The sequence below is a fragment of the Hyperolius riggenbachi genome, chromosome 9 (assembly GCF_040937935.1).
Source record: "Hyperolius riggenbachi isolate aHypRig1 chromosome 9, aHypRig1.pri, whole genome shotgun sequence".
NCBI classification, from domain to species: domain Eukaryota; kingdom Metazoa; phylum Chordata; class Amphibia; order Anura; family Hyperoliidae; genus Hyperolius; species Hyperolius riggenbachi.
The window spans coordinates 53195100-53267188 of record NC_090654.1 but is presented as its reverse complement, the minus strand read 5'-3'; the positions used below and the strand labels follow the sequence as shown (position 1 = coordinate 53267188).

General features: G+C 46.6%; 1 protein-coding gene across 1 annotated transcript; it reads right to left on the bottom strand.

Moving 5' to 3' along the window:
• Nucleotides 1-32780: 32780 nt before the first annotated feature.
• On the bottom strand, nucleotides 32781-61108 carry CAV3 (caveolin 3). Its single transcript, XM_068251537.1, has 2 exons — nucleotides 60723-61108; nucleotides 32781-33265 (listed from the first exon to the last, which is right to left on the bottom strand). Exons 1-2 carry the CDS (start codon nucleotides 60831-60833, stop codon nucleotides 32924-32926), a joined length of 453 nt encoding a protein of 150 aa, XP_068107638.1. The 5' UTR covers nucleotides 60834-61108; the 3' UTR covers nucleotides 32781-32923.
• Between the last annotated feature and the right edge of the window lie 10981 nt (nucleotides 61109-72089).

Below are 72089 nucleotides of genomic sequence, written 5' to 3'. Positions count from 1 at the left end.
GGCTTCCCACGCCGTCCTCTGTCCCACGGGGGTCTCGCCGCAGCCCTCCGAACAGCCGGCGACTGTGCCGACTGTCAGTTCAATATTTACCTTTGCTGGCTCCAGCGGGGGCGCTGTGGCGACTTTCGGCACGGAAATAGACGGAAATACCCGATCTCCGTCGGGTCCGCTCTACTGCGCAGGCGCCGGAAACTTGCGCCTGCGCAGTAGAGCAGACCCGACGGCGATCGGGTATTTCCGCCTACTTCGGCGCCGACAGCCATCAGAGCGCCTGCGCAGGAGCCAGGAAGGTAAATATTGCGTCACCGCTGTACGGAGGGCTACAGCGAGACCCCCGAGGGACGCAGGACGGCGTGGGAAGCCTCATTAGGATCCTGAGGCTTCCCCCACCGAGGTGAGTACCCCCCAGGGGCCGTTTTGTCGTTACAGTTCCTCTTTAATGACTTTATAGCATCTGTCAACTTTGCATTTTCCACTCCAGCAAAACATCCAAAAAAATGTCTATTTTGTTTTCTGAACTGAGTCTCAAGTGCCTTTCTTAAAACAGAAAGCATTTGTGGATTTCACCTCCACGTGAACACGAAGTAACATCCAAAAGCCTCAGTCCTTAATTAATGTATTGTGGAGATAACTTTAGTAGTTATACCTGTCTATACACACACACATTCCCCCTCCCCCACCTCCACCTTATCTCTATAGTTCACAAAGTCACCAGCCAGTGTAATGATGGTGTTCAGGGGTGTAGCGTGAGCAAGGCGGGGCACCCAGCAAAACTCAGCCAGCCGGGCCTCCCTGCATACCCCCCACCCAACATTGCTGTGTGTTCGGTATGGGGACAGATGGCTTAGCCGGGGGCTAAGCGGGCCCGGTCCTGTGCAATGTGCAGATCAGTGGAAGCATCTTACATTGGCTTCTTCTAGCAGGGCAACATGTCCTTACTCCTCTCTTACCTGTAGTTGCTGTACGGCCTATCTCCTTGCGGTTCTTGATGCCCATCACGTGACATGCACAGACGGGACACAGAAGATTGTTACAGTGAAGAGAGGAAGGACAAGTCACTCTGCTGGAACAAGGTAATGTATGACGCTGGCGCTGCACAGGAACAGGCCCCCTTAGCCACTGGGTCCCCTCACAATGCCGGGGGTCGCTATGGTTACGCCCCTAATCATGTTGGTGAAGGCAGAGTAAGGAAACGAATAAGCTATTGGAGGTGTTATACGGCCCCATGTTTAATACATCATGCTGGTTTATACATCCACCTATCTGTATATCTGTATGTATGTGAATGTACTGTGTGTAAATAAATATGCTATGCCTATTGTCTATTTAAGTAGAGCACTGGGCTCCTAAATTTTATATCTATATTCAGAAAAAGAGTTATAAAACCTAAATATTGTAATATATTTATATGTATATGTATATTCGGCCCAGTCTGTGGCTATCAGGACATCTGAAGTTTGATGCTTAACAGTATTTTGCAAATCAGGCCATACACCATACAATTCTGGTTGTCCAATCCTGTCCAGTTTGACCCCTACCAGCAGTAGTCTTATCTAATCCATGTGACTTGTGTATGTTCAGTGTTTTGGCCCTTACCCTGGCCATACACCATGCAATCTTGATTTTGTTCAATCTTGCCACTTCCATCCATGTAGTATGAGAGCTTGCCAAAACAATCCGATTTCAATCTTTTTACCCTTTTAATAGATAGATTGTACAATCAAGATTGTATGACCTCCCTTACACTATACATTTGGTAACATTAGACAAGATTTCACAGCTAAGGTTGTATGTTGTATGGCCTGCTTAAGAGTGCTTGAGTCCCCACCCAAGTATCTTGTCATAGTACCTTTTGAGTAAAAAAGAATTGCTTATAGCTATTTTCCACAAAGCAGTCATGTGATCAGTGTACTCCGTTTCCTTTAGCTGTAGACTGACATACAAAGTGCAAGGCTGTAGCAGTCCAGGCCACACCTCTTTCCGTAAGGGAATTCAGGAACTCACATTATTACTGCACACCATGCTCCACCCTCCAGACTAGGGAGGGGCCTGAGGAGTAGTTATGGTCATATCTAGGAGAACTCTTGGAGAGCATGTGATTTTGTTTGATCACCTGATACATTTGCATAGCTCTGACTTGGCTGATCACATCCTGCTTTAGCGCATGATCATCATGGCTAGCAAATCAAAGACTTACATATCACTTGACCAAACTGATCACATGCTTCTCGATGAGTTATCCTAGTTGGAGAAGGAGAAGAGTGATCAAGTGACCTTTTAGATCATTAAACATGTTTTTGCTTTTTAACACTAAAGTTATTGTGACAATGTACTAATTTGGGGTGAAGGGTTTAATGCTTTATTCCAGGAGGTGGACCTTGAGTGAATTATTACAAGCCAGATGTGTATATAGAGTGTTGTCTAGGCAGAAAACTAATATTTCAGAGGAGCTTGAGACATCGGGGAGGTATGAGGCTCTCCGTGTCTCCCTGCTGTCTCCAGTTCCTCGTGAGGCTTTGATTAGTTGGCCAACCGATAGGGCATGTAAATACGAATTTTTATGAGACACTTTTTGTGCTGAATCATTTTACAGATCACTGGTTTACGTTGAGAGTTTTATTTTACTTGCTGTCCAGTTTTCAGATCTCTTTATCTTTAATAAAGGCTGTTCTTGGAGACCTGATTGCGGTGTGAAGAATTATTCCGGTTTGTGTCTTGTGTGTAAAGCTGTGAATCCCACCAACACTCCATTATCTATCCAAAGAGGGGGCATCTTGCTAAAGTAAAGCTTTAGATATTAAAAGCTGGATATTAAATAGGGATTGCTGTATCATCAGGGCCGGATTTACCATAAGGCACTGTAAGCACGTGCCTACAAGCGCCTGATGATAGAAAGGCGGCACACTCCCCTCCCTGAGCACCTCCCTCTTTCCCTATGCAGAGTCCTTATGAGAGTGTAAATTAGAGGTTACTCACCCAACTCTCTGCATTCCACTGACCAGATCTCCCTTCAGTCAGGGGCACCTCTAGCTACTTAATACAGAGGTTCCCCTAGCTTCCTATTACTTGGGGGCACCTCTAGATACTTAATATTGAGTTTATTTTTGGGTACCTAATACTAAGGGACAACTGTGGCTACGTTATGGGCAAGGGAAGTAAGGGAGAAATGACAGTGGGGACAGCTAGCACACTTGCAGTGCAGTTTGGTGGGGGTTTGAAGGTTTATGGAGTGCGAAGTCCAAGGTCCCAGGACATCTGTGCCTATAGTAGTAGTAGAAGACAAAAAACACAGGAGGTCCGGGAGCCCAATCTGGTGCAGCACGTTATTATGTACAGCAGGGGTCCCCAACCACCGGGCCGCGGCCCACTGCCGGTCCGTTGGCAGTGTCCAGCCGGGCCGCGGCGGGTCTGTCATCTTGCCCCTCCCCCCCGCGGCCGCCGCTTCTGTTACTTTATGAGCGGGCGGCCGCTTCCGGATTCCCCCATGCGCGCTCTCCTCCATGAAGTACTATCTCCTCCTATAACAGCAGCGCGTCTTGCGTCTGCTGTAAGGAGGGAAGGAGGCGGGGCAGCGGCTTCCTGTAGCGGCGATATGCATCGCCGCTACCATGGGAACCGCTGCCCCGCCTCCTTCCCTCCTCACAGCAGACGCAAGACGCGCTGCTGTTATAGGAGGAGATAGTACTTCATGGAGGAGAGCGCGCATGGGGGAATCCGGAAGCGGCCGCCCGCCCGCCCGCTCATAAGGTAACAGAAGCGGCGGCCGCACCATTTACGCATACTGGGCACTATACTAGCTATAGCTGGGCCACTATACTAGCCATGCTGGCCACTATACTAGCCATGCTGGGCACTATACTAGCCATGCTGGGCACTATACTAGCCATGCTGGGGCACTATACTAGCTACACTGGGGTAACTATACTAGCCATACTGGGGCAACTAAACTCCCTATACTGAGGCAACTATGCTAGCTATGCCGCCGCACCCCAGCCCCTCCCCCCATAACCCGCTGCGCACGACACTGTCCACTAGGTCGCGCGCGCAATACCCCCCCCCCCCCCCCCCCCCGGCCTCGGAGAAAAATTTGGTCAGTAAGTGGTCCCCGGGCTGGAAAAGGTTGAAAAGGTTGGGGACCCCTGATGTACAGGATTGCTTTTATAAAGTCAATCAGTAGTATACTCACAAGAGTGGGTTGCTAATTGAGGCAACCACTCGTTTTCGCTGGTGGGGAAGTACCGTCCCCAGTCGGCCTTTATTCTTCTTTTGGTCGCTCCCCAAAAAAGGTAGATCCGTCGGAGTAGTTCCGACGTACATCTTCCCCTTGGATCAAGGGGCACTAACTAGTTTTTGGTAGGGTAGGAGGCGCCCGGCAAAGTGATTCAGATCTATGTGATTCTATATGGTAGGTACAGCATTAAGGAAACAAAATGGTGTGATCCTACCTTCTAGATGTCCCTTATGGGAAATATACAGATCAAGTCGTATACTTGTATAATCGAAGTTTATTGGGGCACAGACAACGCGTTTCACGGTCAAAACCGCTTCCTCAGGTCAATAGAGGTGCCTTAAGAGTTAAAAGATACAGCGCTCAGGCACAATTGTTATAACACATAGTAATAAATGAGAATCATATAGCGTATAGCATATAAAATATAAAACATAACATATAAAATAAAAAAATATATATATATAAAATAATAATAAATAAAATATATAAAATATTAAATGTTTAAAACAAATGCAGCTATATATGTGCTATATCAGAATCTAACCTATTGGCTCATAATAACTATATTTCATCACTTTGGTGCAACACTGTATAATAGTAGGTGAGATATATATTTAAGACCATATATATATATTATATGTAACAGATAATATAGTTATTATGTGCCTGAGCGCTGTATGCTATCTTTTAACTCTTAAGGCACCTCTATTGACCTGAGGAAGCGGTTTTGACCGTGAAACGCGTTGTCTGTGCCCCAATAAACTTCGATTATACAAGTATACGACTTGATCTGTATATTTCCCATAAGGGACATCTAGAAGGTAGGATCACACCATTTTGTTTCCTTAATGCTGTACCTACCATATAGAATCACATAGATCTGAATCACTTTGCCGGGCGCCTCCTACCCTACCAAAAACTAATCTGTGCCTATAGGCTCCTATTATGTGAATCTGGGCCTGTATCATGGATGTCAAACTCCAGTCTAGGTCCTAGGTCCTCACACATTTTTTGCACAGCTTAAATTAATGGATGGGACTGTATTAGGAAAGCCGTGGCTATTCAAGCAGAACACATTTCTCCATTTTTCTATCCATCCTAAACACTGTCATGACTATGGCCTTCGTGGACTGGAGTTCAACACCTGTGCTGTAGATGGAAGAGTAGGCTGCAAATGGAATAGAGAGGCTGCAGATGAGAACATAGCTCCCAACTTTTTGAGAGGGTCACATTAAGACACGCTCCTGCAGCCACACCTCTAACCATGCCCCCACCACACCCCTCACCATTCATAACACAAAGAAATCAGAATCAAAACGTAGTTTCATCAATCAAACCACCGGGGCCGGCTCTAGCTGGCTCAAATAAATGTCTTGCCCCCTCAAGCAGGAGGGGTGGCAGCGCAGAGAAGAGGGAGCGGTGGGCACAGTAGTGGGGAAGGGTGGCATCTCCTCCCCTTCCCTCACCTGGGGCTCCCCCTTCCTCTCTCCCCCCTCCAGATTTGAGCGGCTGGCAGCGGGCGGCGGCAGAACACTTCCTATTCCTGGCACAAAGGAGATCTGTGCGCTGCTACTGACTAGACCAGAGTAGCGGCGCACAGATCTCCTTCGCGCCGGGACTAGGAAGTGTTCTGCCAGCCGCTCAAATCTGGAGGGTGGAGCGAGGATGGGGGAGCCCCGGGTGAGGGAAGGGGGGGAGACGCCCCCCCCCCTTCCCCACCGCTGTGCCCACCGCACCCTCTTTTCTGCGCTGCCGCCCCTCCTGGGGACATCTATACACCTGGCTATACTGGGGACACTGTAAGTCCTGGCTACCTAAACTGGGAACATCTATAGACCTGGCTACATATACTGGGGACACCTATAAACCTGGCTACATATACTGGGGATACCTATAGACCTGGCTACATATACTGAAGACAGCTATACACCTGGCTACATATACTGGGAACACCTATAAACATGGCTACATATACTGGGGACAGCTATACACCTGACTACATATACTGGGGATAGCTATACGCCTGGCTACATATACTGGGGACACCTATAGACCTGGCTACATATACTGAGGACAGCTATACACCTGGCTACATATACTGGGGACACCTATAAACCTGGTTACATATACTGGGGACAGCTATACATCTGGCTACATATACTGGGGGCAGCTATACATCTGGCTACATATACTGGGGACAGCTATACACCTGGCTACATATACTGGGGACAGCTATAGACCTGGCTACATATACTGGGGACAGCTATAGACCTGGCTACATATACTGGGGACACCTATAGACCTGGCTACATATACTGGGGACAGCTATAGACCTGGCTACATATACTGAGGACAGCTATACACCTGGCTACATATACTGGGGACACCTATAAACATGGCTACATATACTGGGGACAGCTATACACCTGAATACATATACTGGGGACAGCTATACGCCTGGCTACATATACTGGGGACACCTATAGACCTGGCTACATATACTGAGGACAGCTATACACCTGGCTACATATACTGGGGACACCTATAAACCTGGTTACATATACTGGGGACAGCTATACATCTGGCTACATATACTGGGGGCAGCTATACATCTGGCTACATATACTGGGGACAGCTATACACCTGGCTACATATACTGGGGACACCTATAAACCTGGCTACATATACTGGGGACAGCTATAGACCTGGCTACATATACTGAGGACAGCTATACATCTGGCTACATATACTGGGGGCAGCTATACACCTGGCTACATATACTGGGGACACCTATAGTCCTGGCTACATATACTGGGGACAGCTATAGACCTGGCTACATATACTGAGGACAGCTATACACCTGGCTACATATACTGGGGACAGCTATACATCTGGCTACATATACTGGGGACAGCTATACACCTGGCTACATATACTGGGGACACCTATAAACCTGGCTACATATACTGGGGACAGCTATAGACCTGGCTATATATACTGGGGACACCTATAGACCTGGCTACATATACTGAGGACAGTTATACACTTGGCTACATATACCGGGGACACCTATAAACCTGACTACATATACTGGGGACAGCTATACACCTGGCTACATATACTGGGGACAGCTATACACCTGGCTACATATACTGGGGACAGCTATACACCTGACTACATATACTGGGGACACCTATAGACCTGGTTACATATACTGGGGACAGCTATACACCTGGCTACATATACTGGGGGCAGCTATACACCTGGCTACATGTACTGGGGACACCTATAGACCTGGCTACATATACTGGGGACAGCTATACACCTGGCTACATATACTGGGGACAGCTACACACCTGGCTACATATACTGGGGACACCTGTAGATTTGGCTTCATATACTGGGGACAGCTATAGACCTGGCTACATATACTGGGGACACCGGCTGTCTGTCATTATGTGCATTTACTGGTGAAATGCTGTCTGTCATTATGCGCATTTATTGGTGAAAGGCTGTCTGTCATTACATGCATTTACTGGTGAAACGCTGTCTCTCATTACGTGCATTTACTGGTGAAACGCTGTCTCTTATGTGCATTTACTGGTGAAACACTGTCTCTCATTATGTGCATTTACTGGTGAAACACTGTCTCTTATGTGCATTTACTGGTGAAACGCTGTGTCTTATTACATGCGTTTACTGGTGAAAGGCTGTCTGTCATTATGTGCATTTACTTCATTTTTTTTAATGTAACTACGTTAGCTGGTATAACTACATTACAGTTAGCCCCACCCACATGATGTCATGACCATGCCCATTTTTCACCGTGTCTAGAAAAAATGTGCTCAAACATGATGCCCCCTTCACATTTGTGACTGCCCCCTCATATGTGCCTGTCTAGTCTATCATCGTTAGATTTTCTTCATTTAACATTTGAAAATACGAAATATATAAATTCAAACGATGGAAATAAAGTTTAGAGTGAATTAAACACATTTTCAGGCGAAAAATACATATATTACTTATACAGATCTGTATATTAATCCTGAAAGAAGGACAAAGGAAGAGGGACAGAGGGTCCCAAACAGGGACTGTCCCTCCAAAAGAGGGACAGTTGGGAGCTATGATGAGAAGCTGCTGCCCCTGGGATCTGCACATGAAAGAGATGGGCTGCTGTACATGGATGTTACACATGGCAGAGGGGCTGCTCATGAAATGGGGGAGAGGTGCTGTAATTGGAGCAAAAAAAAGTTGGCCCAGGGGAGGGAAAAGTATAAATCCGGCCTTTGCAACTTCCGTGAAGTGTGGTACTATAATGCCCAACACCATGTTACTCTATGCCAGTGGTGGCATAGCTGGTTTTATCTGTCTGTAAGACCCTGCTGTTCAATGATCACTTTTTAATTCCCTTCCCCACTACCTTACTTGTGTAGCCCTCAAGCCCACCATCTTTTCTTACTCCTAAGGGCCTTCAACTTGAACCTACCACCTGGCCAGAGAGCCATGTCGCCAAAGTACCCAGACCCACCTCCAGCTAGTTACAGTGTGGGCAGCGGTGGCAAGATACATACCTTCCGGAAGTGACGTCACTTCCGGAAGTGAACCGCTAGAGCGAGGAGTATGCGGTGGAACGCACAGAAGAAGGTATGTATCTGCCCGCCGCTGCCCGCTGCCCACACTGTAACTAGCTGGAGGGGAGCGCAGAGGGGAGAGCCCCAAGGTGAGGGAGAGGGGGGGAACTTCCCCTCTCCCCGCCGACTGTGGCCAAGGCTTTCCCCTCATACTGCCACCCCTCCAGCCCCCACAAAATGGCCCTGAGCGGGGCCCAGGGAGGGGGGAGGGGCCGCAATGATTTCTGGAGGGGGACCTGATGGGGCCTGAGACCTCCTTCTCACACAATGCATCTGAAGACCTCACGCAATGCTTCTACATTGCTGCATCCCCCTCCCCGCCACATCACACACAAAAAAACATGCCCCTCTGCATGATATGGTGGGGGTAATATATGTCACCACCCATAACAGCTACCGATGCCTTTCCACCAATCAAATCTGCAACCCCCCTTTCCCAGTGGTCACTGAAGGAGGCCAAACCACTGAAGGAGGCCACAATGAGCTAAGGAGCACCACCCCTAGATCAAAGGAAACCGCTTTTCTTGCCTCCTCCCAGTGCTCCCATCACTTCCTGATGTGAACGTCCGCTGTTACAATGAGATGGAGTGCAAGGGACCAGGAAATAAACACATGCAGCGTGTGGATCCCTTCAATGTATCGTAACCTGCTCTACATGCTTCTCCCCGCCTGACTACCTATACTGGAGGCACCTATGCCTGGCTACCTATACTAGGGGCACCTATACCTGGATACCTAAACTCGGGGCACCAATACCTGGCTATCTATACTGGGTGCACCCATACCTAGATACCTATACTGGGGGCATCTATACCTGGCTACCTATACTGGGGGCACCTATACCTGGCTACTTATATTGGGGGAACCTATACCTGGATACCTATACTGGAGGCACCTAAAACTGGCTACCTAAATGGGGGGCACCTATACCTGGCTACCTATACTGGGGATACCTATACCTGGCTACCTATACTGGGGACAACTACACCTGGCTACTTATACCCGGGGCACCTATACCTGGCTACCTATACTGGAGCACCTATACCTGACTACCTATATTGGGGACTATAGTTCGCTACCTATACTGGAGGCAAATCTGGCCACCAATCATAGGGAAGAGCTTATACTTAGGGGACAATAGGATGCCTATACCAGGGGTGGAGGTGCCTACATCTGGCTACATAGTACTGGGGGCCAATATACCTGGCTATCTATACTGGGGCACCTATACCTGGATACCGATACTGGAGGCACCTATACCTGTATACCTATACTGGGGGCTTCTATACCCGGCTACCTATACTGGGGACAACTATACCTGACTACTCATACTGGGGGCACCTATACCTGGCTACCTATACTGGGGTGCCTATAGCTTGCTACCCATACTGGGGGCACATCATTTGCTCCTGTGCTCCTCTCTTTCTCCTTTCCTGGGGCTCAGTGGTCGAGCAGTGTCATTCCAGCGGCATAACTACAAACCATGAGGTCCTCAACATCTCATGGTGACTGCCTATCATATATCCACTTTAACCCCCCCCCCCCTCCTCTAGTAAGTATGGCCACCAATCCGCACATGAGGCCATCATATCCCCCTCCATCCCCACAAAAAGTGCAGCCATTATTTCCTCCCCTGCAACTGCTGTGAAGAGGAGAGAGCAGATAGTCTGGTTCGCTGAGCAACTGCGCATATCAGTGGGCTACCAGGCAGGGCTAGATCATCCACAAGGCAAACCTAGGCAGTTGCCTAGGGCCTAGAGTAGAGCGTAGGGGTCAAATCCGCCAAATCTTACTGAAAAAAAGGCAGGTAATCATCAGTGGTGGGCAAACACTGCTATCTTCCTTGGGGCCTTATTTCATCTTAATCTTTTTCTGCTACTAGGGGGAGTCCTAGTGGGGGGCCAGTGCAAGTGAGGAGAAAAGAAAGCCAAATTTCACTGACTGCAAAGAAACTGTGTTTTATAGCACTGGATTATTAACTTTTACCAGGAAAAAAGGAACATAGGTGAGTTCTGAGTAGGGTTCATACTACAAATACACCACTGCTTCATAATATGTCACTTCAGGGACACTTGAAGGAAAGATGCAAGCTGATTAAAAACAACAAAAATCTACTTACCCGCGGCGTCCTCCACCCCTGGCAGCCGTCCTGTGCCCTCGCCGCAGCTCTAAATCCAGCCGGTGGCCTGGGGCTCCCTCCGGTGCAGGAGCAGATTATTTGTTTTTTATTAGCTCAGACCTTCCTTTTGAATATGGCCATACATCAGGCGACTTGGCGGCCGATCAATTATCCAATTAGATTATTATAAGGGAATTGGAGGAAAATCTGTGCCGCCAAGTGCATGCCCGACCGACAATGCAACGAAAATTGGTTGCATTCTCAAACACGCATGCTGCAAGATGATGCTCGATTGCGCAGCGGTAACGGCGTACAATTTCCAGACGATCGGCGAATGTGACGAAACCCCCGACACTGTCCCCGATTATGTAATTGTCCCTCTAGTGCCCCGTGTAAAGTGTATACATTACCTGTCTGCGGCCTGCACTAGTCCCTCCCCTGCTCCGGGCGCATTCCCCTCTCCATACATGCACGCCCCACGTGGTTTCCTAGTAAGGACGCACGTGTGATGTCTAACACTCACGCCCTTACTAGGAAGCCACGTGGGGCGCGCGTGTATGCAGTGGAGGAATCCCAGAAGCCAGTGGGGGACAAGCGGAGGCCGTGGAGAGGTAATGTATTGACTTTATACGGGGACATTTACATTAGGACGGCACAGGGTTGGGGTGGCAAGACGGACGTATGCGGCACACAAGGCCGATTCCCGAGAGATTTCATGCTGAAATTGATGGGGAATCGGCCTGTGGTGTATGGCAGTGGCGTACCTAGGGCATTTGACACCCGGTGCTGGGTATTATAAACCCCCCCCCCCCCCACAAAAAAAAAAAGTAAAGGGGCAAAAAAATGGGCGGCGGCAAAAAATGGGCGTGGCCATGACCGGATGAGGGCGGAGCTAACTGTAATTTGACGTGAACCCGGGTGAGAGTGATATGGAGGCTGCCATATTTATTTCCTTTTAAACAATACTAGTTGCCCTGCTGATCTATTTGGCTGCAGTAGTGAACTGAATCACACCAGAAACAAGCATGCTTTTTCAGGGTCTGTGGTTCAAAGAATTAGAGGCAGAGGACCGGCACGGCAGCCAAGCAATGATTGGAGGCGCAGAAGAGGCATGTGATGGCGACGCAGCGTTCCAGGCTGATACGCGGAAGTAACGTGAGTATTCTCCGCACCAGCCTGCTCTTTGCCCACTGCCCCCGGCCTGCTACCCGCATTTTTGGGGGGAGAAGAGAGGCAGAAGGAGGGGGACCCAGGTGAGGGAGGGGGGGGGATATTTCCTCCCTCCCCGCCGCTATCCCTGCTGTCACCCCTCCTCCTAGCGCTGCTCTTCCCCTCCTTAGTCAGGTGTAGGGGGGTCGTGGCGACACCCCCTGGTTGTCTGGCACCCGGTGCGCCACGCCCCCCTGCGCCCTTAGGTAGGAACGCTACTGGTGTATGGGCAGCTGCCAGATCTCTCTCTCATCAGATTTAGGCTCAACACACACCATACAATCTTAGTTGTTCAATCTTACCACTTTCATGTAGTATAATAGCTTATCCAATCAATCATTCAAAGTATTTTCAATGTGTTGGCCCTTATACTACATAGATTTGGTAAATCTGTACAACCAAGATTGTATGGTGTGTGGGCTTTTTGGTCTCCTTCAGCCCTTGATACATTCCTGGTGGTTCTGGGTCACCCTAAGCTGCCTGGGTATCCCTGTAGAGTGGGGAAATGTAAAATCCCCGGCCAGTTTTTATTGCAGTCCCTCATTTCTTGTCCCGAGAACTACCAGCACAGCTCCCAACAGTCCCTCTTTGGGAACCAAGTCCCTGTGTCCCTGTTTATTCTTCATTTGTCCCTCAGTAAAGGACTGATGTACAGAGGATCTTCTAGTACTACGGCTTATGGTGCCCATACACAGTACAATTAAAACATTTTATTTTCCTGTTTATTCGACCAAAACGATTGAATACAGTAAAAATTGAAAAAAAAAAATTTTTTTTGATCGAGAAAAAAATACTACATAGATTTGGTAAATCTGTCCAACCAAGTGGTGTTGAGCTTTAGAGAGAGATTTGTCTCTTGGTCGAATCTGCCCATACATCACTAGATGTATGGCTGCCTTAAAGAGACACTGAAGCGAGAATAATTCTCGCTTCAGAGCTCATAGTTAGCAGGGGCACGTGTGCCCCTGCTAAAACGCCGCTATCCTGCGGCTAAACGGGGGTCCCTCAACCCCTAATCATACCCCCCCCCCCCCCCCCCGGAAAATCAACGACCAAATTGGTCGTAGATTTTGCTGCTCCTAGAGGCAGGGCTAACGGCCGCAGCCCTGCCTCTCAGCGCGTCTATCAGCGGCGCATCGCCCGCCTCTCCCCCGCCCCTCTCAGTGAAGAAAGACTGAGAGGGGCGGGGGAGAGGCGGAGATACGCGCTGACAGACGCGCGCGGGGCAGGGCTGCGGCGGTTAGCCCTGCCTCAATCAGGAAGAGATCCCCGGCTGCACGGAGGGGATTTCGGGGTGTAAGGGACCCCCGTTTAGCCGCAGGATAGCGGCGTTTTAGCAGGGGCACGCATGCCCCTGCTAACTATGAGCTCTGAAGCGAGATTTATTCTCGCTTCAGAGTCTCTTTAAGATTGTGTACACACCTGCAATTTTATTGGCCAAGTGGGAATAATGCCCTCGACTTGATTGCCAATGGGCTAAAGGGGATTGGGGTTCACTGTACACACAATAGATTTTTCTACAGAGACGGTTGTTATTTAATTTAGCTTGTGTATGTAGCTGCAGTAAAAGGTCACTATTACTTTAAGGAGCCTCCTAAAATTCTGTAAACAGCGCAGCAGGTAATCTCTGCTATTTATTATGGTCAGTTTATGGTCATTTTGATGCTGTTTATGAACCATAAAATTAGCTGTCTCTGTAAGCGCAGTTGCCTGGAAAAGGGCTTACGCTGGGGTTTTGTGTGAAGGGCAATCTCCGCTGGGGGGTGCAGTGAGGACGGCGGGAAGGATGGCCAGCTAGTGAGTGTTTCCAAGCGAAATCCGCTGTAAAGTTTACAAGAATACAATATTTCCCAGACAAGCTGTGCAGCAACCCCACACTGCCTGTGATGTGCGTTTATTCACACACTGCCAGTCACCATGCTGCTGTGTGGTCACAGGATGCGCAGGGAACCTGTCTGCAATGCTTCATAAAGGACCACTATCGCGAAAATTATGAACATTTTAAATACATGAAAACATATACTGTAAATAAAAAGTACATTTCTCACAGAGCTAAATGAGCTATAAATTACTTTTCTCCTATATTGCTGCCACTTATAGTTAAAAGTACAAATCTGACAGAACTGACAGGTGTTTGACTAAGTCATCTCTTCATGGGGGATTCCCAGGGTTTTCTTTATTTTCAAAAGCACTTAGTAAACGACAGATGCTGCTCAGTCCATCTGCCAGACTAGTGTGCAAACAGGTAGGGAGGGCGACTTGCATCTGTATAAATCTTTTACAGGAATCGCTTTTGTAAAAAATAAATGAAATACTGAGGATCCACCATGAAGAGATGGACTGGTCAAAAACCTGTCAGTTCTGTCAGATTTCTACTAACTACTGTAAGTGACAGCAACATAAGAGAAAAGTAATTTATAGCTCATTTAACTCTATAAGAAACATCTATCTACATATATAATAGGCTAAGTGCCTCAACCTTCAAGCAAGAAGAAATAGCGCCCTGCCCCCAGGGCCGGTCCAAGCAAGAAAAAGGGGCCGGGCCAAGCAAGAAGCTCCCTGCCCCCCAGGGGCGGTCCTTCAGGCAAGAAGAAGAAGTAGCGCCCTGCCCCCAGGGCCGGTCCAAGCAAGAAAAAGGTGCCGGGCAAAGCAAGAAGAAGGGGCCGGGCCAAGCAAGAAGAAGAAGTAGCGCCCTGCCCCCAGGGCCAGTCCAAGCAAGAAAAAGGGTCCGGGCAAAGCAAGAAGCTCCCTGCCCCCCAGGGGCGGTCCTACACTTGCCGCCGAGCTGGAGAGGGTAGTGGGCAGGAAGGGGGTATTGGGCATAGCGACGGGGGAGGGGGGGGAGGTCGGAGGGGGATGACTCACCTCTTCCGCGTTCCAGCATGCGTTCCACTGTCGTCACTTCCTGCAATGCCGTCCACTTACAATACAGTGGGCAGCATTGTAGGAAGTGACGACAGTGGAACGCACGCTGGAACGCGGAAGAGGTGAGTCATCCCCGCCCGCTGCCTCTTACTAATAGCGGCGGCTGCTGCTCAGCTTAAGCTCGAGGGGGAGCGCAGATGGGGGACCCAGGTGAGGGAAGGGGGTCCAACCCCCCTCCCCGCTGCTGTGCCCAATACCCCCTTCCTGCCCGCCACTCCCTTATGCGGCATATGCTACGCCGTGAGTCGGATAGTACTTCTTATTTGTTTTTCTTGTCATGTATTTTACATTTTACAATATTTCGTGATAGTAGTCCTATAAGTGGCCAGATGGATCGGGGATTGCAACCAACAAACTATCATGTCCCTGATCCATCTGGCCGCATCTGAAATCATTGTTTGCGGTGGCTGAAACGAACAATCGTGTAAAGATCGTTAACACGATTGCAGCGAACCTGCATAAGTCAATAAGGATTGGAACGATCCTCAACGACTTAATCTGACCTGTCGGTCGTTCAAAAAGGAATGATTGTCGTGGGTGGCGTGTGTCAGTCAACATCATTTAACGAGTTTTTGTTGAATACTACTGTGCTATATCACAAAAAAAAAGTTTTCTCAAAAAATCAGCATCCCTTCATACAAACATTTCTCTGCCTGCAAAACTGGCTCAAACGGGCTTCTTAGTTCTTAGTGACTCTTGGGGAAACTGGCACATAAGAACACTGAGACTGTGTTTTTAATTTGCTAAATCAAGGGTTTGCACATTGGGGTCCCACACCTTAGCACGCAGTAGTTTTTTGCTTCGTAACTGCGTGATTGGCAGATTTTGGGCAATTTCACGTTTACTTTTGTTTAGTAAATGAGCCTCTCCCGCTTCTTTTCTGTCTTGTTAGAAATTGATGGCTGTGTGTGGGATACAATGTAAAGAATAGATTATTTGCATGAAATGGTGAAATGGCTATTGTACCCACCCTAGCTGCTAGTGATGTATAGGAACGCGGTACTCTCTGCGCTTCCCTGTGTCACAGCAGTCTGGGCAAAGCGAGGATTGTTGGAGACCGAATGCATAAATGTATGCTGAAAAAATGTCAGATACAAAGGAGGCTATTTATGGAACTGGAACAATGGTGGCGCTATTGCTTATGGGACTGGCAGCAAATCACCCTCCCCCTTCCTTTAGAAACATATAGTTAAAGAGACACTAAAGCGAAAAAAAATATAATGATATTATGATTTGTATGTGTAGTACAGCTAAGAAATAAAACATTAAGATCAGATACATCAGTCTAATTGTTTACAGTACAGGAAGAGTTAAGAAACTCCAGTTGTTATCTCTATGCAAAAAAGCCATTAAGCTCTACGACTTTCAAAGTCGTGGAGAGGGCTGTTTTCTGACTTTTATTATCTCAACTGTTCCTGAACTATTTACTTTTCATCTGCCAGAGGAGAGGTCATTAGTTCACAGACTGCTCTGAAAGAATCATTTTGAATGCTGAGTGTTGTGTAATCTGCACATATTATAGAATGATGCAATGATAGAAAAAACACTATATACCTGAAAATAAAAATATGAGAATATTTTCTTTGCTGCTAATCTTCTAGCAATTATTCATAGTACACAACCAATTCACTATATCATATTTTTTTTTTCGCTTCAGTGTCTCTTTAAATGGGTTGGTTTCCAGATATGAAAGCCACAGTAGCAAAATCAGATTTCAAAAGCCTTGCACACTTGTAAGGTCTTGCTTCCACTATACATATAGTGCACATTTCGGCAGTGCATATAGTGTGCAACACGCAAGAACGGCAGAAGTGTATAGACAGCCCTTCTACCGTTCCTATCATATGCGCTGCGCAGCAGTATGATGCGCAATTGCACTGCTGCATGAATTTTTTTAAGAATTGCAGCACTGACCCATTTCCTGTAATGAATGGGATCAGCAGCGCAGAATGCATGCGATCATAAGCGTTGTGTTTGTAAGTTGGGGGGAGGGGTTGGCAAGGGGTGGTCCCGGGCAAGGAACAGGAAGGGCTGGTCCCGGGCAGAGGAAGTAGGAGTTAGAGATGCGAAGTTCGGATCTTTTCAATGATCCGGATGATTCGAATCGGATCATTGAAAAGATCCGGATCTTTGATCCGAATCTCGGATCATTTTACAAGGGAAGCATTCGGGGGTGAAATGACTGGCAGGACAGGAGAAGGGGAGGGGGGTGGACACACAGAGAAGGGGAGAAGATGGACAGAGGGCAGGGAGTGGACAGAGAAGGGAGGAGGGACGAGCAGAGAGCAGAAATGTTTGTTTGCACACAATACCCACATGCTGCAATCACATGCTTTACATATATTTCACCTATATGTTCATCTGTATACTCCCAACTCCCATTCCCCAAAGCATTCCCAGAAGTGAAGTGCAGCTGTTTAGAGCAGTGCAGGAGGATCATATTGCTCTGCAATCACAGTGCCTGCCCTGTCCTAGCCCAGCATGCTGCCTGTAACGTTACTGAGCTGTGCCAAAAGTTTCCAATGTGTTCACTGTGCACAACTACGGAACAGACAGCCTATAATGAGCAGCACATTTCAGCCAGTATGTGTGCTCTACACACATCTGGCAAGGCTGCCTCCCCTTCAACAGAGCGATCCATCTATGCTCTGCTTCCAGGACCCCGCTGCCCGCTGAGAGGGGGGCGTGTCGCTCCTGGCCCTGCCCCCTTTGCGATCCGAATCTCTCATTTTGATGATTCGGATGATTCGACTCACAAAATAGATTCGGATCAAAGATCCGAATCATTCATGATCCGGACAACACTAGTAGGAGTGGAGTTGGGACACAGGTAGAAGGAGGAAGGAGTGAAGTGCAGCCCGCAGCACCTGTTTTCAGCGCCAGCATGGAGGATGTAGAGAGCCTTCTGAGGCTCGTCAGGAGCGAGACAGCCGCACAAGGTCCGCAGTGGGTTGCGGAACCGTTGGCGAGGTTGGCAGGAGGCGACGCCGGCAATTCGGCAGGCCGCACCAGTGCCCGCGTGTCTAGGCCACCCGACAGACTGAGTCCCACATCGTGTCCCTGCCGGCGAAGGAGGAGCGGAAGTTTGCCTCCGACCTCACCTGAGCCCCCTAGTAAAAAAGGTAAAGGGCAGGGCAAGAAGGGAGCGAGCGGGAGGAGAATCCCAGACAAGATGGCGGCCGCAGGCCCCATCGGCGCCACGCAGAAGACAGGGGGCCACTCCTCAACACGTGGACAGCAGCAAGCGGCAGCCTCAGCTGCACATAGCATCCCCAGCACAGGGCCTCAGACAGCAGGGGAGGCAGGCCATTCGGGGGTTAACCCCTCAGCTGCCACTGAGCAGAGGTGGAAGAAAACCCAGCAGGCTGCTAAGAAAAAGGCTGCACCAGCAAAAGGGAAGTCAGCACCGGCAAAGGAGACACGCAGCCAGGGCCAGCCCGTCACTTTTTGCAGCCTGAGGCAAATTTAGCAGAGCTGCTGTGTGGGGGAGTTGTGGGAGTGAGTCAGCCAGTGGCCCCCCAGTCCGCAGCAGTCAATGACTCTAATGTGGTAGCCCTTATATAAGGGACGCATTGCGTACGCCCAGCCAAAACGTATTGCAGTCGGGATCACCGGTACAAGCTTGGACCGGTCCCGGCCCGGGGAGTTGGCACAAGCAGCACCTGCTGCTGAGCCTCAGTTGGTCGCTATAATGGTAACACAGCAGTAGCCACAGTTACATCAGGGGTAACGTCGGTACAGGCGGACGCAAGAGATAAAGAGATAGAGTTAGTCCGTTTAGCCGATACGACAAGAGGGGAGTCATATTTATGTGTCGGTGGACCTTTGGGTGCGCATTTGAAGCTGGAGATGCGCAAAAAATTTAGAAGGGTGAGTATGTCGAAATATTCTCACTCCTCTGCTTAAGCAAGTTTAATTTGTATTGTGGAAAACAAGATGAGAGTAAGAAAGATGAAGAGGAACGTAGGAGGTATAGGTTGATACCGAGGACTTTGGAGGAAGGCATTTGCTATATTTGCGAGCGTACTAGGAGAAAAACAACCAGAGTGTTGCTCGGCATTGTTTTGTTACCTGGATACAATAGGCGAGGCCCACAGAGTATATGGGGGAAATGCGTGGTTACGCTATGATGAACATTTCAGGCAGTCAAAAGCTTTTCACCTTGCGATGAAATGGAATCATAAAGACATCAACTTATGGAGGAGTCTGATGCAGTGGCATACCTAGGGCATTTGACACCCGGTGCTGGGTATTAAAAGACACCCCCCACCCACCATAAAAAAAAAAAGAAGCAACTGTGGCATGCTAAACGCGACACAGCGGGTAATGCCAGGTGTAGGGTCCCCCCCCAGTGTAGGTAATATAGTTGCCCCAGTGAAGCAAGTATAGTTGCCCCCAGTATAGCTAGTATAGTTGCCCCCAGAATAGCTAGTATAGTTGCCCCTGTGTAGGTAATATAGTTGCCCCCTGTATAGCTAGTATAGTTGCCTCCAGTATAGCTAGTAATGTTGCCCCCTGTGTAGGTAATATAGTTGCCCCCAGTATAGCTAGTATAGTTGACCCCAGTGTAGGTAATATAGTTGCCCCCAGTATACATAGTATAGTTGGCCCCTAGTATAGTTGCCCCCAGTATGGATGAAGCTTGGAAGGAGGGGTGGTGGGGAGGGGGGCCAGAACCCCCACCTCCCTCACCTGGGTCCCCTCCTTCTGGCGCTTCCCCACCTCCTAATTAGCAGCAGCTTAGAGAAGCGGGCAGGAGTGGGCGGAGAGGACTTACTCACCTGCTTCCTGCGTTCCAAGTGATGGCGAATAGCGTCATCGTCACGTGACACTGGTCTCCGCCTTCTCCACCGCTCACTGTGCTTCCTGATCAGTGGAAGCACAGTGAGCAGCAGAGAAGTCAGAGACCAGTGTCTTGTGAGGATGACGCTGTGCGCCATCGCCTGGAAGCAGGTGAGTAAGTATTCTCCGCCTGCTCCTGCCCGCTTCTCAAAGCTGCTGCTAATTAGGAGGGGGGAAGCGCCAGAAGGAGGGGACCCAGATGAGGGAGGTGGGGGGTCTGGCCCCCCTTCCTGCCGCTTTCCCCGCTACCCCTCCTTTCTGTTTTGCTTCCCCCTCCTGCACAGGCCCCTGCGGAAGGCCTTGGTGATGCCCCTGGGGCGTCCGACACCCGGAAGGTTTTGTTATACCTAGTTTTGAGGTGGTGGGTTCTAACCCTCCACACTGTAATTTTAAATCAGTTGCGAGTTATCCAGAGGTGGTGTCAGCAAAATTTGACAAGGAGGTAAGTTTGGGCCGCATGGCGGGTCCGTTTCCACAACCCCCAGTTGATGATCTAGTGGTTTCACCATTAGGGCTAGTGCCGCAGAAAGAGCCGAATTATTTTCGTCTCATTCATCATCTTTCATACCCAAAGGGAGCCTCGGTAAATGACGGCATTTATCCGGACGCAGCATTGGTTTTATACGCCTCATTTGACTCAGCAGTGCAGCTAGTGAAGCGAGGGGGTCAGGGGGCATTAATGGCTAAGACGGATGTCGAAGCAGTGTTCAGGTTGTTATAAGTTAACCGAATAGTTTTTGCTTGTTAGGTTGTTTTTGGGAGGGCCGGTATAATATCGATTGCTGTTTACTGATGGGGTGCTCCATTGCGTGCGCGTATTTTGAACGTTTTAGTTCTTTTATTGAATGGGTGGTCAAGGAGATTTCTGGTGTGCAGACAGTCATCCATTGTTTGGATGATTTTCTGGTCATCAGCGGAAGGGAGTCAGTGGACTGCGCTTATCTGTTGGCGACCATGAGGCAGATTTCTGATAACTTTGGCATTCCATTGGCTGAAGAGAAGACTGAGGGCCCTCAGCCTATCATGAAGTTTTAAGGCATCGCAATAGATTCCATGGCCATGAAATGCAGGTTGCCGCAAGAAAAGCAGCTGATTTGCGGTCTCACATTGAGATGGTGTTAGCTAGGAAAAAGGTGACTCTTCGGGATTTACAATTCCTTCTCAGAAAACTGAATTTCGCCTGCAGAATCATGCCTATGGGGCGTATTTTCTGCAGGCGTTTAGCAATGGCCACGGCAGGAGTAAAGTTGCCACATCATCAGATACGATTGGTGGCAGAACACAAGGAGGATCTGTGCATGTGGCTCCTTTTCTTGGCTGACTTCAATGGTCGTTCTATGTGGATGGAGGAGAGTGTAGGGAACCACGACTTGGAACTCTTCTCCGATGCAGCAGGATCTTGTGGTTTCAGCGCTTATTTTGCGGGTAAGTGGTATGCGGAGCGGTGGCCTGACAAGTGGGTGCAATTAGGTTTCACAAAAAAATTTGTTATTGTTGGAACTGTTTCCGATTTTGGTGGCCGTAGAATTATGGGGCCCCTTGTTGTGAAATAAATGTATCCGTTTCAATTGTGACAATCTTGGAGTGGTAACAGCAGTGAATCGACTATTGGCTTCATCCCGGCCGGTGGTACGGGTGTTACGGCGATTAGTCCTCAGCTGCTTGAGCTTTAACATGTTTATTTTTGCTGTGCATTTACCTGGGGTTGAGAATGAGGTGGCTGACGCTCTTTCTCGATTGCAATGGCAGAGATTTTGGAATGGCGTGCCGGAAGCGGAACCGCAGGGGGCTCCATGCCCCCGGTCCTTATGGGACATACCCTTAAATGCATAGAAGAGTGGATATCTAGATCATTGTCGGCCTCTACATGGGCGGCGTACATGGCTGTATGGGGGCAATGGAATGAACTGTCCCGACAAGCTGGAGGCTGCGGTTCCGATGAGGAATGGTTGTATCTGTTATTTCAATTTATGGTTTAGATCACAGAATAGGGTTATGCAAGACGTCAGAATCAGTGAGCTAGTTAGCTGGAATACGAAGCATGATGGGGGGTTAATGCGCAGCAAAGTGTGTAGGACTCCGGATAGAGGTTTATTTGCGCAGGTCAAAGACAGATCGCTTAGTTGAGGGCCGAACCATATAATTGTTTCCGGTGCCAAATTCCTTGGCCTGTCCAGTACGTGCAGTGGAGCAGTTTTTAGAGGTGCAGATAGGATCAGAGGGTACTTTTCTGTGCCATGCGGACAGCTCTTTGCTCTCAAAGTATCAATTTGTGGCGGTTTTTCGAAAAGCACTGCTCCATTTGGGCTATGTGCCCAAGGAGTATGCTTTACATTCATTTAGGATAGGAGCTGTGATGGAGGCAGCAAAGTGGGGCCTAGGCAATGAGCAGATTAAGCGCATAGGGAGATGGGAGTCATCTAGATTTTTACTATATATCAGACCGCACCTAGCGGTTTAAAAACTGTAAGTGGGGGTTGCATGCAGATGCATTTACTGGCTAGGTTGCTTGTTAGTGTTTTTTGGTTTCTGTTTTTGTTCTGTTTAGCCGGTCCAGTCGCCCCTTTGTTGGTATGGATTCTAGGGCATTCTTATGTCGCACGGGGTGCCCGGAGAGCTGTGGTATGACCTGATGGACGTCAATTAGGTATTTCCAGGCCAACAGCGAATTTAAGATAGATTGGGATTGCCGGGATGCTTTGGGAAAAGGTACTATCAGAGATACACCGTTTCATGGCTCTGGACAGACCCCCTGATGTTTTGGTTCTACACGAGGCAAATCATCCGGGATATGAAAAGTGTTATGTTGAGGATTCGCTCTACATTTCCCAACACAGTACTGGTATGGTCGGAGATCATCGGTCGGGGCACTTGGAGATTGGCACGGTCTGTTGATAGGATCAACAGGGCCCGAACGAAGCTTAATCGTGATTCGTGACATGTCAAGATTTGTTATTAAAAACGGTGGTGTGGCGGTGAGGCATATAGAGTTAGAGGAGGATGGGGATGGAGTCCATTTGAACGCCATAGGCACAGACTTATGGACTCTGGCTTTGGAGGAAGGGATTCAGAGGGCCTTTTTGTTGCGGGCTGTGCAAGGGTGAGGTATCTCCCTTGCATGTGGGTGGCTGGGCAAGGTTTCCGGAGGATGGAGGTAAAAACTGGTTTGAGCACTTTCACACGGGTGATTTCCACTTGGTAAGAGGTATCATAAGAAATTTGGTTCATGAAGGGCATGCAGCTGTCCCCGAGTTGGCGGTGTGGCTGGGGGCCAGAGTATGGCTGCATGTCTATGGTGTTTTTCCTGATGATTCGGTCATCGGTTTAACCTCCGGAATTCCTTGCCTTGCAACGTTTAAAGTTCTTGTTATACGAGTTAAAATTGTTTTATATTAAAATGTTGTAAGGTAATAAAAATATTGGGCTGCACTGCCCTAATTATTCCATTGTCAATTGCAGTTCTGGTGTATTTCTTATTTAGTGCTAAGAAAGAGGGAGTTCATGTTCTTTGGTATCAAAATGGACATTGCTGGTTGTGCACCTGTCAAGCACATGATGGAGGGCACGAAGGGCATATCTTACCTGGGGAAACGGACTACCTAATGTGGGGGGGGCATAACTTATACTGGACTGGAGGTACATCTGGCTATTGGGGCTGCCTTAAACCTGGGGCACACCTGGCTACCTACCAAATACTTGGGGTACATCAGGCTACCTATACTGGGGGGGGGGGGGATGGGGGGACCTACCTAATGCTGGGGGCACATCTGGCTATCTTTACTGGGCAAGGGGTCCTCCTAATACTGGGAGCACATTTGCTATCTACCTATAGTGGGACGGGAGCAATCTGGGAGGGGTTCCATCTCAGATTAACTTTAAGGGAGAAGGTCAATGCTTTTGTTGGGGGACATGATCCATAGTTACATCGCTGTATTGTATCAGCTGAGGAATCTTTGCCCTACACAGGATGGATATATACATATTACTGAGAAGAGCTACAACAGAGGATTTATATCAGGACATAAAAATTTAGCACACTCCATAAACGGCGCAGAGCAGCGACATCTCCCGTCAGAGATAATTCCTGGCAGTGCATTTTCATTCTGGCAGGTAATGAATTTTACATTCCAAGCAATTTATGTCCTATAGCTGGATAATATGGATTACACCGATACTTTCCCCAACGCGTGTCACAGGCACTGACACTCACTGACAGGTACATACATTTGGCTCTTATTTATCCATCAGTGGCGGAGGGAGAACATGTAGGCCAAGCATTACGGCAAGACTGCTGAGCTGCTTTCTATTGCATCCTCTATAATAAAATCCATGTGTCCTTGCGTCTTCTCCTGTACCTGTGTCCGTGCGTTTGCGCTACTACCTATGTGTGGCATGCTGGTGGACGTTGGAGAGCAGGAGGACAGGTGCAGGGGGAGTGCGGTCGTGCAAACGCGGCCGGGGGTGTGGCTTGCGGCATGGGCATGAGGGGGGTCACCACTAAGCTCTAGCGCCCGTTTTAAACAGACAGGCTTATGCCTACTAGTCTTATATAATAATGCCCGTCGCTGCATCTTCCTGTGTCCCTGCCAGCTGCATGGCACACATACGTGTGACACAGCCGTGGGTGGGCTTCAGGCAGCAGTTGCGGATGGGCGCGAGGCATGGAGACGCAGCGCGGCTGTGGACTAACGCCCGTTAAAGCGGACCTGAACTCAGAACTTCCTCTCTGCGCTAAAAGATAAGCAACAGCATAATAACCTTTAGGCTACTTACACACCAAGACGTTGCGTTTTAGGGGACGTTATGGTCGCTTAACCTCCTTAGCGGTAACCCCGTGTGTGACACGGGGTAAGCCGCCGGAGGGTGCCGCTCAGGCCCTGCTGGGCCGATTTACATACTTTTTTTTTTTGCTGGACGCACCCGATCGCCGCCGCGCGCCCGATCGCCGCTATCCGGTGCGGCGCGCGGCCCCCCCCCCCCCCCCAGAGCCCTGCGCTGCCTGGCCAATCAGTGCCAGGCAGTGCCAAGGGGTGGATCGGGTCTCCCAATGACGTCATTCCGCCCCGTCGCCATGGCGACGGGGGAAGCCCTCCAGGAAATCCCGTTCTTTGAACGGGATTTCCTGATCGCCTATCGCCGGAGGCGATCGGCGGGGCTGGGGGGATGCCGCTGAGCAGCGGCTATCATGTAGCGAGCCCTCGGCTCGCTACATGATTTAAAAAAAAAAATTTAAAAAAAAACTGCTGCGCTGCCCCCTGGCGGTATTTTTCATACCGCCAAGGGGGTTAACGTGCCCCTAACGCAACGCATGGTGGTGCGGGAGAGGGCGTTAGAGTGAGCCGCATCAGGTGGCTCTATCCGCATAAGGTCTCCCAGGGTGGCGCAGATTGGCCGGCGGGACCACGTGATGCGGAGCGAGACACTCCGCATCACGTGGTCCCGCCGGCCAATCAGCGGCCGCCAGTGCAGTGCATATTAAGTAGCCATGTACGCGGCTACTGTAGCGGCATCTCCCCGCCTCCTCTCCGCCCCCCACTGAGCATGTGCAAACAGTCTAACGCGGCTAAAGCCACTAGAACGCACAGCATGCTGCACTTTCACTACAACGTGCAGCGTTACATGTAACGCAACGTGGGCAGTGTGAACAGCCCACTTGTGTTACATTGCTGTGCGTTGGGGGAGTGTTGCAGGTGCACTAACGTGCGCCTGTAATGTCACTGTGTGGAAGCAGCCTTAAAGAAAAACATATACGGCTGTCACAAATCCTGCGATAAATCTGCAGTGTGTCTACTTCCTGCTTTCATGGAAACAGACGTATTGCTAATATTCTGTGCTTACAAATTAGCTGTGGCAAAGGACATTCCTGAGCTGACACAGCTGAGAGATGAAATTACAGTGATGATTAGACACAGATGAGGGGGAATTAGACAGGCTAAACTCTCTAAATACACTCAGGGTGCATTTCTGTCTGTTTTCCTTCTCTCCTGTGCAAGAGTTCAGGTCCACTTGAAAAAAACAGGCAGGTTTTTTGACTAGTGTGTCATAAATGGTTACATTTACTAACAGTGCGTTGCATCGGCCTCCGTCACCTCTCCCCCATCACAGTGGCAATTAGTCTCTATGAGACCTGGCACACTACCCGCAATGCGGTGGAAGTGGATTTGATGACGCACAGGTGATATTGACTCTGCTGTGCGTTGCCGAGTGGTACCGCACGCCCGGCAGGTGTTAGCATTAGAGTCAATGGGATTCATTCACAAAGCCATGATAACTGTTATCACGAAAAAGTGGTTTGCGCGTGTGAGTGTGTTTTTGCAAAAAAAATATTTGCATTGCAATAACGCGAATTTTCACGCATTAACGTTCGCTTTGCGCGATAACGCAAATTTATCATGTTAACGTGTGAAAAATTTGCCTTATAACGCAAACACAAATGTTTGCGTGCGATAACCGTTTTCATGCTAAATTTCACACGAAGCACTTTTCACAGCGTGATAACAGTTACCACTGCTTTGTGAAACAAGCCCAATGGCTCCACAACAATCTATTTAGACTGCTGTGGTGCGGCATGCATGCGCCGATTGGCTAAAAAACACTGATGTACTTCCTGTCCAGCAGGGAGCATGTCACTGAGTAGGGGGCGGAGCTACGCATACTACCCTGTCGGTGCACTGTGCTGCGGGGTAGTGTGCAAAGGGAAATGGGGCAGTGCAATTGTCCTGCGGTGATTTCCCTGCCACAGGATAGATGCACTGCACCATATAACAGAAAAAAAATCGTTTGGGATAAGTTGTCCTGCGTCTCTGTCTGTGACACTTTTTAGGAACTATGCAGACATGCAGGGCCAGGCCGAGGCAGAGGCGAGAGAGGCTCCAGCCTCAGGGCGCAGTGTAGGAGGGGACGCAGAACTTACTCAGCTATCATTCCACTATTGTGTTTGAAGAAGAGAAAAATAAGAGAAGGGGATACATGGCAGTGACTGCAAGCCAGATAACTAGAGGTTAAGGGGTTGGGGGCCCTGGGGCTACTCTTACTCTAATATTATTATTATTTATTGTATTTATAAAGCGCCAACATATTACGCAGCGCTGAACATTAGTTTAGGTTACAGACAATATTTAGGGGTGACATACAGCAATATGACAATACAGGAATACAAGAAAACCAGATCACGCAGCACAGTATGAGTACCAGATAATGCTTAGTCAGTCACTGGAGGGGAGCATGGAGATTAGGTAAGTTAGGTTCACTCAGCCAACTGCATTGTTCTCCACCTTGTCCGTTCTGCTGGAAGATCCTCCTTTATGCGCTGTTCCATCTTCCCTCCTCGGCTCTCCATAGCAGCACAACCAGGGGAGGACTGGGACCTTTCAGCCTGGGGGGAAAACACAAACTAGAGGCCCGTGTTCATGGTAGCCTCAACCCAAATGGCGTCACTCAGGCCCCCATGTGGTACATGCTGGTAGTCACGTGTGGCGCCCATGTGGAAATACAGCAAGTACACTTCCAGGGCAGTGTGTATAACTGCACAGGCACCGAAGGTCACATAATACATTTGGAGGGATGACAGCAAGGGATTTCCATTTTGTCTGTCGTCCGTGATTATCGCACATCGTTACCGCTGTGCTCCAAATCTACCACATCAGCCTGAGATTTCCCAGCATCTCAGATTCAAGCAATTTCCATCCAAAATCAGTCAAATCGTCAATTGGGCATGCTTGTGGCGGCACCGATTTTCACCCAATCCGATAGCAATTATCAAAACAGTTGGTTGATCGCCGAGACAACAGATGTATGGCCACCTTCCCCAAGACTCTCTCCCTCCACCCCCCACACACACACTTATGTCCATAGAGGTACTGTCCCTTCAGAAGAGGGACAGTTGGGAGCTATAATGGTGTGAAAGCAGACAGAGGTTTTTTTTCTATGGACCCTGCAGGCAAGCCTCTGCTCTGCATCTTGCTGTATACATTTACCAGCTTACCCGTCCTCTAATTGCTCCTTTATTTCTCTCAGCCTAATGTTTCAGATTGACTTATATAAAACCTCAATGCAGCAGGCACTGTACCAGCCCTAAATCATTAACTGAAAGGCAGCCTGGAGGGAAATCTCCCCCTCAGAGCCGGGCCAAGGCATAGGCTGGAGAGGCTCCAGCCTCAGGGCGCAGTGTAGGAGGGGGCGCAGAATTCATTCAGCTGTCATTCCCAATTGTGTTTGAACCAAAATGAAATAAGAAAAGGGGATACATAGCAGTGACTGCAAGCCAGATAACTAGATATTAAGGTGTTGGGGAGGTTGTGGGCCCTGTGGCACCTCTTAGTGTAATAGCAATCAGTGTGTGACGGCTGGGGTGGGAGGGATGGAGGGGCGCACTTTGGTGTCTCAGCCTTGGGTGCTGGAGGACCTTGTCCCGCCTCTGCTCCCCCTTTCCCCCCTGGCCAGTCCTCCCCTGAGCACAACATGTCGAAAAGGCATTTTTGCTGTATAGCTCTTGGCCTGAACTGTCGCCTGTGGGATCCGGTACTGATACTTGGTGACACTGTTTGTGTTTGTGGATTATTTTTTATTTTTTTACATGACTGGGCTGGATATTTGCTGGTTTCCCCCTACAGCTACACTATAGCTTCATCTCAACCCTTCCATCATAAGCAAAACATTGGAGTCACAAATAAAGATAATTGTTTTGCTGATAAATTGACTTGCGTGAGTCGGGGAGGCAGGTCCACCACTTCCTCCCTTTATAAAGTTTTTTTTTTTTTTTAATATTTTACTCTAATCTGGTGCCTCTGTTGAACTGCTTATACTTCCATCATGTAAGCAGGAACTGCACATAATATTTCTAGTGTGCTTTACTGCATTTCTTCCACTAGGTGGTGGCCAATGCAACTGCCTAGCTTGCTTATGCCTAACAACTGCCCTAGTCTGAGATGAGAACCTTTTCTGAGGAAAAAAAGGAGCACATACCATACATTTGCTCAGAATAATCCCTGTGGTTATTATGATGGTCAGGGATGAGTAGCATTGCATAGGGTGGTGACCTGTATTAATTTGCTTTTGAACAGCATTCACTTTGGGATTAAATATAATTTCATTTTCTACTGAATAGTCTTTTCCTTGATGTTTTAATATTCATTTGACTTGTATTTTGTGTGTGTCTAATCAGCGTTTGATCACAGCCTCTAATTAATTCAATGCAATCAGCAAAGGGCTTCAAATGCAAATAGGACAGTCTGCATTCTACAAAAAAAAAAAAAAAAACTGTTCAAAGCAAAGCATGGCAAATGTAAATTCAGACAGAGGTTAAAGAGAAACTCCGACCAAGAATTGAACTGTATCCCAATCAGTAGCTGATACCTGCTTTTACATCAGAAATCTATTCCTTTTCAAAAAAAGACCATCCGGGGACACTGTATGACTGATATGGTGGTGAAACCCCTCCCACAAGAAACCCCTCCCACAAGAAAAGTACGTACTCTTGGCAGTTTCCTGTCTGTGAACCTTGCTGCATTGTGGGAAATCGCTGTTTACAGCTGTTTCCAACTGCCAAAACAGCTTACAGCAGCTACATAACCTGTCCACAGTAAAAATGTCACCATGTAATAAATGTCACCATGTAAATCAGGGATTTAAAATATTTTACAATGGGCAAACACTGACTAAATCATTTATACATAATTATTGTAAAAATTAAGCACTTTTGTATTACATTATTTTCACTGGAGTTCCTCTTTAAACTGCTTTATAAAATGTAAACATTGCATTTAATATCTGTCCAAAGTGCTCCAGAAAACCTTGTTTGAAGGAAATTACAAATGACCATGTACACTAGTCCTAATTCATCTGAGTGCAAGCATCACTGACTTGAACTCTTTAGAGTTGACCTGCGGTACTCAAATAGCATGAGCGTTGCTACAGTAACGAGCGTTACTAATGGTAACACTCATAACTGATGGGTGCTTCCTTAGCCAATAGCGTAAAGAGCCGGGACAAGGCCCTCCAACACCCAAGGCTGAGACACCAAAGTGCGCCCCTCCATCCCTCCCACCCCAGCCGCCACACACTGATTGCTTTTAGACTAACAGGTGCCCCAGGGCCCCCAACACCTTAATCTCTAGTTTGCATTCTTATTTCTCTCTGCTTCAAACACAATAGGGGAATTATAGCAAAGTGAGTTTTGTGCCACCTCCTACACTGCGCCCTGAGGCCGGGGCCTCTCTCGCCTCTGCCTCGGACCGGCCCTGGCGTAACGCATAATACACGCTGCCAAAAAGTAACGATAATATTGCCATACGCTGTCTCTGGATTGCCATACGCTGTCTGCGCCTTTGTGCATCAACCCCTATAAGACTTACCCTTCTTCCTTACCCAGGCAGACTTTGGAAGAATCTGCTCTGTTCCATACGCTCTCCTACAAAATGAACGTACTGCTCACACCTAACTTGGTGAGTCCTGACCTATCAAAACCGTTGCTGGACTGTGCACTAGCAGAAAGAATTGTGCCTGGTTATGCGTGTTGTAGAGAGCTATAGAGGTATGTAAAACTTAACTTTTAATAAAACATTTAAAACTTCAGGTACAGCCTGTATTGCCTATATGGTTTACTTAACATGTGATATAGGAGGTAAATATATGTCGAAACTCCCCATTAGGATTAACCACTTAGCAACTTCTGCCATGCTTATCTACGTCCCTGTTTATAAACACCTGTAAACGCATGTAAACACTTGGTTTTGTTTTCTATTTTCAGAAAACTGAGTTAGTATAGAACCATCTTGTGGCCAAAAGTAAAACTACTTCTAGATACACCATTATACACTTAGCATAGAAAAATTACTTACATTTTCATTATTTTTTAACTCCTTCACCCCAACCCAAAATAAAATATTATCACCATAAATTGTACTAGGGACACAATTTAAACATTGTAATAACCAGGACAAATGGGCAAATAAAATGTGATTGTTTTATCTACAATAGCACATTTTATTTTTAAACTACAATGGCTGAAAGCTGAGAAATGTTTTTTTTTTTTTTTTCATTTTTTTCTTCTTCTTCCCTGTCAAATGCATATAACATAATATAATTCTTAGCATAAACTACTGTCCAAAGAAAGCCTAGTTTGTCCCACAAAAAAAATTGTAGATCATTTAAGTGTGATAATTAGCGATAAAGTTATTACCGACTGAATGGGAAGAGCTTTTAAAGGGGAAAAAACTTGTGGTAGAGAAGTGGTTAATATAGCCTCAATATTTGCAGGATGTCTCCCCCTTTAAATCACATAAAAATGAATGCATATTCATACACAACGCGAACACCACCTTGCACCTAGCCTGACATGTTTCCCATAACTACTGGAAGCTTCAGTGCAGTAGTAGGGTTCATGTTTACTTTGCTTTGCTTTGTTCACATCTAAAATCAAAATCGCTGATGCCAGCAATTTGCGATTTTGTACAAGGCGCTTTTGTAAGCGCTTTTGCAGAGCAATTCCGCTTTTTTTACTTCCTGACATCAGTCAGGAAGTGAACTCTTTCACCCGGAAATTAATAAATACAATGTATTTATTCATAAAAGTGTGAACGCACTCGCCGGATAAAGGAATTTGTGAGCGTTTTGCGCTTTACCTATACCTTCCATTGTAGCAAAATCACCCCAAAAAATGGTACAGGCCGCGCTTTGCTGAGCGGAAAGTGGAGGAAACGTGCTGATATGAACTGTCCCATAAGGAATCATTGCACAAGCGCTTTTAAAGCGATTTTTAAAAATTGCCAGCGCTCAAAAAAACCTTGCAAAACGCCCCCCGGCGGGTTAATTTATTAAACCGTGATAACTCCTAGCACAGCCACGCTAGCGTTTTGCACGTAACGTTTTCTGTACTCAAACTCGAATTTTCACATGCAAACACGGCATTTTGCTTGCGAAAATCCGCATTTGCGCACGGAAACCATTACTCTCGTTATATGGCGTGCAGCATGCTAGCACGCCCATGCTGTGAGTTAGCACGGTTTACCGAATCAAACCCATAGGGTGAACAAGCCCTAAACAACTGGTCATGGTTTCTGTCAGGGCCCGTTTCCACTATCGCGAATCCGCATGCGGGCAACGCATGCGGATTCGCACAGTCAGTACAAGTGGATGGGACTGTTTCCACTTGTGCGTTTCCCCGCACGTTTTTCTGTGCAGAAAAAATCTGCAGGGTAGGGGCCTCAGAATTCGCCTGCGTGTGGAATGCAGGCGAATCGCACGCAATGTATTTAATAGGGAAATCGCATGCGTTTTCCCCATGCGTTTTTTGCCGCGATTTTGCATGCGATTTCGCATAGGTACCCATGTTAATTCACACAGGCAGTGACATGGTTAAAATCACATACAGCCTTACCTATGCGAAATCGCATGCGAAATCGCGGCAAAAACGCATGCGGAATCGCACCCGCATGCGATTTGCCTGCGGTGATTCGCCGGCGATTTCGTAACGCTATAGTGGAAACGGGCCCTCAAAGGGAATTTAAGCTTAGCTGCATAATTAGAAAGGAATGTGAAACTGAAGTATAACCCGCTGTAGGAAATAACTGTGAATAAAGCAGCGTAAAATTTTACAGTCGATCTGCATCTTTTCTGACTGTCAGAGCGCAGTAAAAACACTTGCCACAGATGGCAAACATAGCTAAATGAGATCCCATTACAATGACACAGCCGTCAAACCGTGCGCTACTGCCTTGTTATAAACAAACTCATAATTAAATGAAACCAACACAGTTGTATAGCCATAAGCACCCATTATTTAGATTGTGACACAGTTTAGACAACCAGACATCATGTGACAGAATTTTTCGTTTGACAAAAGCTTCATGTGTTGAAAGTGGTATAAAAAAGGCCTACAAACTAAAAATGTCCTCCTGTGAATACTCTCCAAGCATCTTGCATTGGGTTTTCCAGTCTTTGCGGTACAGACACTGGTTGGTGAGCCAGTCACACTGACTTCTGCCAGGTGACTTTGACAGCGCTGAAGACTTTGCCCAAGGCCTCAAACATGGGATCGCAGAAGGTGTGGACACAGAGGGAGAACGTTCGCCCCACGCACTGGATCTCAATCAGGTAGCTCTTGACGCAAGGCACCACTGCCCAGATGTGGCAGAAGGAGATGAGAGCAAAGAGGACGCCCCAGATGACGGAAAGAGGGATGCCGATCAGGGCAGAGAGAAAGCGGTAACACCAGTACTTGGTGACGGTGAATGTGGTATAGCTGGCTTTCCAGACGCCATCGAAGCTGTGGACGCCATAAGGTTCTGCAATCACGTCTTCAAAATCTATCTGCAAGGAAGAAAAGTGGGGGGAAAAAATCACTCTAAAATGTTCACATACAGATTTGGCCATTTTACTAATATGATTCGAGATTCAAAAAAAACATCACACGGTTAATTACTGATGCGGGTTCAGGGTACATAATGGTCCTGGCAATTCCTGGAGCACTCACACCTCTGCTTCATAATCTGCTTAAACGTCGAAAAAAAGAGCAGCAATGCTTTCTAAGGGCCCATTCACACTAGAGCGTTTTGCTGCGATTTCGGCAAAATGCTTAAAGGCTAGCGCTTTTTGAAAAGCGCTAGTGTAATGAAACCCTATGGGCCCGTTCTTACTATGGCAATTTGCGCAAATCACCCAAAAGCGCCCAAAAGCGTGAACCGCAAACACGTTGCCTGCACTATTTTCAGGCGATTTCCCGGCGATTGTGTTTGAGTGCTACAGAATAGAGATGGGGCGAACGGTTCGCCGGCGAACTGTTCCAGGCGAACTTCGGTGGTTCGCGTTCGCCTGGACCAGGCGAACTTTTGCGGAAGTTCGATTCGCCCCATAATGCACTATGAGGGTCAACTTTGACCCTCTGCATCACAGTCAGCAGGCACATTGTAGCCATTCAGGCTACACTAAGCCCTGGAGCCCCACCCCCCCTTATATAAGGCAGCCTCCGGCGGCCATTAGCCTCACTCGTGTGCCTGCTAGCCTGCTAGAGACAGACTAGGGACAGCTGCTGCAGACTTGTTCTTCTAGGGACAGATTAGTTAGGTTATTGGCTGCTTAGCTTGCTCCTGGCTGATTATTATTGCTTTTATAGCACCCCTCAACAGCTCTTTTCAGAGCTGTACTTTTTTTTTTCTGACACTTTTGTTGCATGCACAGCCTTGCTAATTCATAGTGTGTGTGCCACTGCCAGCAGCCCAGCACATTCAGTGACTACCTGTGTGTGTGACAGAGAGCTGCACATTGTACTACCAAGTACTGCATATACCTAGTACCTGTTGTGTTTACTTAACCCACCTCATCACTGCATATACCTAGCTTTGTGTTGAATGAACCCAGCTCAGTGCATCTAACTACCTGTTGTGTTGAGTGAACCCACCTCACTGCATCTAAGTACCTTTACTGTTCAGTGAACCCACCTCACTGCATCTAACTACCTTTACTGTTCAGTGAACCCAGCTCACTGCATCTAACTACCTGTTGTGTTGAGTGAACCAACCTCACTGCATCTAAGTACCTTTACTGTTCAGTGAACCCACCTCACTGCATCTAAGTACCTTTACTGTTCAGTGAACCCACCTCACTGCATCTAACTACCTGTTGTGTTGAGTGAACCCACCTCACTGCATCTAAGTACCTTTACTGTTCAGTGAACCCACCTCACTGCATCTAAGTACCTTTACTGTTCAGTGAAGGCATGTACATGTGCCCATCCCCCTTCGTGATCATTACCTTGCCGCGGTGAAGGGGCTTGCGTATCACAATGAAGCAATGACCGGCGGCTATTTGAGTGTTTTGGGTGGGGGTGGCACACAAAACATAATAAGGTCGTTGCTTCATTGTGGTCAGACCAAATTTGATCAGCTGGACAGTCACTGTTGTTCTATCATTGAGCTACCACAGGCCTGCGACCATATGGGCTGGAAAACCGCCACGGCCTACACTCTCGCCGCGGTGCGCACCAGTCCAGCACGGCCATCACTACACAAACAGCTGCTTGCGGTGCGTTACACAGTGAGTTTGGTGTGTCAGTGTGAAGCAGTACTCTAATTACACTCCCTGATTGATGTATACACATGCAAGATGTTTTCTGCCCTTAAAACGCTGCTTTGCGTCACATCCAGATTTTTCCCCGGGACTTTTGGCGTGTATCCCACTCCGCCATGCCCCCCTCCAGGTGTTAGACCCCTTGAAACATCTTTTCCATCACTTTTGTGGCCAGCATAATTTTTTCTATTTTTCAAAGTTTGCATCCCCATTGAAGTCTATTGCGGTTCGCGAACTTTTCCGCAAACCGAAATGTTCCGCGAAGGTTCGCGAACGGGGTTCGCGAACCTAAAATCGGAGGTTCGGCCCATCTCTACTATAGAAGCGCTAAACTCGATCTCGGCAAAATCGTGGCAGTGTTCAGTAATTTTTCCACGTGAAATCGTGGAAAAATCATTCCTGCAAAACGCCTGCGTTTTGAAAACGCAAGTGTGAATGGGCCCTTATAGGACATCTGAAGTGAGAGGGATATCGAGGCTGCCATATTTGTTTCCTTTACCTGCTGGTCTTTCATGCATTAGCTGCCTCACACACCTGAAACAAGCATGCAGCAAATCCAGTCAGACTTCGGTCAGTCTTACTTGGGGCTTGATTTACAAAGCAGTGATAACTGTTATCACGCTGTGAAAAGTGCTTTACGCAAAATTTAACGTGAAAACCGTTATCGTGTGCAAAAATGATAAACTCGCAAATTTTTGCGTGCGATAATTGTTGCAAAGCACTTTTTCACAGCCGTGATAACAGTTATAATGGCTTTGTGAATCAAGCCCTTGATCTGAATACTTGTTCAGGATCTCGGGCTAAAGCCCCATCTACACGATACGATTCTTTGTACGATTCGATTACGATTCTATTTACGATTCAACTAAATCCAACATGTCCGATCCTGATTCGATTCGATTCAATTCGATTAGCAATTGCAAAACAATGGCAAATCGAATTAAATCGAATCGAATCCCAATCGGACATGCCGGATTTAATCAGATCGTACATAGAATCGTAATCGAATCGTACAAAGAATCGTATCATGTAGATGGGGCTTAAAACTATGAGAGGCAGAGGCCCAGCAGTACAATACTCCTTTATGGAACCACTGCTTCAATGTAGGGGGTGTGGTGGTCTTCCAGAGGGCTGGAATTAGTGCCCTGGCTGTGTTAATTAGGTGAGGGATGATAGATTTTTGTAGCGACATACTGGTTGGGGTACAGTGAAGTAAGAATGTTTCTGGAGTAAAGGGGAGATTTTGGCCTGCGATTTAAAGTGCACCTGAGTCCAAAACAATTGATTGAACTCCAGGGCACTCCCATGCAAGGTGTAGGAGGTCTCCAGTGGCCCCCTGCTGGGGAAATCTTTTTTACGACTTATATGGGGTTCAGAACCAAGAAGTTACAAACCTGAAGCATTGTTCTTCTATGGAGACACTTAAAGAACTTTTATGTACTAAACAGGGGCGTAACTAGAAATCACTGCCCCCCCCCCCCTGCGAAACTTTGGATTGGGCCCCCTCCCCCCCCCCCCCCCCCCCTACCTTGCTTTCTGCACAGGAAAACTGAAAATCAATGTTATTCAGTTGGCTAGTGCACACTTCAATGTGTTTTCCCCATGCAGATAAAAGCAGACAGCAGTGGCATTTTCTCTATCAATTACATTAGCTTCTGTGATGAAACATGCATGTTTTCACACATACAGACACACATGGTGTGGAGAAAAAGCATACGGAGAACTGACAGACAAGCGTTCTCCCAGCCTCAGCTTATTGCACTTACTCTGTCCATCTCTGATGGAGCAGAACTGGCTCTGCAGCAATTGTGTAGAGAGCAGAAATCTTTTTCTCTCCGTGCCCAGACTTCTCCAGCATCACTACAGTACACAGCACTTGGGAGGGGTAGAGAGGTTGGGCACTGTATACAAGACACTGCTGAACACTGAATAGGGACTGTTTACAAATCTTTGTCTACAAAACTTTGTAGGATTCCTTATCAGTGGCTGAGCAGAGGCAGTCATTAGAAGAATTGTGCAGAGCAGAAAGTTTTTTCTCTCCGTGCCATTAGTTGTCAGTCTCTCAGGACAGGGAAAAGAAACTTCTCCCTATACAGGACCCCCTTCAGCTTCTGGCCCCCCTGCAGCTGCATCCCTTGCAGGGTCTATTGTTACGCCACCTGGTACTAAAGTAAATACTTTTCTCCACTGGGCCTCAGTGAAGTGTCTTTCTAGTGTTTTATGCCATTCGGTGTGGAAGGGGAGGAGCCTTGAGCTAGGTTTTGGATTAAGTAGGACGTAGAGCCATGAGAAAACATGTCTGTGGGGGCCCTTGTGGTCAAAAGTTGTAAATGGATTCAGGGTGTGAGGCTTTTATTTCTGAGGAGTTTTTATAGTGCTTAATCTGATAATAGGTCCGTGTTTTTTTTATTATAAAGAGACCATCTATGCAGATACTCCCCACATTGCTGGTGTCAAAAATGATCCATGAGATGCTATAATGCCGGTCTGCATGCAAATCGTATGCAACTTGGAATTGAGCGAATCACCGTCATCATGAAGTGCATGAATCTGTTCTCTTTTGTCCCCCTCTGTTCACCCTGTGCCTCTTTTGTCCCTCTCTGTGTCAGCTCGTTCCCCCTGCCCCAGTGGCGTAGCTAAGGAGCTGTGGGCCCCGATGCAAGTTTTACATTGGGGCCCCCCCAAGCACTCTATACATAATTGATACGGCGCACCAAAATCTGCCATTGACAACTACAGTGTCAGAAGTGCAAGAAGGGGATGGGGAACAGTTTGTTAATGATTACCAATATTCAAAGTATCTAGAGAAGTGATTATTATGAGCACAGGACTAATAGAGACCTAATACTGTAGTTGAGGGAGGGCCCTTTGGGGCCCCTCTGGCCCAAGGGCCCCGATGCGGTCGCTACCTCTGCAACCCCTATTGCTACGCCCCTGCCCTGCCCTGTCCTAGCCAGGTAGAGGTGCCCACAGTATAGGTATACAGGCATAGGTGACCATAGTATAGGTGACCCCAGTATAGGTAGCCAGGTATAAGTGCCCCCATCATAAGCAGCCAGGTATAGGTGCCCCCAGTATAAGTAGCCAGGTATAGGTGCCCTAAGTATAAGTAGCCAGGTATAGGTGACCCCAGTATAAGTAGCCAGGTATAGGTGCCCCAAGTATAAGTAGCCAGGTATAGGTGAGACCAGTATAGGTAGACAGGTATAGGTGACCCCAGTATAGGTAGCCAGGTATAGGTGCCCCCAGTATAAGCAGCCAGGTATAGGTGCCCCCAATATAAGTAGCCAGGTATAGGTGACCCCAGTATAGGTAGCCAGGTATAGGTGACCCCAGTATAGGTAGCCAGGTATAGGTGCCCCAAGCATAAGTAGCCAGGTATAGGTGAGACCAGTATAGGTAGACAGGTATAGGTGCCCCGAGTATAAGTAGCCAGGTATAGGTGAGACCAGTATAGGTAGACAGGTATAGGTGACCCCAGTATAGGTAGCCAGGTATAGGTGACCCCAGTATAGGTAGCCAGGTATAGGTGCCCCAAGTATAAGTAGCCAGGTATAAGTGAGACCAGTATAGGTAGACAGGTATAGGTGACCCCAGTATAGGTAGCCAAGTATAGATGATACTAGTATAGGAAGCAAAGTATAGGTGACCCCAGTATAAGTAGCCAGGTATAGGTAGTGCCCCAGTATAAGTAGCCAGGTATAGGTGGTGCCCCAGTATAAGTAGCCAGGTATAGGTGGTGCCCCAGTATAAGTAGTCAGAAAAAGGGGGTGCCCCAGTATAGGTTAGTCAAATACAGGTGCCCCAATATAGGTAGCAAGCTATTGGTGTCCAAGTCTAGGTAGCCACGTACAGGTGGTGCCCCAGTATAGGTTAGCCGCAGTATGCAGCAGATTAGAGGTTTCTTCTGACATTATTGGCAGAGCGGACAACATTAGCTTCATGCTTGTTTCTGGTATTATTCAGACACTACTACAGCCAAGTAGATTAGCAGGGCTGTCAGGCAACTGGTGATGTTTAGAAAGAAAATAAATATGGAAGCTTCCATATTCTTCTCACTTGTCCTTTAATCCTTTCTCCACTGTCTATTTCTCTCTACCAACTTAACCGCTTCCTGCATTTATTGGCAGGAAGGAAAATTGCTTTTGTTGGTCGTATGGGTCAATTCTGTAAAATGTCTCTAATAAAATCTTTGACAGTGCACAGAAAAGCACATAAGATAACCATACGGGCAATAAAGAGTGGGGGCAGGGGCGTAGCAATAGCCATAGCTGCCATAGCAGCTGCTATGGGGCCCTGGAGCATAGGGGGCCCAGTGGGTACTTAATGTATTATCTAATTACATTTTTGTGTTACTCCTCCCTCTGGCTTTGTCTCAGTGCCCATGAATTATGTGCAATATTGATTGCATGATAATGTAGATTGCTCATTTAACTCACATCCATAGGGTAGAGGCAGGGGGCATAGCTTAAGAGTGCCTGCATCTGAGGGCCCCATGAATGTTTTGCTATGGGGCCCCATGATCTCTAGCTACGCCACTGAGTGGGGGAAAAAGTTTTTATTATGTTATGCCACGCTCTAATTCTGCTTTAACTTTACCGATATATACGGGTTCTATATGTCATTTTTTAACACGCAGAGTTCCTCTAATTAAGGGAAAGCATTGATTTGCCCCATGTGGAATTCCTCCTTATCTTCAAGAAGTCCACATTAATGCTGGACTTTGAGGTTGGAGTATTTTTAGAGGGTGACGTGGGGCTGAAGGAACTTAGAGAATAGATCTACCTGCGTAGCTTCAAAGCTCTCCGGAGGAGGCCTCCGATATTCAGTCACCGAGCGAAGGCTTTCAAGCCGCACAGAATTACTCACAATGCTCTTTGAAGGATCTCATCAGAGAGCAAGTGAATATATCATCAAGCTGGTTTATTATACATCCTTGCCAGGCTGTGCCTCTTTGTGCTGGAAATCTATCGTGGAGGGCACAATCCTCTGTGTGCTGATAGATGGAATGGGATCATCAGACAAATATGCAACATGGGAATTGCGTTCCTCCAGAATGCCATAGAAAATGTCATCGGCAAAGCAGGCCCGGCATTGTGCGCACGAGCAATGCGCTCCATTGTCAGAGCCCACATTCAGGCACACATCACATACACCGACTGCTAGCATCATAATCTGAGAGGCATGGCATTTCTCTTTTGTATCAAACATGGTTTCTGCACATAAACATCCTGTTCTCTTTAAAGAAAAATATCACACGACCCAAAGCTACTCGGCTAAAAAGTGATAATATCAAGGGCTGCTGCTTAGCTGTGACATCACCACACTGTTCAGAACTGGGGGGCACCTGTACCTGGCTAACCTATACTGGGGCACCATATGTACCAGGCTACCTGTACTGGGGCACCTATTATTATTAGTATTATTTAGTATTTATATAGCGCCAACATATTCGGCAGCGCTGTAGAGAGTATATCGTCTTGTCACTAGCTGTCTCTCAGAGGAGCTCACAATCTAATTCCCTACCATAATCCTATGTAATGTATGAATTGTGAAGTGTATGTGTTGCAGTCTAGGGCCAATTTTGGGGGGAGACAATTAACCTATCTGTATGTTTTTGGTATGTGGGAGGAAACCAGCAGGGCCGGGCCGAGGCATAGGCTGGAGAGGCTCCAGCCTCAGGGCGCAGTGCAGGAGGGGGCGCACAATTCATTCAGCTGTCATTCCTAATTGTGTTTGAAGCAGAAAGAAATAATAAAAGGGGATACATGGCAGTGACTGCAAGCCAGATAACTAGATATTAAGGTGTTGGGGAGGTTGTGGGCCCTGTGGCGCCTCTTAGTCTAATAGCAATCAGTGTGTGACGGCTGGGGTGGGAGGGATGGAGGGGCGCACTTTGGTGTCTCAGCCTTGGGTGCTGGAGGACCTTGTCCCGGCTCTGGAAACCAGAGTGGAGGAAACTGACGCAGACACGGGGAGAACATACAAACTCCTTGCAGATGTTGACCTGGCTGGGATCACCTATCAGAAACATCTGATCTGCTGCATGCTTATTCAGGGTCAATGGCTAAAAGTATTAGGCTGTATTCACAGTGGGACGGTGCGTTTTAATGCGACATTAAAGTCGCAACGTTTCTGCGTTAAGAGGTAACGCACTGCAACCAGTGAGTTACCACAATGCAATATTTTTTAACGCGACTTTAACATTGCACTGTGAACGGTCCATAGGATTAGCATTGCAGTGCGGTAAGCTGCATTATGAGACCATAATGTCCCACTGTGAATGTGACCTCAGAGGCAGATGATCAGCAGGATAGCCAGGCAACTGGTATTGCTTAAAAGGAAAAAATGTGGGAACCTCCATATCCTTCTCATTATAGTTGTCATTTAAGTAAAAAAAAAAAAAAAGAAAGGAAAAGAGAATAGTAACAGGTATAGAAGAGAAATGAATAAGGTCTCCCACTTACAGCCATTATTTGGAGGGGGGGGAGGGCTCAAGGGCTACCTATTATCGCTATATTGGGGGAGCGATATTAGGCGGCCCCATCTTGTCTAGAAACAGCTCTGTCTATAAACCAGGCAGTCAGTACCCCATAACCCCTAACTGTCCTTTTTCGGGGGGACAGACCTTCTGTGTTCTGTCTGCTTCATCCTTTTTCCCTCTTTCAGAACTGATATACAGACCTATAAAAAAAAAATGTTTTTCGAATAAAAATGTGTTCAATTGACTTCAGGTATTTTTTCAGCGCTAGCGATATTCAAAATCACCTTAAAAGCGCTTGTGCAATGATTCCTTATGGGACTGTTCATATCAGCGCGTTTCGTCTGCTTTCCGCTGACGAAAGCGCTGCCTGCACCATTTTTGGGGTGATTTTTTAACAATGGAGGGTATAGGAAAAGCGCAAATCGCTTTTTTTTGCGGTGATTGTGTTTGCCCTTTTTGTTCTGTGACCATTTAAATGTGAAGTGTTTAGGTAAGAGGCTCTTTAAATCTGACCACAAATGAGCTAAAAATCGCAAATCACCCCCCAAAAAGCACTTACAAAACGCCTGCCTAAAAAGGCAGAGCGCAGGTGAATGCCGAACGCTGGCGTCAGCGATTTCAATTTTAGATGTGAATAAAGCCTTAAACTAAGAAAAAGAATGGTGAAAAAAAAATTATAAACCACACACTGACTATATAAACCAAATAATATTTTATTTAGGGAAGTATCCATAATTCAAAACGTTAATGGGTGCTATAAAATATCAAATAGGATGTCATGAAAGAAGAGGACAATCTCTGTGCCAATTGATATAAAAAATGAACCTCCCTGGCGTTATGATTAATTCCAGATTTAGCGTCTAAAAGTCGTGCAATTTTTTTTACACAAGCTTTTAGATCCTAAAAACAAGAAAAAAACAACATAATACAGAGAGATCTGCAGCAGCTCCTGCATATAACTCACTCGGGCACGGGATTACCGCTCTGAGCAGCGGATTTCCGTCCCGAGCCTGACTCGGGGTTACCGCTAAGGTTACGCTTGAAATAAATAATAGGCAGCCCCCTCCCCCGAGATATCAATGCATTATAACAATAAACATGAAGTATATATTGCACAAAAAAATCATATATATTCACACTGTGGGAAGCCCACAAGGCTACCGTAATGGGTTGGGAGAGAGGGGGAAGCCCACATGGCTACCGTACTGGGGTGGGGGGAGGGGGTAAGTCCATCTGGCTACTGTACTGGGCTGGGAAGGAGGGGTAGCCTATCTGTCTACCGTACGGGGGGAGGGGTGCCAGGGGAGCCCATCTGCCTACCATACTGGGCAGGGAGGCAGGGGGAGCCCATCTGGCTTCCGTACTAGGTTGGGAGGGAGGGGGAGCCCATCTGGCTGCCGTAGTGGGTTCTGGCTACTGTAGTGGGCTAGGAGGGAGAAGGAGCCAATCTGGCTTCCGTACTAGGTTGGGAGGGAGGGGGAGCCCATCTGGCTGCCGTAGTTAGTTCTGGCTACTGTAGTGGGCTAGGAGGGAGAAGGAGCCCATCTGGCTACCGTACTGGGTTGGGAGGGAGGGGTAGCCCATCTGGCTACTATAGTGGGGGTGCTGCGAGGGGCATGTCTGGCTACTATATTTGGGAGGGAAGGATGGTCATTAGGGGGCACATCTGACTACTATACAGGGGAGGGGGGCCCCATTTACCTACTATACTGGGAAGGGGGGATTAGGAGGTATATCTGGCCTCTTCCTGTCAGAATGGGTGTAAAAGGTGTGCTTACCTGGGAGGTGTGGATATTCACCACTGGAGCCCCCCAGGCCAAGATATACAAAGAGACCATAAGAAATTATGAGGTGACTGCTGTTTTAAAGTATTGTTTGTGGAAGGGCCAGACACTAGCCAATGCTTCGGGGGCACAATAGTCCCTTCTTCAGGGCAATCAGGTCTTTAAGTGTATCTGAACTGACAAAGAAATAGGCAATAATGCAATTCCACTCACCAACAAGTGATGTGGTCCTCCTGGTGGCTGCAGCACACTTGGAACACTTGCTAGTATGCTGTGGCCGCCCTATTGTTCAAACGCTAAAAGACCTAATTCCCTGAAGAAGGGACTCTTGTGTCTCTATACTTACAGCAGACACTAGCCAACGTTTCACTTGTGGAATACCAGTCTCCTCACAATGTATTGGTCTTTTTAATATCTTCTACACCAAAGATGTAGGAGTCTAGTCACAATTTCTTATGGATTAACAAAGGGGTTACTGTCAATAACCCTGAAAACAAGGCTAGAGCACTCAGTTTATTATTAATTGACTTTGACCAAGGTTGTGTGGGTTGTATTCTTTGTTGCAATATATAAAAAAACCATTAGGTAGTTCAACTATCTAGCTTCCACCAAACATAGTCATATCAGTACTGACTGAGTTGACTGACCCTCTAAATTCATTTGACAGGGTGACAGAGCCCATGAACTGATGGGTGTCCCTGACCTTCCAGATGTCATTATGAAAACAGTCCCTCAGTTTACTGAATAGAGAAAGGGCTGAGCTATGTATATAGCAGTGCGTGGGGCAGGCCAGCTCCTGTTTCCGAGGCTGGAACTCTCACAGAATGTGGACAGCAGTGAATCAGCAGAAGGGAGGGCTGCATGGAGGTCAACCTCAAACTAGCAGCTTATATTGGTGGGGCTGAATTACGCCTTATACACATGGACCAACCAGCTGCCTGCTTATCATCTGACTTTAGTCTGTTGGACAATTATTAGGCGTGTGTACGCGAGCAAACGACTAAACAACCAACTGGTAAGACTATTGCCGATCCAGCTGATGGATCAACTCATACGACTGTTGTGCTGATAACGTGCAGCTGGCCACATGTGTACAATGCCATTTGAACGACTTGTACTCGTTTTAAATGCGGCCGTATTGTGCAGTCTGCCATTCCACTTGCGTGTGCAATAGAAGCCATGCACTATTGAAGTGTTCAGTATGCTGGAATACTGAAGCCATGTACTATTGAAGTGTTCAGTATGCTGGAATACTGAAGCCATGCACTATTGAAGAGTTCAGTATGCTGGAATACTGAAGCCATGCACTATTGAAGTGTTCAGTATGCTGGAATACTGAAGCCATGCACTATTGAAGAGTTCAGTATTCTGGAATACTGAAGCCATACACTATTGAAGAGTTCAGTATGCTGGAATACTGAAGCCATGCACTATTGAAGTGTTCAGTATGCTGAAATACTGAAGCCATGCACTATTGAAGAGTTTAGTATTCTGGAATACTGAAGCCATGCACTATTGAAGAGTTCAGTATGCTGGATTACTGAAGCCATGCACTATTGAAGAGTTTAGTATGCTGGAATACTGAAGCCATGTCAGTTAGCGCACTTGCAGCATCAAAAGAAATGTAGACTTCTCAGCCTTCCTTGAAGAGTGAAACGATGATGTGTTGTAAACGCTCCTTTTCATAAATATTCTTGAAGAACCTTTTGTCTAGAAACCCTTACAGCTGCACGGGGCCTTGGCTGTGCGATATTGAAAGTAAAACATTGCCGCTTACTGCAGTGTGTGACTCACCCCACCTCCAAAGCCGTTTAGCATCTTTCGCATCCCACCATAAGGAGCTTTTCCTTGTCTTAAAGTACCCCTGAATCAGGGACAAACCTATTGGATGACGCTCATAGTGGGCTAGATTACCCTTTCCTGAGTGTGGCTTGTTGTCCTTGGGGGCATCCCAGTTCCTTGAATGCGGTCATTGCTTCTCCCCTGCCTCCCAGAAGTTGCTCCCAGCGGTGCAAAGCAATTCTTAACTGCCCAGGCGCATGTTTTGACTAGAGATGGCCGGAACCTCCAATTTTCGGTTTGCGAACTTCCGCAAAAGTTCGGTTCGCGCGAACTTTCACGAACCGCAATAGACTTCAATGGGGATGCGAACTTTGAAAACTAGAAACATGTATGCTGGCCACAAAAGTGATGGAAAGACTCCTATTAGACCTACCGGTAATGGAGTTTCTGATTGTCATCCGGGACAACCTGAGATCCGGTCCCGCCCCGGATCTGTGGAAACACGAATCCAAGAAGATTAAAAGCCCCCGCCCACCCTCCATCCTCAGTGCGTCTGAAAGTATATAAGACTAGAAACACCAAGATGAAGGAAGACATAAAACACCAAAAAAGGTGAATGTAGTAGATCCCAGTGATCTTAACTGTAACAAGAAAGGTGCGCAGTCGAGATAGGGAAAGGGTTATAATGTTTGTCCCGGATGACAATCAGAAACTCCATTACCGGTAGGTCTAATAGGAGTCTTTCTCTAATTGTCATCCGGGACAACCTGAGAGATAAACAAGAAAGTCTTTATAGCAAAAAAAGACTAACCTAGGGAGGGACCACCGCCTGGAGCACCTTTCTGCCAAACGATTGATCTTGTTGAGACAGTACATCCACTCTGTAGTGCTTGATAAAAGTTGATGCACTTGCCCATGTTGCCGCTTGACAAATTTGTTGAATGGTGGCTCCTGCTCTTTCCGCCCAGGATGTAGATAGAGAACGGGTTGAATGAGCCTTAATATTAGGTGGTAAGGGACAATTACTACACTCATATGTTATAGATATGGTCTGTCTAATCCATCTAGCAATGGTCTGTCTGGATGCCTGCTGCCCCTTATTTTTCCCTGAAAATAAGATAAATAGGCTGCTTGACTTTCTAATTTCTCTTGATCTCGAAAGGTATACTAGCAGACATCTCTTTACGTCCAAACAGTGAAATTCTTCCTCCTCCTGTCCCTGAAGGGTTGCCACAAAAGGAAGGAAGAATAATGTCCTGAGACCTATGAAACTCAGAGACTACCTTAGGTAGATAGGCCGGATCAGTCCTGAGCCTGACACTATCAGGGCAAATGATTAGAAAGGGATCTTTGATAGATAACGCCTGTAAATCACTTATACGTCTAGCCGATGTAATTGCGATCAAAAATGCTAATTTCAAGGTAAGGAATTTCATTTCAATCTCTTCAATGGGTTCAAAGGGTGACTTTGTTAAACACTTGAGGACCAGGGATAAATCCCATTGTGGAAATACTTTCTGTCTTACTGGTGTAGACCTCTGTAGTGCTTTGAAGAAATTCTTTACCAACTCTTCCTGCGCTAGATGCCTATCTAATAGTATTGAAAGTGCTGAACATTGAACCTTAAGGGTACTAAGTGCCAACTTCATGTCTGCACCTTCCTGAAGAAACTCTAAAATTGAACTAGTCAAATTCTGATCTCTAGTTCCACACCAGGCTAGATAAACCTTCCAAACCTTTCGGTATATCTTCTGAGTTACTGGCTTTCTACATTTCATTACAGTGTCAATTACCTTCTCCGAAAGGCCCTTATTCCTCAAGATTACCCTTTCAGGATCCAGGCGGCCAGTCTGAATAACTGTGGCCAGGGGTGGATGAGAGGGCCCTGGATTAGCAGATCTGGCCGAGCTGGCAGGAGAAAAGGCGGAGCCACTGCCCACTTCCGCAGGGTTGCATACCATGGTCGTTTCGGCCATATTGGAGCTATCAGGATCATGTTCCCTCTCTCCCTTTGAAATTTCCCCAATACCTGAGGTAACAGTACTGTTGGAGGAAATGCATAGGAGAGGTTGAAGTCCCAAGGGAAGCTGAGGGCGTCCAACCCCAGAGATCTCTGGCACCTGTGCAGGGAGAAAAATTGGTCCGTCTTTCCATTCGTCGGGGATGCAAAGAGATCTACCTCTGGGATACCGAATTTGTTTATCACCATCTGAAAAACCTCCGGATGAAGTTCCCACTCTGACTGATTCACCTGATGACGACTTAAAAAAAATCTGCCTCTACATTGAGAGACCCTTTTATGTGGATCGCCGACAAAGATAGAACCTGAGGTTCTATCCAGTCTAGAGTCTCTGAGCATAGGCGCCTGAGCTCGATTGATCTCGTGCCTCCTTGTTTTGCCAGATAAGCCACCGTCGTGATATTGTCGGAAAATATTAACACGTGCTTCCCTTCTATCAGGGATTGAAAAGATAGAAGTGCTTTCTGCACTGCCAGTAACTCTCTGAAGTTGGACGATTTCTTTGCAATTTGCTGCGCCCAATGCCCCTGAGCATGATGGCCCAACATCGTTGCGCCCCATCCCCAAGAGCTTGCATCTGTAAAGATCTTTATTGGTTCCTCCTGTCTCCAAAGACGTCCTTTGGTTAGATTCTGAGAGTCCAACCACCAGACCAGACTGGACTTCACTACCTCTGGGATAGCTATTTGTGAGTCTAGGGAAAGTTTGGACCTGTCCCAATTTGCCAAAAGCAGAGACTGGAGATCTCTGCCGTGGTGTTGGGCCCAGGTGACCGCTGGAATGGATGCTGAGAACAATCCTAGAACTCGCATGATCTGGCGAAGAGAACTCTTTTGTTGTCTGCATAGCAGATCTACTTCCCCCTGGATCTTTACAATCTTTTCGGGTGGTAAGTAGATCCTCCTTTCTATCGAATTTATCCTGTATCCTAAAAACACAATCTCCTGTGCTGGATTCAGGGCTGATTTCTTGTAATTTACTAACCATCCCACTTGGGATAGGAGGGAAATCACTGTATCTCTGTGAGCTCTGGCCAGAGCCTCTGTTTCTGCAAACAGGAGGAGATCGTCCAGGTATGGGACAATCGCTATTCCCTGTATCCTGAAAATCTTCATAACCTCTGCTAATATTTTTGTAAATATTCGGGGTGCCGAGGCTATCCCAAAGGGAAGGGCCTGAAATTGGAAATGTCGAATCTGGTCCTGAGACCTGATTGCGAACCTCAAAAACCTCTGATGGCTGGAATAAATGGGAATGTGCAGATATGCGTCGGAAAGATCTATTGACACAAAATATTCCATGCCCTGTAATAGGGCCCTCACTGAATAAATGCTTTCCATCCTGAACTTCTTGTATGTCAGGAATGGGTTGAGAGATTTCAGATTCAGGATGAACCTGAATTCCCCATTTGCCTTCTTTACTAGAAAGACATGGGAGTAGTAACCCTGGAATAATCTCTCCTGGGGTACTGGAATTATAACTTTCTTCTCTAAAAGTTTCAAAATTTCCATCTCCAAACCCCTGGCCTTTTCTGGGTCCTTTGGAGTTGGATTCACAAAATTTCTTTGTGGAGGGGGGCTTGAAAACTGAAGACGATAACCCGTCTTGATTATCTGAAAAACAAAAGGATCGGGATTTAACTTTTCCCATTCGACTTGAAAATAAATTAGCCTCCCTCCAACTGGTAAATCGTCATTTACTCGGCTTGGGGGGCTCCGTCTTTCCGAGAGTGAACCCCCCTTTTCCTTTCCCTTTGGGAAAGGACCACTTTCTCTGCACATTCCTATTTTTTGGAAGGTTAGAGTCCTGTTTCTTGGGAACAAACGGTCTCTTTCCCTTGAAACTCTTCTTTTTGTTAGGAAACTGTTTCCCTTTTTCTGCTGAACGGGATAATACTTCTTCCAGACCAGAACCAAACAAGAGACTACCCTCAAATGGAATAGAACATAATCTGTTCTTTGAGGTCTGGTCCCCTTCCCAGGTCTTCAGCCACACTGCTCTCCTAGCCGAGTTAACGAGAGCCGTAGTGCGAGCTGATACCCGAATCAGTTCCGTAACCGCATCCGCTAAAAAAGCGACGGCTTTAAGGACGACCGGCAAGGACGCCGCATAATCCTTAATCGGAACACCCTTAGAAATCTGATCAATAAGATTATCCATCCAAATTCTAAGGTTTCGGGAAATACAGGTGGCTGAAATACCTGGGATGAAACCAAAGGCAGCCGATTCCCAAGCTTTTTTGAGAAGCGCATCAATTTTCTTATCCATCACATCCTTGAGGACACCTGCGTCCTCAAAGGATAGATCCGAGTCCTTAGAATATTGGGACAGGGATGCGTCAAGTTTAGGACATTTAGTCCATCTGTCAATTTCTGACTGAGAAAAGGGATACTTTCTCTTTGCTGACTTGGGAACGAACAGCGGCCTCTCAGGATTTTGCCACTGGGAAGTAATAATATCCTGTAAAGTTTTGTGGATAGGAAAAACTCTGCCAGAGGACTGACCTAACCCAAGATACACCTGATCCTGGGGAGTAATTTCCGGAACTGATTCCTTTATCTGTTCCGTGCTATATACTGCCTTAAGTAACTCAGAAGATTCCTCGGGGGAAAACAAAAATCTAGGCGTTTTTACCCTATCATCCCCCTCTGAACCCCCCGACTGAGGCTGCTCTCCCTCCTCCTGGGATACTGACACCTCTTCCCCTTCCTCTTCTCCCTCCTCTTCCTCGTCAGCTCCAAAAATATCGGAAAAGGAGTGATGGGAAGGAGTGCCGGAAAAGGGTCCTGGCAGAGACTCCTTAATTGGCTGCACCAAGGACTCTTTAAATTTTTCTAATGTTTCCTGCATATTTTTGTTAACAGTATCCATAACTTCCTTTAGGATGTTGGGAGTCTGGTAGGCCACAATAGCATCTATGCAAGCCTGACATAAATTTCTTGGGGCTTCTAAGGCTATTTTACTATTACATAAGCTACATCTTTTATATTTAGCTTGAGTGGATGTAGTAGTAGTAGTTTTAGGCTCAGATTTTGTCTGCAATAAAAACAACAAAGACAAAGTACTGAGATGCCATCCTATACATTACATTGTCAAATGTGGTAGTAGGAAAGATATCCTCCAACTGGAGGCTTACCCCACTGGACCCTGATGGCAGGACCTGCGAAGAGGATCTGGGAGCAGAACTCGCCGCTTCCGACTCACGCTGCTGCTGAGGCTGCTCTCCCCTCTGAGGCTGCGACATCTCACCGCTGCGCCTGCAGGTCTGATCGGAGACGCCAGGACCACGCTGCCTCACTTCCTGGCTTTCTCCAATGTTCCTCCTCCACGCCCACGTCAGACGCCACGCGACGTCTGACCTCACTTCCGGCGTTCAATCAGCTCTCCGGATGCGCCTTGCAGAGCCGGCGTCTGATGGAGGAGGCGCGGCGTAACGGCCATACACCACGCGGAAGCCGTACACCGCTCCAAGAGGTCTGTAGTCCGCGCTGCTGCTGAGGCCGCCTCTGCTCTGCCTGCTGCCGCTAAGGACCACACAAAAAAACCTCCAGCGTACTCAAGACTCACCCTCTGGTGAGTCCAGAAAACAAAAAAACGGGAGCTTTGCTTCTAAGGTGTTTCCGTGGCGGAAACACAGATGAACTGAGGATGGAGGGTGGGCGGGGGCTTTTAATCTTCTTGGATTCGTGTTTCCACAGATCCGGGGCGGGACCGGATCTCAGGTTGTCCCGGATGACAATTAGAGAAAAGATGTTTCAAGGGGTCTAACACCTGGAAGTGGCCCGGGGCTGCCTGCCTTTTATAAGGGGCGAAGTGGCTCCAGGAGGGAGTGTAGCCTGATTGACTACAATGTGCCTGCTAACTGTGATGCCGAGAGTCAAAGTTGACCCTAATGGCGCGCTATGGAGGCAAATCGAACTTCTGGGAAAGTTTGCGATCGCATGCGAACGCGAACCACCCAAAGTTCGACGGCGAACCGTTCAGGCCATCTCCAGTTTTGACCTGCACCTCCGCAGAGAAAGATAGTGCTCTTGGATAAACAGTTGCTTTCACTGTGCACATGTGGTTTGTGAACAGCATCTGCGCAGTCCTGAATCAATCATCACGACTAGGAAAAAAAATTGTGTCTGCGCCATATAACAACTGTCCATAACATATAAACAATGGCTCCCTCTTAGGTTGTCCTGTCCCTTCTCAATTGTCCCTCTTTCAAGGGAACCTTAACTGAGAGGGATATGGAGGTTTCCTTTTAAACAATACCAGTTTCCTGGCATCCCTGCTGATCTCTTTGGCTGCAGCAGTGGCTGATTCACACCTGAAACAAGAATGCAGCTAATCCAGTATGACTGCAGTCAGAGCACCTGATCTGTATGCTTGTTGAGGGACTGTGGCTAAAACTATAATGCCTCGTCTACACAAGGCGATCCGGCGGCTCGATTAGCCACCGGATCGGCTCTTCCGCATCCCCGCGCTTACCCGCCGCGTACCCGCTCGCCTGCGCGTGCGTCGGATTCGATCCCCCGCCGGCGCCGCTTAGTTTCCGCTCGATTCCCTGCCATTGTCCCCTCGTGGGGAACGAGCCGGGAATCGGCGGTGGCGAAATCCGACCTGACGGATCTTATCAATCGAGCCGCAGCAACGGCTTGATTGATAAGTCACATCGTCTCGTGTAGATGAGGCTTTAAAGACACAGGATCAGCAGGAGAGTCGGGCAACTAGTATTATTTTAAAAGGAATAATCCATATCCTTCTCAGTTTAGGTTCCCTTTCAGGACTTTGTCCCTCTTTCTATGTACGGTAAATATATATATATTTCTCTACTAAAAAATGTGTTTGACTCTATTCACATTCTTTAAATTGATATATTACTAATTGGTCAACTTTTGGTCAACCGAACAGCCCCAATTTCTCCTTTTTCTGGCCAATTGACCTGCCATCAGCAGAGAAGGCCGGGCAATGCGACAAGGAAATAAATAAGTGATCGGAACACTAAATGTCCGTGGAATAAGGCCTCTTTCACATAACCCGCGAATGAACCGATTTCATGCACGCGTTATGACCTGCGGTGTGACGTCGGGAAGTTGCAGTTCGACACAGAGCTACCGCCGCTGATTAAATTTAGCCGACAGGAAAACACCGGTGCTGGAACGCTTTGTTGAATGTGAAAGTTAACATGAAAGTCAAATAGACTTTCATGTTACCTTTCTAAACGCATCCTAGGAGCAATCCATCAAAATGCAGGATCAGCTCCTAGTGTGAAAGAGCCCTAATGGACACTGGTGACCCGCTGCAATGAGTATTTGTAATTTTTTTTTTTATTATTATGCAAATTTACTAATTTTATTTTCATCAAAGGGGGAAAATAAATGATAACATAATGCGTGAAACCGGAATCTGATTTGGAACTTTAAATAGAATGTGCTAAAATAATAAATTAAGAAAAAAAAATCAGTATAAATTCCCTGCAGGTTAAACATCAATATTCTCTGTGATCTTTTTACTAGACCCTGATCTACATGGCTCTGCATCAAGCTCTGTAATAAGGCCACACTGTGTGCGTACATGTGGCCCTGCGCTGCCTGGCGGTTTCATGTTTGCTGATAGAGGTACCGAAAGAGGAAGACGCTTTCATCAGGGCAATGTCATCCGTATGCTACAGGTTTAGAGCTGCCTAAAGGTACCCATACATCTAGTGACTTGGTGGCCGACCAACCATCCGATACGATATTACTATTATCGAATTAAACGAAAATCGACAATGTGACCAAATTTAGACCCAAGCACATTGATGGGACATGCTCAGGGCCGGCCCGCCCATGAGGCGGGGTGAAACCTTTGCCTCAGGCGGCACTTCTGGGGGGGCGGCACCCGTGGGTGTGGGGGGCCGCCCGAGCTGGAGGGGATAGCGGGCAGGAAGGGGGTATTGGGCCTAGCGGCGGGGAGGGGGGTCGCACCCCCCCCTCCCTCGCCTGGGTCCGCCGTCCTCCGCTCCCCTCAAGCTTTAAAAAGTTCCGTTCTGGCTGCAGCTATGTGTAAGAGGCAACGGGCGGGGATCACTCACCTCTTCCTCGTTCCAGCGTGCGCTCCACTGACGTCACTTCCTGCGGCGTAGCAGGAAGTGACGTCAGTGGAGCGCAGGCTGGCCTGGAACGAGGAAGAGGTGAGTGATCCCCGCCCGTTGCCTCTTACACATAGCTGCAGCCAGCACGGAACTTTTTAAAGCTGGAGGGGAGCGGAGGACGCGGGGACCCAGGAGAGGGGGGGGGGGGGTCCGACCCCTCTCCCCACCGCTAGGCCCAATACCCCCTTCCTGCCCGCTATCCCCTCCAGCTCGGGCGGCCCCCCCACACCCACGGCTTGGGGGGGGGGGGGCGATTTCTTTGAAAATTGCCTCAGGCGGCAAAAAGTCTAGGGCCGGGCCTGGACATGCTGCAAGTTGTGGGGCCGTAGTAGTCCACCGGGTGCGCGTCGGTAGCAGCGCTGTTACCCCAGTGTATAAATCTACATGTATGTATATTACCTGTCCTGTGCATAGCACACGGCTTGTGTGTGACATCACTTATGCGCCATGCCGGCAAGCATGTATACCACTAATTAAAGAGCGGCAGATTCAGAAGATGGACAGGCACCGCGACAAAGGACAGGTAATGTATAAATGCACACGTACATATACATTTATACACTTTGGTAACAGCGGTGAGGCAACGGATGCAGCCAATTCCTGAGAGATTTCAGCATGAAATTGATCAGAAATCAGCCTGCGGTGTATAGGCCACCGACAGATCTCTCTCTAATCAGATTCGACCACAGAGAGATTTGTCACTTGGCTGAATGTGCCCATCATCGCCTGGAGTATGGCTACCTTTATGGTACCCATACATCACACCAGTGGCGTAGCTAGAGATCATAGGGCCCCATAGCAAAACTTGCATGGGGCCCTCAGATCGAGGCAGTCTTAAAGCCAATGGGTACCGCTGTAAAAAAAAAGTCAGATACTCACCTAAGGAGAGGGAAGGCTCGGTCCTAATGAGCCTTCCCTCTCCTCTCCCGGTGCCCTCGGTGCTGCGCTGGCTCCCCCGTTCGCATCCGCCGCCGCAGGGACTTCGGAGGTCTTCGGGAGCACTCGGGCTTCCGAAGACGGGCCGCTCCATACTATGTACGCGCGAGCGCGTCATAGAGGGCGCTCGCGCATGCGTAGTATGGAGCGGCCCTGTCCTCGGGAGCCCGAGTGCTCCCGAAGGCTTCCGAAAGCTCCCTTCGGCATGCGGAAGTGGCAGTATTTGACCGAACTGGTCGAATACTGCCACGGGGGATCCTGCGCGGGACCGGGCACCGGGAGAGGAGGGGGAAGGCTCATTAGGACCGAGCCTTCCCTCTCCTTAGGTGAGTATCTGACTTTTTCTTTTTTCAAACGGTAAACATTCACTTTAAGCAATGCCACCTACCCCTACCCTGTGGATATGAGTAAATTGGGCAATTGACATTATCTTGCAATCAAAACTGTACATAGTTCATGGGCCCTGAGACAAAGTCAGAGGGTGGAGAAACACAAATATGCTAATGGTGAATACATTAAGTACTCACTGGGCCCCCTATTCTCCAAGGCCCCCATAGCAGATGCTATGGTTGCTATAGCTATTGCTACACCCATGCATCACACAATGTTCAGTATGCACAGATCGACCAAGAGAGAAATCTCTCTCTAATCAGATTTGATCACGGAGAGATCTGTTGGCTACCCATACACCGCAGGCCGATTCCTGATCTATTTCAGCATGACATCTCTCGGGAATCAGCCTTGTGACGCCCCATCTGCCACCTCGCCACCTCGCCACCCCCCACATGTAAAAATGTGCCCCCCTGAATGCAGTATACTTTACCTGTCCATGTCCGCTGCTGGCTCCACCCTCCGTCCGCAATCCGCACAAATGCGCCCCACATCACATGGTTGCTGGCGAATATGTGAGTGTGTGACAGATTGTGGGTGGAGCCAGCAGTGGGCACTGGGGGGGGGGACATTTTACATTTGGGGGGGACAGCGCCGGGGTTTAATCGCTCGTCCCAATATTGGTCACCGTTACCGCCTGGCACCCCGATCGACCATGATGGCCCGACATCTTGCAGCATGTCCAATCAATACATGCTACCAATTTTAGTCCGAAATTGGTTGCATTGTTGTTGATCAGGCATGCTCTTGGCAGCACCAATTTTCATAATTATAGAAACGGATGGTCATTTGGTTGCCAAGTCGATAAATGTATGACCACCTTAAAAATGGCTCAGGTGTGAGTAGCGGAACAAAGGCTGAAGAACGGGTAGCAAGACGTATCTAGTGAAATGGAGTCAGGCTTCATTAGATGTTATCCTCCCACAACCCCCGATAAACATCACGCATATGAAAAGCTGGTTTCATTAAATTCCCTTCATTGATGTCTAATGTAAGCCGTGACTGTTCCTGTCTGTCTGTTCTTGTTGGCGAATTATTGTGCCGCGGTAGTACAAGGATAATAATCAGGATATTAGTTAAGTGCGGCTCTTATGAATAAAGAGAATCTGTAGAACTAAAGCAAGGTCATCGCTTTTATCATTTTCTAGGTTTGTTATACTGAACCCGTATCGCCTAATAGCTTCCCAACTGAAAGGCTATTATTAGAACGGGGGGAGGGGGAAAAGTGTAGAAGTCAATGAATGAATCCCTATAAAGGGATTCAAGCAGATTTTTTCCCGCACTTTGTCCTGGTTTCTAATAGCTGTAGGAGCTGCCATTTTCCCCATATGCTTCTCTCTGACCCCATTTATCCAGAGGAAGGCGTGAATGTAATAAAGTGTGACTTCTCTAAACTGTTTGAAGTACAGTGTCCCATCACCCCACCCCCCTGGTGATGAAAGCTTTTATTTGCCCATTGCTAATTACAGCAGTCCTTATCTACCTGCTCTTTCTGTGGACTGCAAGCCATGGACGAAGGGTAATAAAAGCCCCTAAGAAACATTTAAAATGTAAAAAGAAGAGGTAGAATGGATTTTTTTATGTAATGAGCCATATTGTTAGTGTGCATTTTTTATGTGCTACTCAGATGCCTGGGAGCTAAAAATGCTGCTTGGTTCACTTTAAGGCTTATTCACACCCCGTGTGTTGGCATCCATGACAGCACATTTCTGCGTGGTGTGCGATCTGCAAGGATGTTACAAACGCGTACATACAGTGCATTGATTCCCAATTTCAACATGGACAAGGCTAATGCTGCATACACACTTGAGATAAAAGTCTTTGGAAAAGGCAAGATCACAGACCAATCTTACCACCCTTCATGTAGTATGAGAGCCATACTCTACACAGTCTATTCTATGGAGCTGCACTCCCCATCAGATAAAATCTTTGCAAGATGCTGCACACAAAGATGCCCGTACACACTCAAAAGATCATTATCTGCAAAAGATCTGTTCCTGCAAAATATCCATTCCTGCAAAATGCATTCAAAGTCTATGAGATCTGCAGATCATCATACACACTTGGTTTAACAGACTTCATCTGCATATCTGGCAATCATCTGCAGATCTGAAAATCCATCCTGGTGGATCTGATCTGCAGATGATCTGCAGATGATTGTCTGTTAAACCAAGTGTGTATGATGATCTGCAGATCTCATAGACTATGAATGCATTTTGCAGGAATGGATATTTTGCAGGAACAGATCTTTTGCAGATAATGATCTTTTGAGTGTGTACGGGCATCTGTGTGTGCAGCATCTTGCAAAGATTTTATCTGATGGGGAGTGCAGCTCCATAGAATAGACTGTGTAGAGTATGGCTCTCATACTACATGAAGGGTGGTAAGATTGGTCTGTGATCTTGCCTTTTCCAAAGACTTTTATCTCAAGTGTGTATGCAGCATAATTCTCAAAGCAGTTGTGTTGATTAGTGCACATTCTAAAGCCTGGTACACACTTACAATTATGATTGGCTAATCACTGACCAAATTTACCACCTCCTTGTAGTATGAGGGTCAACAGATACAGAATACTATGAGCAGATCGGGTAAACAGTCATACTACATGGAGGTGGTAAAATTGGTCACTGATTGGCCAATTATAATTGATAGTGTGTACCAGGCTTAAGCTGTGGGGTAACTAGGGGGGAGCAGCTTGCGTGGGGGCAGGGCCTTGACTTCTTTCCTTCCACCCCGTTACTCCCCTCAGTGTCCCCTCTGCCTTGCTCTCAGTCACATGACCTCCCAGGAAACTCAAACCAAGAGGAAGGTTGGAGAGCAGGGCCTGTGCTATCATATGGGCAACCTGGGCAATTGCCACAGGGCCACAAGCTATCTGCCAGGCCCACCCAAGTCTCCTCCCACACCAACTTTGCTCCCCGGGGCCCACGTAGAATATCGGCTCGCATGTTCCGGTGGGCACACTCCTCCATTGGTCCTTGCGTTTTTAGGAGACATGTAAGATTTTGCATTGCGTCAAAAGGAAGATACAACCTGTACCACTTTTCCGCACAATGCTTGCGTTTACCTCATACAATCACTGGCTACTGTAAAAAAAAAAAGAGACGCACACAAAATCCACACATCGTGTGGCAAAATGCTTGCTGTGAATACCTTCTGATTCACTAGCCTTGAATAAGTCTGCAGATCATGTGATCTGACTCAGTTGGCAGCATGCTTATCCTATATGTGTGACTCAGAAACTACAGACAAAGGATCAGCATTCCAGTACTGAAAATAGCAACTGGCATTTTTTGATAGATAAAATGATACGTGACTTATTCTTGTCCACGGCCATCTGAATCTTCCTAGCTTTGTACTGCGCTACAAGGCTAGTCAGGGCGGTGTTGATAAATATTTATCCATGGCCTTGTCACAATGCAGTTATTTAGTCTCACAATTTTACATTTTTGTCCTGAATACTGATCTTCAGCGTGAACCACCTCCATGTCTTTGTTACACACATTTTTTGCATTGCAAAGTATTATTAAAAAATACAAAATGTTTCACACTGTGGAAAATCTCAGAGGACGTGGTCGGAAGCCAAAAGTGACACCTGTGCAGGCCATGAAGATAACGAGAAAGGTGAAAAAGAATCCAAGGATCCCCACTAAGGCCATCTTGGTGAATCTGGGCTCTGCTGGAGGCAATGTCTTAAGGTAGGCAATGTTGTGTTCCACAGATGCATCAGACCAAGGAGGACGCCACTTCTCCAGATAAGGCACACAAACGCTCGCTTGGACTTTGCAAATGCTCATCTGGACAAAGATGAAGACTTCTGGTCTTCTGTGTTATGGTCAGATGAAACAAAAATTCAATTGTTTGGTCACAATGATGTTTCCTTCATTTGGCGTGAAAAAGGAGAAGCCTTCAACCCAAAGTACACCATCCCCACTGTCAAACATGGTGGTGGGAGCCTAATGCTTTGGGGTTATTTTTTCAGCCAATGGACCAGGGAACCTAATCACAGTAAACGGCATCATGAAAAAAAGAGCAATACAGGAGGATTCTCATTGACAACATGAGACAGTCTGCAGAGAAACCTGGCCTTGGCACCAGTGGGCATTTCAGCATGACAATGACCCAAAACACACAAGCAATAGTGGTGAAGAAATGGCTAGCAAACGAAAACATTAACGTTTGGAGTCCTGACTTAAAGAGACACTGAAGCGAAAAAAATATATGATATAATGAATTAGTTGTGTACTATGAATAATTACTAGAAGATTAGCAGCAAAGAAAATATTCTCATACTTTTATTTTCAGGTATATAGTGTGTTTTCTAACATTGCATCATTCTCTAATATGTGCAGATTACACAACACTCAGCATTCACAATGATTCTTTCAGAGCAGTCTGTTAACTAATGACCTCTCCTCTGGCAGAGAAAAAGTAAATAGTTAACCAACAGTTGAGATAATAAAAGTTAGAAAACAGCCCTCTCCACGACTTTGAAAGTCGTAGAGATTAATGGCTTTTTTGTATAGAGATAACAACTGTTTCTTAACTCTTCCTGTACTGGAAACAATTAGACTGATGTATCTGATCTTAATGTTTTATTTCTTAGCTGTACTACACATACAAATCATAATATCATAATTTTTTTTTCGCTTCAGTGTCTCTTTAAATCTGTGTAGAGAGCTAAAGATCAGGGCGATGGCAAGAAGACCCTCCAACCTGAAAGATTTGGAGCTCATTGCTAAAGATGAATGGGAAAGATACCTGTGGAGACATGCAAAAAGCTGGTCTGCAATTATAGGAAGCGTTTGATTGCTGTAATAGCCAATAAAGGCTTTTCTATTCATTATTGAGAAGGGTATGAATAATTTTAGACTGGACACTTTTTGCTCAAATGTAAATAAAAGCTGAGAAATGTTTTTTTTTTTTTTTTTTTTTTTGCACAATAATGCTCTATCTATCTGTCTATCTATCTACCTATATTATTCTGTACAGCACTGCAGAAGATGTCGGCGCTATATAAATACCGTAGTAATACATTGTTGTGTCAACATTCAGTCAGTCATTGATTGATTCATTTTCTGGGTATAAGATAGATAGAAAATTGAAGTAGTGGGATCAGGGGAGTAAGTTAATCATCGTGCCTCCCCCCACAAACACACAAAATCCCCCCTCCACATATTTTTTTTGTGTGTGCTGCCCCCAACGCTATTTCTGCACTGCTATGACAAAATGCCCCCCCCCCCCCCCCCCACCAAAAAAAGAAAAAAAAGGTTTCACGAAGTAACACCTGCAGAACTTCATACTGTATCTCATTCCCATGGCAGACAGGTCCTCTTCAGTGTAGCCACTGTTCATCAGCTCCCAACAATGCATGACACGCATCGGGAGCCGCTAAGTAATTGGCTGCACGGTGACTACACTGAAGAGAAAGTGAGAGGAAGTGAAAAGGACCTGTCCACCGTCGCAACCAGGTACAGTGCTGCTCTCCATGCAGGTCCTGGAAACAAACTGGCTGGCTGCATGCTTGTTCCAGGTATGACTTCACCAACACTACTCAGGCCAAAAGATTGGCATTTTTTTTAAAGGAAAATACCATGCAATTTCACCATGCAATTTCCTGTCAGATTGCAGTTTGAATCGATAATTTCCAACAGGTTTGACCTGATTACCGATTATTTTTTTCTGATCAGTACTCCTGTACAAAATCAATCAGTAAAATACCGTAATCAGAGGTCAGATTAGACTTGGCAGAAATGATTGATTCGACCCAAAACCTGACTGGAAATTGCATGGTGTGTACCAGGCATTACAATGGCAGACAGCCATCAATTCCTTGCCACCCCTCCCCACCGGTTCATATAGAGATTTTCCAACATATACAGTACATTCACACTTTTTAATAAACTGTTAGAAAACATTTCAAAGTAAGTCAAACATATTTTTGGCCCATTAGCATTTCAGCATATTTTGTGAAAGTGATAAACTGATTTGTGTGTACCTAGCTTTAGAAAGAACTGACATTTCCATGGCAACAAACCAGCTGTATTATGAATTAGATCAGATCCCCAAATCAGAAACATCTCCAGAAAGTAACATCCCACGAACGTATAACAGACATCTGACAATATTCCCGGAAACGTTTCCGTTTTTAAAGCCCACAACTAGCATGAGGGGAAAAAACAGACCTTGACCACATCTTGGTTGATGTTCTTGGGGTCTCGGTCCACTAGGTCGATCTCTTTGGTCAGAATGTCTTTGGAGATTTTTTCCTCGTAGTAGGACTGTTCTTCAGCCATGGTCCAGAGGACTGTCCACCGGCCCTGGTGTTGGGGGCAGCTGGGTACAGGACGTTGTGTGCTGGATGCCACCGCCCGGCTCTTTGTGGTCTGTTTCTGACATCTGAGGCCTCCCTGGATGCCAGGGAACAGCTGCTTGACATAGCTAAGGCAATCTCGGTGTCATTTTTGGCCACACGCTATTTCACAGCTGAAACTGAATCTCCAGATCACCCCAGGACAAGTATGTCCCCCTCCTCTTTTCTAGATGAAGCCTAATGGTTGCCCTGGACAACAGATCCCCACATATGTAGCTGTCTTCATAAATCAGTCCACCGTGCATGCAAACTGTCACTGTTATGGCAGTCTTCTGCTTATGGGCATTGTGTATACCACATGTATGTTTTTAAAGGCCTTCTCCAGACAGAAATGTTTCCCATTGCACGGGATCGGATGTGATTTCAGCTGAGCAAGGACATTGCAATGTAATGTAAATAACAATATACTGTCCCTATTAGTATAGTGTCCCACAATGGAAGGACAAAAAAAAAAAAATCATACCGACAATGCTTTATGCATTTCTTCAGTAGGATTTTCCCACAAACACTTGTTGACAAGATATTTATATTGCACTAGTCTCCTGGTGGACTCAAAGGGCTTCAAATTACAGCCACTTGGGGAGCGCTCCCAGGTGATAGTCGCACGCGCCCTCTTCCACGCGCTGCGCCTGACCTGGGCGCCACCACAGACATATTATTAGGTCTATGGCAGGGCAGCAGTGTAATTCGGGTGCCGGCGGTAGCCGGACCGCAAATTACTTCTCCCTTCAAGTTTCTACAACTCGGAGGGGAATAGTAATTAATGCAACCCAGAACACCAAAGTGACCATGCGGCGAAAGGCCATGTACATGACCAAGGGCATTAGGGACACTTAAAACAGGGGTAGAGGCACCCAATGCATAAAAGATAGGCTAATAAGCTGTTAACCTTATAAACAAAGAGGTAATCTTACCTCTCTCAAAGAATTTGGACCAGTTTATTGAAAAAGGTCTTTTATTCGAGCACATAAAATTGACAACGCATTTTGCGGGTGCTTGCCTGCTTCTTCAGGTCAGTAAAAAAAAAAATAGGTGCCTTAACTGCTATGGCTGTGTAGCAAGCTCTCTGTCTCTAGCCTATCTTTTATGCATTGGGCGCCTCCACCCCTGTCTTAAAGCGGAATTGTCACCATAAAAATCAAATTTCAACAGCAACTGGTCTGAGTGTATTAAGCGATAAAGATGCTAATCCTGCATTCAAACTTCAATTTTTTTTCTGCTGTTATGATTTGGAGTTATCACATACTTAAGGAGCACTGGCCCTTTAGTAGTCAGTGCCAAACAGCTGCATGCTGGGGGTTCTTTTTATCTATAATACATTCCTCCTCTTCCATTCATTTCCCTGCCTAGCTGCTTATCTGAAACACGATCCCCTGCTCACTTGTGTTTACAAGCAAGCCTGAGGTGACTCAGCGATTCTAGGAGAAAAGAAAAAAAAGTAAATCAAGTATTTATCTACTTATGTGTTTTTTTTTCCCCTGGCATAGTATAGCTAGTCCTACTGCTTTAAGTGTCTTGTCATACCTCTTTTAGAGGTGATAGTTTTTTCGTTTTCCTAAAGAACTTCCGGAGTGCAACCACCCAGTTCCTGTCACAGACCTGGAAAACCGAGTGGGGACAGTTAATTTCCCGCCTGCTCTGACGGTGGTTGCAAGGATTTGCAACCCACCTTTGTGAGTATATACATCCTTAGCAATTTGCTTTCCTGAATCTAACACGATTCTGCACCATTGGGCTCCTGGTCTCCTTTTGCATTTTCAATGAACCTGGGGTTGTTACAATCACAGGAACCATCAACATAAGCTAAGGGCATTAAGGAGCATTTCCCAAAGACTCCTTACCAGTGGTGGGGCGAAATTTCGCATATGCAAATTTTGCATCAAAATCCGCAATTACGCATCATAATCGTAATGCGAAATTTCAGAGAAAATCGTATTTCGAATGTAATAGTATTTCAAAATTTCGCGTAATTTTTCACGTAATTTTCGTATCATTTTGTGCCGACTTTAGAGGTTAATAGCAACGCCCCCATACATGGTATTGCTACCAAAATGGCTACATATGTTTAGCAGAATAGTCGGTATAAGTCACAATTTTCAAAAATAATTTTTCAAAAAGACCTTGTAGTTTTTCAAAAACTCGATTTTAAAAATGCAAAGAAAAATGGTTTTAAACTATCATTTTTCTCAGTTTAAAAACCATTTTTTACTTGCATTTTTAAAATCGAGGTTCTCAAAAACTATAAGGTGTTTTTGCAAAATTCTTTTTCTGACTTTTACCCAAGATTCATGTAGCAATTTTGGTGTCAATAGCATGTATGACGGCTTTTCACTGCTAAAGTCGGAAAGAAATTACTCGAAATTTTGCGAAATTGTATGTGAAATTACGAATGACTACACGAAATCAATTGAATTTGCAAATCGTAATTACGTATAAATGTAATTGCGAAAATGCACACGAAATTTAGCGAGATCACCACTGCTCCTTACTGTTTTTACATTCTGGCTTGAGCTGGTACTTCAACCCTAGTTCAAGACATGGACCCTTCAAAGGAAACACCCTTAAAAGATACCTAAAGGGAAAAAAAACCACCTAAACCAGGAACATATGCAAAAAAAAAAAAAATGAAAACAAATGCACACAAACACCAAATGTTCCCGCAAGTTGCATCAAAAGAAAGGGCAAAAATGCCCTTGTGCTCAACCCTACTAAGTAACCCATAGAACGACCTTTCCTGATCAATATATGATCACCAAACGAATCAATCAAGGGAGCCCCTTGCAGAGCACGGGGAGCACGTTTACAATACAGCCGCTGACTGTATCCTCTTATTTTCTTATGTTAATTTGAAGGGTTCTGGTCTGTGGTTGGGGAGCTGGGGGCAACACAGGTTAGTGGCCACAGAGCTCCAAGCCTCTTTGGAGAGGCTTTGAGCGAAAACTGCCATAGTAGTTTTGGTGGCAAGACTAAAAAGTGAATGGGAATCATAAAAAAAAAAAAAAAAAAAAAAAAAAAGCCAGATAACTACTTAGGGAGAGGGAAAGCTCTGGGTCCTATAGAGCCTTCTCTTGGTCCCCATTACGGTGCTGGCTTCCCGATAGCAGCATTCAGGGGCGTAACAATAGACCCTGCAAGGGATGCAGCCGCAGGGGGGGGGGGGGGCAGAAGCCACAGGGGGCCCCGTCCTGAGAGTCTGCCAACCATGGACAAAGAGAGAAGAGGCTTTCTGCACAATTGTTCTAATGGCTGCATCTGCTCAGCCACTGATAAGGAAATATACACATTTTTGCAGACAAAGATTTGTAGACAGTTCCTATTCAGTGTGCATCAGGCTCTTGAGTACAGCGCTCAGCCCCCTTGGTGGGAGGGGGCCCCATCCAAAGTTTTGCAGGGGGGCCCAGTGATTTCTAGTTACGCTGCATTCAACCAATTTGGTCAAATACTGCTCGCTCCGCCACTGAAGGAGGCTTCAAAAGTTTTTGGAAGCCCGAGTGCTACCACATCTATTCCTCTGCTAAATCATTTTTTTTTATTTAAATAAAAGAATACAAGAACAGGATTGGGAACATTTGAACCACCAATGTAGGTAAAAGCAGAATCAGATATTGGGGCAGGTTAAGGGCCCATTTCCACTATCACGACTTCGCATGCGTTTTTCGCATGCAAATTCGCATAGCAATACAAGTAAATGGGACTGTTTCCACTTGTCAGGATTCCTTTGCGTTTTTCTGTGCAGAAAAAATTCGCATAGCAGAGCCATCAGAATTCACATATCGCATACAGCCATGCGAATCGTATACAATGTATTTAATAGGAAATTCGCATGAGGTTTGGGTATGCGAATTTCCATGCGAATTCTCATGAAAATTCGCATAGAAACAATGGAAAAGCACACCTGCACTGCCATGGTTAAATTCGCATACATCGTCATCGCATGAAAATTCGCATAGACCCGCATGCGAAATTCGCACCGCACAAGTGGAAATGCAGCCTGAGACTTTCCTCAGCGCATTACATAATCATGTCACTGGCAGTCTAATCCCTGCTATAGCCATAGGCCAAGTTTTTGGGGAGCCAGTTGGCTTACCAGGAGTTTATTTTGGGATATCGGAGCAAACCAGGGCCAGTTCTAGACTTTTTGCTGCCTGCAAACTTGTGAAGATATACTCCACCCCCCCCCCCCCTTCCTTTTTGGAATGAGTGCACAGCACCCAGCAATTTAGTTCATTTAATGTCAGTCAGCAAGGGAGCATATGCAACAACCTGAGACATGACATGCTGCAGCTCAGCACAATAGCACACTGGCTGGCTGGGAGTCTGTGACAAAAACTGATCACCCTAAGCAGTCACCATCCATTCCTCCTCAGTCAGGACAGCAGTGCCACCTCCTCCTCTCTGCTGTGCAAGTCAAATGACTGCATACTGTCAGTGTAAACACACAGTACAAACATGCCACCCCTGTAATATCTGCACCTGATGCTAGTGTTTCAACTTGCTTCATGAGAGAATAGGCTCTGGCGCAATCTGCTCCATACCTCCTGGTCTAGATTTCAACCATGGTAATGCATTCGATATTAGCATAATATATTTATACACTAAAGTAAATAAATAAATGACCAGCACAACCATAGGCAGTTTAACAGGCCGCAGCCATTTTTATTGGGGGTAAACCAACCAGGTTAACTGGAAACTATTTGTAACATTTTCTTTTCTTTTTGTTTAATTACATAACATAAACCATAACACAAAACTAAAAAGGGGATTGTTGCTGGTAAGTGGACTCGAGCGATCCCACCACACCAAGTCCTTAAATAATCTCCTTGAAAATACAATACCCTCAACAAAAGTAGCCCACGACAGTCCTTGAAACTTTTTGTAGGGGAGGGCGGGGCGGGCAGCTCCCAAGTCATGCCGACCCTTATGTTAACTCCAGCCAGGAACCCGATTGGCCGAGTTACACTTGGAGAGAAAACCTCAGCACCAATGAGTCCAAAAAAACAGTCCTCCCTGGACCCTGCCTTTGATTGGCTCGTCTCCCAGATCTGCACACCAATAGCATCTTTCCAGAAGTTAAGCCACTCCACAGCACCTGTAACATACAAACACACTGACAGTACCACAGCCTTATATTACACATACACACAATGCCCAGTCTTCAGCAATCCCATGGGTACTGCAGCTCTATGCAAGCATCTACAGGTTTTCAGTGGGTGTGGCTGCTGTTAAAAAAAGCTCAGGTGGGAAGGAAAAGCAGCTGAGGCGACAGCTTTTCTACTGAAAATGTGCTTAGTTGACTAAACTTAAATCCCATACTTAACATTTGAAAATAAGAGATATATCAATTTTTAAATATGAAGGGAAATGAACCAGGATAGAAAGGACCAGTGTGATCTTAATTATTAATTTTAAACACAATAGACCGTGCAAGGGATGCCTCCGCAGGGGGGCCCGGAAGCCACAGGGGGTCCCGTGGGGGGAAAAGTTTGCGAGACTGACAACTACGGGCATGGAGCGAAACCGTATTCTGCTCTCGTACCATTATTATATTGACTGCATGTGTCCACCACACAGATAAGGAATCATACACACTTTGGAATTTGTACACTGTCCCTGCTCCCAAGGGTTCGTAAAAAACATCTGTCTCACTGCAGAAAAGTTCTGATGACTTCATGTACAACGTTACAAACAAAGTAGTCACAGGTTGAAAAAAAGTTGTAGACTGACCCTTATTCAGCAATCTCTGAGAAGAGATTCCTAGATTTTTATCACACACAGGCTAGTGACCTTATGGCATAGTTACATAGTTATTTTGGTTGAAAAGACATACGTCTATCGAGTTCAGAGAACAAAGTACAACACCAGCCTGCTCCCTCACATATCCCTGTTGATCCAGAGGAAGGCGAAAAACCCTTACAAGGCGTGGTCCAATTAGCCCCAAGGGGAAAAATATCCTTCCCGACTCCAAATGGCAATCAGATAAAATTCCTGGATCAACATCACTGGGCATTACCTAGTAATTGTAGCCATTGATGTCTTTCAACGCAAGGAAAGCATCTAAGCCCCCTTTAAATGCAGTTATAGAATTTGCCATAACTACTTCCTGTGGCAATGCATTCCACATCTTGATCACTCTTACTGTAAAGAACCCTTTGCTAAATAAATGGCTAAAACGTTTTTCCTACATGCGTAGATCATGTCCTCTAGTCCTTTGGGAAGGCCTAGGGATAAAAAGCTAATCCGCTAAGCTTTTATGTTGCCCTCTGATGTATTTATACATGTTAATTAGATCTCCTCTAAGGCGTCTTTTCTCAAGACTAAATAAACCCAGTTTATCTAACCTTTCTTGGTAAGCGAGACCTTCCATCCCACGTATCAATTTTGTTGCTCGTCTCTGCACCTGCTCTAAAACTGCAATATCTTTCCTGTAATGTGGTGTCCAGAATTGAATTCCATATTCCAGATGTGGCCTTACTAGAGAGTTAAACAGGGGCAATATTATGCTAGCATCTCGAGTTTTTATTTCCCTTTTAATGCATCCCAAAATTGTATTAGCTGTAGCTGCAGCTGCTTGGCATTGAATACGATTATTTAACTTGTTGTCGATGAGTACTCCTGATTATGGACACAGTGGTGTGGGTAAGATTAATGTCTGACTGTCGCTGCCTCATTGAGAGCTTGTTGTCTCATACTGAGTCCAAGATCCTATAATAACAGTATCAATCAGTGACATTCTGAATGTTTTGCCAAAGTTACATTGATACTATATCTTATGTTCAGCATGTCATTATTGTTCCTCCATATAGCATGTGCTCTCATGTAGTAAAATAATAACGGCTGTGTGTATGTATGTACTGGGAGTAGAGCAGGGACGAGGGACTTGTCGGCTGCAAGGGGCTGGAGAAAGCCCCGGGTAAGTAGATCTGGTGGGCAATAAGACAATTACCCAACAACAAGGCCCCTGGCATTGACAGAATCCCATTTTAAATGCTAAGACCCACACCGACCTTCACTGCAATATGCCAGAAGATCTGGGAAACCAACACATGGTCAAAAGAATGGAAACGGTCAGTTTTTATTCCATTGCCAAAGAAAGGAGATTCTAAAAATTGCTCTAATTACCGCACAATTGCCCTCATTCCTCACATGAGCAAAGTGCTTCTTAAGATCATACATCAACGCCTCAATCCAGTCATTGACAGAGAGTTATCTGATGATCAGGCAGGTTTTGGAAGAGGTCGCGGCACTCGCGATCATATTGCGAATCTTCGATGGATCTTGGAGAAATACCACGAATATCAGAAGAATGTCTATATGTGCTTTATTGACTATAAAAAAGCCTTTGATTGTGCCGCACACGATAAGCTGTGGAAAGCCTTAGGTGAACTGAGCGTGCCAACTCATCTGGCTAAGCTGATAAAATCACTATATGACGGCCAAGAAGCCACACTGCTAACACCCTATGGAGACACGGATTGGTTAAAAATTGGCAAAGTAGTGAGGCAAGGTTATATCCTATCCCTCTTCCTGTTTAATCTTTACGCCGAAGTGATCATGAGAAAATTGGATCTTGAAGAAAAATAAATTGGCATGAAAATTGATGGACGAAACATCAGTAACCTTCGGTATGCTGATGACACAACTCTTCTCTCAGAAACGGCGGATGGTCTGCAGCATCTGATTAATCGAATCAAAGATGAAAGTGCAAAGTTCAGCCTCCACCTGAATATCAAAAAGATCAAGATCATGACAACAATAGTAGGTGACGGCAATATCAAGATAGCAGTTGACAATGAAAAGATTGAGTGTGTGCAGAAATTCACCTTCCTCGGCTCTCAGATCGATCAAAATGGTGATTGTAGTCATGAAATAAAATGTTGGATAACCCTCGGCAGAAACGCGATGGTAAGCATGAACCAAGTATGGAAAAGAAAAAACATCAGCATTACGACCAAATGTAGACCGGTTCATGCCATTGTTTTCCCCATAACCTGGTATGGTTGTGAAAGTTGGACCCTAAGAAAAGCAGACAGAAGAAAAATCGACTACTTCGAGTTGTGGTGCTGGCGACGGTTGCTTCGCATTCCATGGACAGCAAGAATGACGAACAAAGAAGTATTGGAACGTATAAGACCAGGCATGTCACTGGAAGGCAAGATCCCCAGACTCAGACTCACATATTTCAGCCACGTGATCCGATCAAATTCCTTAGAGAAAGACCTAATGCTAGGGCTGATCAATGGCAAAAGGCGACCAGGCCACCAGAGAACGCATTGACTTGACACCATCAAAGCTGACACAGGATTGAGCTTAAGACAACTGGCATAAATGGTACAAGATCGGACAGTGTGGAGAGAGCTAACCCATAGAATCACCAAGAGTCGGACATGACTGAATGGATAACATCATCATTAAGTAGATCCGGGGGTAGCATAGATTGCCTGACATTTCCTTTAACCCTCCTGGCGGTCTATTAATAACCGCCAGGGGGCAGCGCAGCAGTGTTTTAAAAAAAAAATTTCTTAAATCATGTAGCGAGCCCAGGGCTCGCTACATGATAGTCGCTGTGCAGCAGCATCCCCCCACCCGCTTCGATCTCCTCCGGCGATCTTTGATCAGGAAATCCCGTTCAAAGAAAGGGATTTCCTGGAGGGCTTCCCCCGTCGCCATGGCGACGGGCGGGATGACGTCACCAACGTCATCGATGTCGTGACGTCATTGGGAGTCCCGATCCACCCCTCAGCGCTGCCTGGCACTGATTGGCCAGGCAGCACACGGGGTGGGGGGGGGGGGTGGCGCGACAAGTGGCGGATAATCGGCGCGGAGCGGTGGCGATCGGAGTGCACACACAGCTAGTAAAATGCTAGCTGCGTGCTGCAAAAAAAAAATTATGCAAATCGGCCCAGCAGGGCCTGAGAAATCCTCCTGCGCGGCATAGCCCGAGCTCAGCTCAGGCTTACCGCCAGTAAGGTTAAGTCTAAGTGTTTTTATCTGCATGCAGAAAACACATTGGTCATCAGTTTTCCTGTAAAGAAAGCGAGGGGGGTGGGGTTAGGGGGGCCCCATCCCAAAACGTTTTGCAGGGGGCCCAGCGATGTCTAGTTAGTCCCCTGGTTATTAAACATATTTTTCGAATGAAATCTTTATGGCACGTCTGATTACGGGTGCTGCAGGTGTGATTCATAGTGTGCTGGAGACGTGATTAGGGGTGTGGCTTAAGTGTCCCTCTTTCTTATCTCAAAAAGTTGAGAGGTATGTTATTGGGGGAAAAGTTTGCTTTTCCCATACATATCTGGTGTTTAGCCTTAACAGCCTGTGAGGGCTCATTCACACCTAGGGCGTTTTGCGTTTTGTTTGTGGCGGCGATTTATAAAAAAAAAATCGCTAGAGCAATGAATCCTTATGGGATGGCTCACATCTGTGCGTTTCTTCAGCTTTCCGCTCAGCAAAGTGCTTCCCATGTACCATTTTTAGGGTGAGTTTGCTACAATGGAAGGTATAGGAAAAGCACAAAACGCTCGCAAAATCGCTTTGTGCGATGATTGCGTTTATGCTTTTAAGAATAAAGACATTGTATTTATTCTTTTCCGGGTCAAATAGTTCACTTCCTAACTTTTGCCAGGAAGGAAAGAAAAACAAATTATAGCGCGAAGGTAAGCGCTGGGAGGGGGGAAATCACTCACAAAATAGCAAAACGCGATTACGATTTTAGATGTGAACAAAGCCTTAGGACCCATTTCCACTGCATGCAGTTTGGATGCAGAATGGATGCAGAAAACTGACTCCAATGAATGCCTATGGGAAAATCTGCATCAGAAAAATCGCGTTTAGTGGAAACACGCCAATAGGCTTTGGAGTCATTTTTTCTGCATCCAATCTGCATGTAGTGGAAACAGGCCCTAAGTGGTGTTATTTCTGCTCCCTGAATTGAGGAAGGTCACCGGCCTGTCATGGCCCGGCCAGCACGTGTGTGATGTACAGGATGGGATGGAATGTTCTATTTTAGGCTCAGACAGGACTGAATGACTCTCTGCAGTTGTCACTCCTCTGTGGCACACACACACACACACACACACACACACACACACACACACACGTGCACGCACGCACGCACGCACGCACACACACACACACACACACACACACACGCACCTCTTCCATGGAAACAAAAAGGTCAGAGATTTTGGGCTCAGTGTGCCCAATCTGTGCCAGCCTGCCAGGCACCATCTGCCAAATCCCTCTCTCTGCACCAAAGCCCCCCTTGCTGCGAAATGTCGGGCATTCTGGCCGTGAGTACCTCAGAGAAAAACGACAGCCAGAAATGTAATCTGCAATTAGGGAAGGAGAGAACACGGGAGGTGTTTGTATTTGTTCAAGAAATGGGAGAAATGCACTGAAGCAGAACTTCGAAATTTTGTTTGCATGATATAATTACATTGTGTGTTGTCCTTGAGTATGAAGTGACTCTGCCATGCCAAACTGAGGAAGGCGGAAACCAAAAGCACAAAACGCAGAAGAGCTCCTGACCCCTTTCCATGCTTTCTGAATGTAAAATGAGTTTCTTGTGCATCGTGCTACCCATGTGCAGCCAGGTCCCCTCCATCAGCTATGTCATCTATTACAGCTAGCTGCTACATCATGGACCTATCAATCTCTCAACTGCTCCTAGAGACGCACATATTTGCACAGGCAATTGACACTTTTTTCTGGGTCAGTCAAAATCCCTCAAAAACCTGTCTAGAACAAACCATTTTAGCTAGGTTCAAAGTGGCCGTTGCATCCCCTATAACAGCAGGAACGCAACATGAAAGCGGCACTGCACGTTATCTGCGAATTGCATGGGATGCAGTGAAGCATACAGTCAATGAAAAGTATGCTTCACTTTTACTGTTAATGCACGTGTTTTGTGGTAGTGCAACACACCCATTGCTTTGCATCTAAAACATTAAACTGAGCAAAAAAAACCAAACAACCAAACAAAAACAAAAAAAAAAACACAAAAAAGACTGATCTGTCACCTGAAGACATATTTACACTTCACTGAATTCACTGGAGCTAAATGATAACATTGCCTATTGCAGGACAAATGATCAGATTGTCTTGTAATTAAGTATTTGTTGTGCAAACAAAGTAGAGAGACTTTTTTGCTTCCCCCCCCCACCCATCCCCATGGAAACTGCAG

Bases quoted from the DNA above. Each gene is read 5' to 3' on its own strand.
- CAV3 (XM_068251537.1), bottom strand. From the start codon at position 60,833: ATGGCTGAAGAACAGTCCTACTACGAGGAAAAAATCTCCAAAGACATT. The intron at 33,266-60,722 runs GTCTGTTTTTTC...TCTTCCTTGCAG, and splicing joins TCAACCAAGATGTGGTCAAG to ATAGATTTTGAAGACGTGAT.